Source organism: Lepidochelys olivacea (assembly GCF_965140295.1).
Source record: "Lepidochelys olivacea isolate rLepOli2 genome assembly, chromosome: 5".
Classification (NCBI taxonomy): Eukaryota; Metazoa; Chordata; order Testudines; family Cheloniidae; genus Lepidochelys; species Lepidochelys olivacea.
Genome location: NC_140415.1, coordinates 108,685,208 through 108,757,296, shown reverse-complemented (window position 1 = coordinate 108,757,296; position 72,089 = coordinate 108,685,208). Strand labels below are relative to the sequence as shown.

The window sequence follows — 72,089 nt, the reverse complement described above, 5'->3', positions numbered from 1 at the left end:
TCTGGGAGCAGCCCGCATTACCATACAAAGCAGTACCACTAGGCCACCATGAACAGAACCAACCACTCTAACATGTGATCCCTTCTCTAATTATTTTAAGTGTACTGGAGTTATTATAACAAGCTGTTCTACTCCATGGTTTTCCTTGGTGCCCTAGCAACCTACCCAGATCTGGAACATGATATTCCCTTTGTCACAGAGGATAGTATAGTTGTAAACAAAGACATCATGAGGCTGCTAGCCCCTTTATATAATTGAGACCTGGATTTTCACAGATCACATTGTCAAAGTGATTTAAAATGTTTCAAGGCACATAATTTAGCAAACTCACAACTCTTTATCCCTTAAGAGAACTACCAACAAATTAAGGGAGTTATCTTCAACTTTGGCTCTTAAATGATTGCTCAAGCTAATCTTGCAGGAGATATCTGGGTACAAGTCATTAGACTAAGAGGAGGACAATTACTGACAATGGAGCACAAATAAGTTTTGTTCTGATTATTCACACACTCCCAGCAGACTTTGCACAGAAGAAAGAATAGAGGTTGTTAAGTAAGAGGGGATTGAAATAGGATTACAGCAAATGAATGGCAAAAGAACTCCCCTCCCCCGCTCGCAATATAGCACAATAGCAATGAAATGAAATTTTCTGCAAAAGACTTTAATTTGTATAATAAACAACATACTATCAAAACGTTAATAGCAGTATGAGAATTGCAGTTATTCTAAGTTTCTATCACCATTGAAGTCCAATAATTAAAAACAAAAACAAAAAAATCTAAAACAATCTTGGAGGCTGAACTTGCAAACACTTCCTACTGGTGACAGTTAGGACCTAAAAAGAAAAGGAGTACTTGTGGCACCTTAGAGACTAACCAATTTATTTGAGCATAAGCTTTCGTGAGCTACAGCTCACTTCATAAGCTTTCGTGAGCTACAGCTCACTTCATCGGATGAAGTGAGCTGTAGCTCACGAAAGCTTATGCTCAAATAAATTGGTTAGTCTCTAAGGTGCCACAAGTACTCCTTTTCTTTTTGCAAATACAGACTAACACGGCTGTTACTCTGAAACCTGTCAGTTAGGACCTAGTGAGTAATCCCATTTACTACTCAATATGTTACTCCAGGTGGGAATGTTTGCAAGATTGGACCCGTACACATGTAGACGACTTGATACCACAAATCCTCCTGTGTAGCACTCTTGTTGAAGTCAGGTAGAGTTCTATGCAAAGAGGGTTTGTAAGGTCAGGCCCTTCTTTAGTCCAGTGAGGCAATACTCCTATTGAGGTCAGTGGGAGTTTTCTTCATATAATGATGACTAAGGGACTGGTCCAAAGCCTACTGAAATCAATATCAAGACTGTCCAACTTCATTGGGCTTTGGACCAGGCCATAAAGACAGCAAGATTTGCCCTTTGGTGTGCATTTTGAATGCTTAATCATATTGAGCCAAGTGTTCCTATTTAAATTAAATCTTCATTGGTTCTTGCATGTACTAATGGGGCTGGAAGAATATCCTGATATAGTGCCAGCAGGTACACAAGTCCCCAGAAGTCTTTCCATTGCCTTAATCTGGCTTTCAGCTCCAGATGGATTCCGATGAAATTGGGGTCAAAGATTCCTTAAAAGAAAGATTTAGCATGACATTACATCATGCTGAATTGTGTATGAGTAGGGATTTAAAAAATGGTTTGCTGACTTTCTGGAAGGCACTCTGTGTTTTGAAAGGATGAAGTTTTGTGATGTAACAGAATCTCTTTGTTTTTTTATGACAAAGCTATTCCTGATTACATAAGTGTACTCTTCTTGAAATACAAGTTAGAGACAATATGTTCACATTATTTATACTCAGTGAGTAGCCACAGACACATGGAATCTGAGTGATGAATAACTTGAAAAATCTGAAGTTTCAGTAACCTAGGTCCTGACATATCTTGCAATCCCTATTTAAGGAAATAATCAGTACACAAGTAATACCTTTAAAGTAAGAGGGTCTGCCAATGACAGTAAAGGCAACAGAACCGGGCCTTTAATCTTCTCTTTAAACATTGTGGGAATATTTAAGAAGTTTCAGATACAGTAAAACACAGGGTGGAGCAGAAGAGAGCCCTATATGCAGGTAGTCACCTCACTGATAATTACTCCCTAAAAGCTTCTGGCAGAGGATGGCCACATTCCCTGCTTACCCAAACCAGCTACCAGTAATGACCAGAGATGGTAGAGGCAGTTTAAATTATGGAGGCTACTTGGGCAGCTAATTCTTGGGGCCAGATTATCACCCTTACTCATGTTGCATAGTGTCTAACTTGCACAGCCCATTAAATGTGTAAAAAGAAAAGGAGTACTTGTGGCACCTTAGAGACTAACCAATTTATTTGAGCATAAGCTTTCGTGAGCTACAGCTCACTTCATCGGATGCATACCGTGGAAACTGCAGCAGACTTTATATATACACAGAGAATATGAAACAATACCTCCTCCCACCCCACTGTCCTGCTGGTAATAGCTTATCTAAAGTGATCATCAGGTGGGCCATTTCCAGCACAAATCCAGGTTTTCTCACCCTCCACCCCCCCACACAAATTCACTCTCCTGCTGGTGATAGCCCATCCAAAGTGACAACTCTTTACACAATGTGCATGACAATCAAGTTGGGCTATTTCCTGCACAAATCCAGGTTTTCTCACATCCCCCCCACCCCCATACACACACAAACTCACTCTCCTGCTGGTAATAGCTCATCCAAACTGACCACTCTCCAAGTTTAAATCCAAGTTAAACCAGAACATCTGGGGGGAAGGTAGGAAAAAACAAGAGGACACAGGCTACCTTGCATAATGACTTAGCCACTCCCAGTCTCTATTTAAGCCTAAATTAATAGTATCCAATTTGCAAATGAATTCCAATTCAGCAGAATGCGGAACAATGCGGAACGCAATGCCATCCACAGCCTCAGAAACAACTCTGACATCATAATCAAAAAGGCTGACAAAGGAGGTGCTGTCGTCATCATGAATAGGTCGGAATATGAACAAGAGGCTGCTCGGCAGCTCTCCAACACGAGTTTCTACAAGCCATTACCCTATGATCCCACTGAGAGTTACCAAAAGCAACTACAGCATTTGCTCAAGAAACTTCCTGAAAAAGCACAAGATCAAATCCGCACAGACACACCCCTGGAACCCTGACCTGGGATATTCTATCTACTACCCAAGATCCATAAACCTGGAAATCCTGGGCGCCCCATCATCTCAGGCATTGGCACCCTGACAGCAGGATTGTCTGGCTATGTAGACTCCCTCCTCAGGCCCTACGCTACCAGCACTCCCAGTTACCTTCGAGACACCACTGACTTCCTGAGGAAACTTCAATCCATCGGTGATCTTCCTGATAACACCATCCTGGCCACTATGGATGTAGAAGCCCTCTACACCAACATTCCACACAAAGATGGACTACAAGCCGTCAAGAACACTATCCCCGATAATGTCACGGCTAACCTGGTGGCTGAACTTTGTGACTTTGTCCTTACCCATAACTATTTCACATTTGGGGACAATGTATACCTTCAGATCAGGGGCACTGCTATGGGTACCCCCATGGCCCCACAGTATGCCAACATTTTTATGGCTGATTTAGAACAACGCTTCCTCAGCTCTCGTCCCCTAAAGCCCCTACTCTACTTGCGCTATATTGATGACATCTTCATCATCTGGGCCCATGGAAAAGAAGCCCTTGAGGAATTCCACCATGATTTCAACAATTTCCATCCCACCACCAACCTCAGCCTGGTCCAGTCCACACAAGAGATCCACTTCCTGGACACTACAGTGCTAATAAACAATGGTCACATAAACACCACCCTATACCGGAAACCTACTGACCGCTATTCCTACCTGCATGCCTCCAGCTTTCACCCTGACCACACCACATGATCCATCGTCTACAGCCAAGCTCTGCGATACAACCGCATTTGCTCCAACCCCTCAGACAGAGACAAACACCTACAAGATCTCTGTCAAGCTTTCTTACAACTACAATACCCACCTGCAGAAGTAAAGAAACAGATTGATAGAGCCAGAAGAGTTCCCAGAAGTTACCTACTACAGGACAGGCCTAACAAAGAAAATAACAGAACGCCACTAGTCGTCACCTTCAGCCCCCAACTAAAACCCCTCCAACGCATTATTAAGGATCTACAACCTATCCTAAAGGATGACCCAGCACTCTCACAAATCTTGGGAGACAGGCCAGTCCTTGCCTACAGACAGCCCCGCAACCTGAAGCAAATACTCACCAACAACCACATACCACACAACAGAACCACTAACCCAGGAACTTATCCTTGCAACAAAGCCCGTTGCCAACTGTGTCCACATATCTATTCAGGGGACACCATCACAGGGCCTAATAACATCAGCAACACTATCAGAGGCTCGTTCACCTGCACATCCACCAATGTGATATATGCCATCATGTGCCAGCAATGCCCCTCTGCCATGTACATTGGTCAGACTGGACAGTCTCTACGTAAAAGAATAAATGGACACAAATCAGATGTCAAGAATTATAACATTCATAAACCAGTCGGAGAACACTTCAATCTCTCTGGTCACACGATTACAGACATGAAAGTTGCGTCATTAAATGTGTAAGCAGTGTCAGGATGAGCTCCACCCTGACATCTGGTGGTGAGGTGTGGCAAGTTGTGGAAAAAAACTTCACAGGCCGATCTCATTTGCATAGGCACACCCACCCCACCTAGAATGAGGCCATAGCTGCCCAAATGGTCACTTTGGCTGCTGTGGAATCCCCAGTGTCTCTGTTATTGGGGCAGGAAGAATAAATTGTTATTAGCCTGATTATGGGAACTGTGCTTGGAACTGTACTTGGCCTTTTGTTGTGATGGAGGGACTCATCATCAACTAAGTAGCACTCTGTAGGCAAGGGTCCTGGGTTCCAAAAGTCTGTGGATTGAGAGAGGCTGGGGACAAGTATTAATACTTGGTGGCATGGGCCTGTTGGTGAGAGTCTTACATGCTACTTGCACTTCCTCCTCTCTCTGCTGTAGAATATCAGAGCTAATTTTGATTCCATTAGGAGTCTAGTTACAGGCTGCTGAGCTCGCTTTGGGCTAATGGTGCACCAGCACTGAGGCTCCCCTACTACAAGCTGAATTCATGAAAGAGCTGAACTGGCTAAGAGCTGAAATCACTGAGCGTTGTGTTAAGTAGTGGGGGAGCCTGAAGATATATTGTGGAGCAGTTTGCGGGATGGCTGGAGTGCCTTGTGGACAGGCTGGTGGAGCAGTTCATAGGACGGCGGGAGCTGCTTGTGGGACGCGGAGTGGAGCAGTTCGTGGGACGGCGGGAGCTGCTTATGGGCTGCGGAGTGGAGCCAAGCAAAGCAGTTTGTGGGGCGGCTGGTGGAGCGGAGTGGAGCGAAGGCCTATGGAGCTGTGGGGCGGCCAGCTTCAGATCATGTAAGGTGCCCCTTACCTCTCTTCCCCCCCTCCACACCCATCTCCACCCAGGTTGGGAGGTAAAGCTCTGCAGATAAACTTTCGAACTCTGGGGCTGCCCTGACCAGGGACAGAGACTTTTGGGTCATTGGACTTTTGGGACTTTGGCTGATTTGGGGTTGCTGGACTCAAGAACCAAAGGGAAAGGGCATGCCCCAAATTTGCTTGGGGTGGGTTTTTGCTCATGGGTTGTGTTATGAATCCTTTTGGTGATGTTTCCCCAACATAATGCCACATTGTTTCTCTCTGTTATTAAAAGGCTTTTTACTACACTCAGACTATGTGCTTGCGAGAGGGGAAGTATTGCCTCTTGGAGGCGCCCAGCAGGGGTGGTATATATTTGTCCCAGGTCACTGGGTGGGGGCTTGAGCCGGTTTGTATTGTGTTATTGGAATGGATCCCCTAGATATTGAACTCTGCCTTGTTGCTGCCAACTCTGATGGGCAGAAGGGTTACAAATGAATGAAGATACTCTAGGAAGAAGAGACTACTGAACCTGAGTAAGGTGAGTTGGGTAGAATCAAGCCATTAGTAATTACGTGATCAAGACAACCATATTACTCTCTCGAGCTCTTTCATATGACAAAAATCCTGCTTGCCCAAGGGGTTTTTGTTGTTCTGTTCTCCTCTATATTGGGTCAGAGACACTCGTATTAGGGACAGGAAGAGATAATTCACCAGACAGTAGGCTCTCTTTCATCCATACAGTAAAGAGAACTGCAAAGTTTTGCACAACCCAGTCATGAAATGCACCTAGCGCTCAAGCATAACTGCTGTCATCATAGCAGTTGAAATACTGGTCCACTGTATTCTTCCATGCCCACAGCTCTATACACTGTGAAGCATGTGTAGGCAGAGAGAGTATCGTATTTCTGTCAATTGTGACACATGGCATCAGAAGTGCTTTCTGAAAGTGCTTGATGGCATCGTTTCCCTAGCTCACTGCCACAGGCTAGATGAAGAGGAACATAGTCAAACAGAGTTTTATTTTGTTAAGTTAGTTTGTTAGGGGAGAAGGTGAGAATGGCAGACAGTAGATGCTGGCAATATTTTACAACGATCAGAATCTACACTTATGTGGGAGAGGCCCAGTGGTGCAGAGTACTCCCAGTGAGTAATACTAGCTCACATCAGTAGTCCCCCTGACTTCAGGGAGACTACACATATGAATAAATAGTACTCACTGTAAGTAAGGACTGCAGTACTCTCCCTAACATGTTAGTCTTTTTTTCCAGATACCCAGCCACTGCTGCTATGCAGCTGCCCCTGTTGCTGCTGCCTGCTCTTCTGGTTTATTCAGTACTTATAGCCCAACCCAAAAATCAGGGACACTGCTTATGTAAACTGGGCTTTGGCCCTACCTCTGTAATACAAGGACACAACAAGTATTTGCAATGGAAATACACTGAACAAAAGAACCTGCAGATGAACTTTAATATAAACAGCTGGAAGGCTATGAACAAGTGTGTATGAGTCTCCCAGGACACCCTGCGTCAGTCAGTGATGGTGTACAGACTGAGGCCTGGCCTATACTCACAAGGGGTGGGGCAGCAAATCTTCTGAGTGGAGGCACATTTATACTGACAAGAGTTCTTTTGCTGGTATCACTCATACCAGTTTCCCCAAAACAAGATAGATTATATTGGCAAAAGGACTCTTTACTGTTGTCATAAATATAAAGGGAAGGGTAAACCCCTTTGAAATCCCTCCTGGCCAGGGGAAGCTCCTCTCACCTGTAAAGGGTTAAGAAGCTAAAGGTAACCTCGCTGGCACCTGACCAAAATGACCAATGAGGAGACAAGATACTTTCAAAAGCTGGGAGGAGGGAGAGAAACAAAGGGTTTGTGTGTCTGTCTGTAGTCGTCTTGGCCGGGGACAGAACAGGAATGGAGTCTTAGAACTTTTAGTAAGTAATCTAGCTAGGTATGTGTTAGATTATGATTTCTTTAAATGGCTGAGAAAAGAATTGTGCTGAATAGAATAACTATTTCTGTCTGTGTATCTTTTTTGTAACTTAAGGTTTTGCCTAGAGGGGTTCTCTATGTTTTTGAATCTAATTACCCTGTAAGATATATACCATCCTGATTTTACAGGGGGGATTTCTTTATTTCTATTTACTTCTATTTTTTATTAAAAGTCTTCTTGTAAAACACTGAATGCTTTTTCATTGTTCTCAGATCCAAGGGTTTGGGTTTGTGGTCACCTATGCAAATTGGTGAGGCTTTTTATCCAACATTTCCCAGGAAAGGGGGGGTGCAAGTGTTGGGAGGATTGTTCATTGTTCTTAAGATCCAAGGGTCTGGGTCTGTAGTCACCTAGACAAATTGGTGAGGCTTTTTACCAAACCTTGTCCAGGAAGTGGGGTGCAAGGTTTTGGGAAGTATTTTGGGGGGAAGGACGCGTCCAAACAGCTCTTCCCCAGTAACCAGTATTAGTTTGGTGGTGGTAGCGGCCATTCCAAGGATAACGGGGGTAATATTTTGTACCTTGGGGAAGTTTTGACCTAAGCTGGTAAAGATAAGCTTAGGAGGTTTTTCATGCAGGTCCCCACATCTGTACCCTAGAGTTCAGAGTGGGGGAGGAACCTTGACAACTGTACACACATTTATACTGTCGAAGTGTTTGCAGCCACAGCTATGTCAGTCAGGCAATGATTTTTTTCACACTGCTCACTGACATAGCTGTGCCAGCCACATTTTTTAAGCGTAGAGCAGGCCGGAGGCTGGGATCTAGCACTTTCAGTATAAAAATAGAGGAAGTCCTGGGGGAGGTTAGGTGGTAAGGGAGCAGCAGCTGCTAATGGGATAACTATTAATTATCCATTGCTGGTCAAATGGGTTCTCACAGGAAGGGTGAGATTTACCTGGGGAAGTTCAACTCCTTCAGTCCTCCTCCTCTGCCACAACAAGGAGGTTTTCTTCTTGATTCCCCCTCCCTATGAGGCCACTGCTTCTCTCACGTTCCTCCCCGCCTTCCTTTTTAAAATAAATATTTTTTGTCATGCCACTCATGCTTTGGCTCCTAAGGAGACCTCATGTTATTTACTCCTCATGAGGACTGGCTGTGGAATTAAGAGTCAAGCATCATCACTTTTTTTAGTGTCCATAAGCACCCCACCGATCTGAATTTTACTCAGCATTGTACTCCCAATGGCACCACAGGATGCAACATTTCTAGTGTGCTAGTTTTTCTACATCAATAGAAGAAAATCCATACAAAGGCAATTTTCACTGGGTGCCACACAAATGTCAGGCTGAAATCGGAGAGATGCCAGTAGACATTCTCCTGAAGTGGAACAGGAAGTGAAGAAATAAGATGAACTAGTCGAAAAAGTATAATGGGAAAGTAAGAGAGCAATGATGGTCTTGTGGTTAAAGTACTGAACCGGGCTTCAGAAAACTCAGGTTCAATTTATGGCTCTGCCATAGACTCTTTGCATAGCCTCTGGCAAATTACTTTACCCCCTGTGCCTCAGTTCCCCATCTGTAAAATGGGAAGAATAGCAATTCTTTTGTCTATTTAGATTGCAAGAGCTTGAGAGTGGGGACTGTCTTTCACTGCTTCTATAGCGTCTAACACACTGGTGCCCCAATCTTGGTTGTGGCCTCTAGGCATGACCGTAACAATAAAAATAATGGTGAGTCATAGTAGTGCCCCAAAATCTGAGCCTGACAATAAGGAGTAGGAGTACAGGATGAAGCCAAAATGCCTTTTTTTATTAAGGCGTGGGAGGAAGGGAGGGGGAGCTACACAATTTGGGATCCTATGGGTCACCCCCATGTAAGCTCATTCACTTTTTAAACTGTTATTCAGCTACCAATCTAGCTGCACTTTATTGAGGACTTGTACCTTTACCTTCTGTGAATAAACTTGCTTTTGAAATAAAGCTATGGACATTTAAAAAGGCTGTTGTGAGCACATTTCAGAGAGGTCTGAGCACAGCCCTAGGAGCTAGGAAACCCTGTCTTGTAATCCCACTGTTTACACTGACTCCCTAATGGCAAAGTGAGTCACACTAGTACCTTCCTGCCAGCTTTCCTCTCTGCAGAAGAGGGGATAGTAGTACTCTGGGCCAGTGGATTCCTCAGTTCCATGGCTATGGAGCTTGTTAGAAAAAAAATATCCAGCCCTTGCTGTGGAATTAAGAACATAGGAATTGACATATCGGATTGGGACAGTGATCAACCTAGTCCCATATCCCATCTGACAGTGGCCAGTAGCACCTTCCCTTGAAGCAGCTGCAAGAAGCCCTGCCGTAGGCAGTCATGGGATGATTTTCATCAAGGGTAAGTTTCTGCTTAACTTCCTTAGTTAGAATTTGCAATATACCCTGAAGCATGAAGGCTTCTCTCTCTTCAAAAACTCTTATTTATAATCTTTACTGTAACTCTGGATATTCTTGTCATCCATAAAAATGTGTAATCCTTTTTTGAATCCTGATTGATAAGCTTTTGGCATCGATTGAATACCTTATGTCAATGAGTTCCACAGGCTATTATGCATTACTTTAAGAAGGTATTTCTTTATATTAACTTTAGGTTCAAGTATTGATCAAAATGTAAGCTTTCATTTAATATTGCAGCTCTCATGATAGGCCATACTTGGAAAGTTATTGTCAAAGTGTAACCTAACAAAGTGTCATCATCTAGAAACAATAGCTCTAAGGAGGGTTAAATACATATTCCTCTTAATTGGATGTTTATTCAAACTTATGGATGACAACACACATTTTAACATTAACTATTTCTCTAATTATCACATTAGTAAAGACATCCATCTAAAGTTCTTATCTATATGGGCAGCATAACATGGTGGATATGGGATGGAGGCAGGGAAGCAGCTGATTGCTGTCAAAATTTACTGCGGGGGAAGAGAAGAGCATACCCCTAAAAGATATTAAGTAACCTTACCTCTTTCCATAATGGAGATAGATGTAGGAGATATTTCCCCTTCACATTGCTAGAAGGCTCAACCACCTTCTGGGAGCCAAAAACCACACTTTCCTTGGTATCAAAAGCCCCAAATGCACCCTACTCAGGTGCCAAGACCACTCCTTCTCCAGCATGTACAGTACAACTCTTGCTTTCAATATAAAATTGTATGGCAAGTCGGGAGTATGGTATGCAAAGCAGGAAATGGAAGTACCACTGCTTATTCTCTATAAGAAGTTTTTTATTGCAGTGATCATCAATGAATATGCCGAGGCTTCTCTTAACATTGTAACAGGGCACACTCACCATCTCTCACAGGGCTGCAGACTCATTACTCCCACTCTGCAGTTTGGTTTCCTAGTGTGGATTCTTCTCAGGTGGCTACTGAGGAGCTTCCTCTCACTCAGTCGTCTCTGACAGCTGGGTTATGCTTCAGGCCGTTTCTTTAGCTCTCCAGAAGGCAGGCATCCTTAGCCCCCTCTCCAGGAGCGGGGCTCTACTTCAGAAAGTTATTAGCTCTCTCCTTAGATCAGACGTCTCCTCAGCTCCCCTCTTAGAACTGGGTTCTAATTCAGGCCAACTACAGGCCCTCAGCCAGCCTCTCTTCCAGCTGGGCCTTTCCCCAAAATCAGCCCTCTCACTTTCAGGTGTGGAAAGTTCAGCAGGCAGATTTTCTCCTGCTAGTATATCCCTTACAATGAGGACAGAGGTAGTATATATGCTGGTCCCCTTCCCAAAGCTTATTCTAATTAGCTGGGAGAGCGGGGAGTATTGCCCCACCATTCTGAAAGGCTTCTGGTTCCAGATCTTTAAAGAAAGAGTAACCCCCCTCAACCCTCCCAACACTACTTATTCCTAGGACCACTTCCTCTCTACCAGTATCTCCTAGGTACTTTTATACATCCAACCTATACACAAAATCTTAAAGGGCCACACTATCGGACGGGGTGGGCTGACCCCTAGGCTGTACTACCCATAAGGGGACTGACTAACCCGGTCACAGACATGCTGGGGGAGGTGGGGACTACTGAGAAAGAATCAGTTAGAAAGTAATTAAATGATGCCATTTAATTACTTTCCAACTGATTCTTTGTCTGGGCAAGTCCACACAATTTTTATGTTATTGTTGCTTTCTTTCTTCTCTTTCCCCCACATGGGCAGCATAGCAAAGATCTCTGTTCTGTATCTCCGTTGTCCAGTTTCCTCTGTGAACCACATCACACTTTTATGGGGTGGGGGAAAGAGAACAAAGAAAGCAACAATAAAGTAACAGTTGTGTGGACTTGCCCTGAATTCTTTATTGTTATTCCCTCTTGAAGTGGTGCATGCTTATTTCCCCTTTCTCTTGTCGTGAGGCTGTAGTTTAGCCTGCAGTGCAGCAACATGGAACGTAGTGTAAGGCTTCTCTATGCATGAAGTTACTCAGGAATAGCTATTCCAGAATACCTCCATGGATGGATACTCAAACAGCATTAAGAGAGCTTTATTCTATGGAAGTGGATTACACTAAATCAGAAAAAAGGCATTTTTATTCCAGGATAAAAGGGTCCACACAAAGTTATTCTGCAGTAGCTATTACACTTTAAATTTACACCCTGCCTTATTAGAATCATAGCATATTAGGGTTGGAAGAGACCTCAGGAGGTCATCTAGTCCAACCCCCTGCTCAAAGCAGGACCAACACCAACTAAATCATCCCAGCCAAGGCTTTGTCAAGTGGGGCCTTAAAAACCTCTAAGGATGGAGATTCCACCACCTTCCTAGGTAACCCATTCCAGTGCTTCACCACCTTCCTAGTGAAATAGTGTTTCCTAATATCCAACCTAGACCTCCCCCACTGCAACTTGAGACCATTTCTTCTTGTTCTGTCATCTACCACCACTGAGAACAGCTGAGCTCCATCCTCTTTGGAACCCCCCTTCAGGTAGTTGAAGGGTGCTATCAAATCCCCCCTCACTCTTCTCTTCTGCAGACTAAATAACCCCAGTTCCCTCAGCCTCTCCTCGTAAGTCATGTGCCCCAGCCCCCTAATCATTTTTGTTGCCCTCTGATGGACTCTGTCCAATTTGTCCGCATCCTTTCTGTAGTGCGGGGACAAAAACTGGATGCAATACTCCAGTTGTGGCCTCACCAGTGCTGAATAGAGGGGAATAATCACTTCCCTCGATCTGCTGGCAATGCTCCTACTAATATAGCCCCATATGCCGTTGGCCTTCTTGGCAACGAGGGCACACTGCTGACTTATATCCAGCTTCTCATCCACTGTAATCCCCACATCCTTTTCTGCAGAGTTATTCCTATTCTGGAATAATTTCCATATGTAAACAGGCCCTAAATCAGATTTGAAAAACATTCCACCGGTGGCTTGTGGCCTGCAAAACAATGCATTATCCCTAGCCAGCATCTTTGTTGTGTAGTGTTGTGTGGGAGTGGTGCTCTGTCATTCACACGGCAGAAATATTTACAGTATATGTATTTGGCTAAGAAGGATCTGGGATGACAATGTTTGTGATTGTCCAGAACACAGGCTGCAAGAGAATGAATTTTTCAAGCTGTACAGTTAACCAACAATTCATGACAAAACTTCAAAGGGTAACTGTGTATATCAGAACAATAAAAACCCTATACTGTATCATTGACTCTCAATCTCATTTCAAATCTTAACTCAAAACATATCTTTTCTCATTTTGCCTATTACTTTTTAATTGTAGTCCCTGGGATTCCATGAAGTGTAAGTGCAGAATTTAGTCCTATAAGTCTTACTACTGCATATGATTTATTTTTGTAGGAGATATATGTTCTGATCATATTACACACACAAAAACCTCTTATAAGTACATTATTAAGGTTGCAAAGTCAAGCACTCAAAAATTAGGAAATTCCAAAATTAACATACTCTGTATAACTTTAATTTGACCCCCCCTTTGCATATATGTAATGATCATGATCACATATTATTTGTTTCCACCCAAGTTTGATCCCATCTGCCTCATCTCTTCCAACCTAGCCACATCCCAGTCCTGTGTCTTCTCCAACCTTCGCTCCTTATCCCAATCCCTTTTTCCTTGTGTATCTCATTCCAGTCTCCATTCCTCAGGCTTCTCATCCCAGGTCTCCTCATCTGAACTGTCTATCTCTTCCACTGGCTCCCAATCCTAATCTTCCTCTCCAGGTTCCTCATCCAATTTCAGTCTCCACCAACCCTCTCCCTGGCTCCTTGTCCCAGTCTCTTTGCCCAGCCAGTTCACGTTCTCCTCCCTTTCCCCAGCTCCTGATCTGATCTCAGTGTTTTTTCTCCCTTAGCTGCCTGGTTACTAATCCTTCCTCCATTTTGCTCACCAGCTCCCAGGCTTATTTTCCAACCAGTTAAATCCTTCCCTGCCCCATAGCTCCTTGTCTCAGTCTCCTTACTAAGCCAGTCCCAATTTCCTCTCTTCCTCCCCTTCCTAACCCCCAAATCCTCCATGCTATCTCAGTGCCAGTAGGAGATCATTAAGAGCACAGGAAATGCAGACTCCCTGTTCTCAGTTCCAGTACCCAGCCCTGGCACAGAGCAACTGGGAGGGGCCATTAAGGAAAAAGTCTGGCTTTGTCCCAATAGCTCTCGGCTGGAGCATGATCATTTGTTCTATAGGGATGGCACATGCACAGTCCAATCACTGGTTGGATCTGTGAGGGCATGGAGTATGCTCAGTTGCCCTATGGGATGGTGCATGCACTGTCTAGTCTCCAGGGGGAGAGGCTTGAGCATGCTCAGTGAAGATAGAATTTTTGGAGATTTTAGTTGCTAAAAATCAAAGAAGTTTTATTAAACATATGAGCTACACTTTTTACAGAGGCTTAGAACTTGGCCAGACTTGGGCAGGTTTTCATAGGGACAGCAAAAAGCACATCCCTAGAACAAAAAACCATGCCTTCCCAAATTTTGAGTGCCTCCTCCAAAGCATAAGAGCACTAAAGAATTTCAAAGAAAAGGTCTCCACTTTTTTTTTTTTTTAAACATGGGCAAAATAATGTATTTTCTTCTAGCCTCTCCTGGAAATGACTTACCATTTTGGCTGAAATTTTCCAGAAAATTCAATCTGAGGCAGACACCCGATCTGGAAAATATCAGTCCAAAGGATTAAAGTATCACAAAGTTATAAGCAACTGAAAACAGCGTTTTGTAATGGGAAGTGTCAGTCAACTTTAATAATAGGTGTTGATTCCAGCTCCAACAATAATAAAGCTACAGAACAGAAAGAAGCTGAAAAGCCACAACCTGAGCTTAAGGCTAAATAACAAACATGCCAACAACAGAACACTACATTCAAACTCCTTGACAATGGGGATGTTCTGATCTGGATCCCAGACTCCACAGTTCAAGCCCATCTTTAGATAATGGATCTGAACCAGAACATTGGCTTCAAAGTCTTTGAAGTCTAACGTAGTCCAGATCTATATCTAAATTTCATGGCTTGGCCTTACTTCTGGTATAAATTAATGAGAACTAAGATCGACTGATGAGCTTAATTAAAAAATTCCAAAGTGCTGCACATTTGAGTTTCATAACTATTAGGCTATAGTCTTCTTGTAAAGTTGTTTTTGTAAGTGGGGAAGAACTTGTTGATATACTACAAACTATAGTGCACCATAACAAAAAGGGAACTGCCTTCTAGTCACCAGCATTTGAACAAAGAACCTGTTTACTTTCACCTGTGCAAAAATATATGTATTAAATAGAGAAGCAAAATCATAACTACACTAAAGATTAGGTGTCAATTAATTGTAGCTAGTAAAACGTGCATTACATATAGGTCCATAATGTTGATGTTAAGCAACAGAATTGCATGCTAAGTGTATGTATTGTACATGGCAGCAGATATACTATAACTCATAAGTCTAACATATCTCAGTCACCACCTCTGTTTGCTCCTTTCTCGTCTGGATGAGCACCCAAAACTTCACATGCATATTCAAGCTCTCCAAATCTACAGAGTCAAATTCACCTCGGGTCTCAATGCCATCAGCTGCAGTATAGTTATGCCAGGCATGAATTTATTCCATAGGTTCTGCAGAATTAGATCAACGAGAACATGACAAAATGAGAATTAACTGCCATGTAAGACTTCCTACTTTTGATTGGGCTGCAAATACTGATGCTGTTTGTTATCTCTGCTTCCAAAAGTGGCTGAAATATAAAAGTGCAGCAGTGTGAAAAAACGAAAAACAACAAGGAACAGAAAAAGCTAGCATATGTTTTCCAAACTCCAATAAAAGATTTTTCCCCCACAAGTTTGTGGTGAAGTCTTGGGTTGGTTCTTATTTCATCAGGCCCAGTTTACTCATCTCTAGGAATTTAATGCTCTCTTCCCTTACTTAATTCAGTGGCTGCTCCATCATTCTATCTTGCCATGAAGCAGTTTCCATCTGTAACTGGATGATGAGCTGCACAGTTTTGGCTGAAGATGCTGTCATTGGAATGTGCTAAGTGGGCCAAAAGGCTGTTTTAATGCTATGACTGATACTTCTCCTGGCTTCCTTGTGAGCCCAATTATATTATGCCTTTGGAGCATGGATTACTCTTGTATAGATCCCAATATTATTCCAGATCCCAGGCCTGCTTTTAGAAATTTCCAGGCCATCTGGTTGACTTATTGTTCCTCATGTTTGGAAGCAGTTTATATATGCAATATATATTTATGCAAATAAAAACCCCATGGCACTTTATCATTCACAGCTTAATAAGTTTATGTATTTCTGTGGCCAAATTGTGCCAGTTAGGCACCAGCTCACATTGTAGACAAAACTTCCAGAGCTTCTCAGCATTCAGAGGTCCTGGGACTATGCCCACTGCACTACACTTTTGGAGGCTAGAGAGTGTGCTCCCACCAATGTCTAGCCAGCTTCTTTGGCTAGAGTAGAAGAGACTGAGACCATAGGAACCTCATGTAGTGGCCAGGCAGAATCTGCCTATTGGGTTACAGAAGTGTATGGATATGCACAGTGGGCTAGATTCACAAGAGAATTTATGTACCTAACTGCTACTGTAGGCACCTAAATCCCAAACTCAGACCCCACTGGGATTCACAAAATCCCCACTCAACCACTATCAAACTCTATAGTTGCCTAAGGTCATTCAGTGCCTTAAATTTTGCAGTAAAAATTCTTTAGGATCCTATTTTTCTTCCTCTGTGCATGTGCGCTCTAGCCATATGCCAGCCATCCAGACACCTACCCGATCAGGCCCCTATAGGCAAGTTTCCACAAAAGAGCTGGGGTGGGTGGTTGGGGGGAGGAGGACAGCCTCCCTCATAAATTATAACGTAAGTAGTTAGGGTATGCACCTGTGGTGTGGGAGACCCCTGGTTCAAGTCCCCTCACCATTTAACAGGGAGAAGGGATTTGAACAGTGATCTGCCACCTGGAGGGCGGCTCTGGAGGGTGCTCTAACTGAGCTATGGGGCTCCATCAATCTCTCCTGTTGAGTGTGTTCTACTGTGCATAAATAATGAAAATAATCATTGGGCCAGAGAGAGAGAACAAGAATGACTGTAGCTTCTTGCTTAGGGCACACAGCTAGAAGTGGCAAATCCTAGTTTGAATCCCTTCTCCCCTATGATTTGGACTGGGGACCTGAACCATGATCTTTCACATTCCAGGCAAGTATTTTAACTACAAGGCTAAAATTTTGAGGACATCCCCCCTGCCCCCAGCTTCTTGCTAAAACAGCATAGGCACCTAATTCCAAGAGAACGATTTCAGATGAGAATCCCACACACAGGGAGGAACCTCCATCCATCCCAGACTTAGACACTCATCCAGTTAGAAATGGAAACTGCTTTATGGCAAGGCAGAATGATGGTACAGCCTCCAGATTAAGTAAGGGAAGAGAGGATTAAATTCTTAGCAATGAGTGAACTGGGCCTGAGAAGCAAATTGATGGTCTCTATTTTTCACCTCAACAATAGAATTGCACAAAACATTGTCGAGTTTTGTGGTGAAACTATGCTTGATGACCCAAGGCCAACATACCTGTCATTCTTGACTTCACATTGACCTTTTGTGACCACCTCAAGAAAGTAGCCTCTAAAGTGAAGACTCATGTCAACATTGTTCAATAGTTAGTGGGAATAAGTTGGGGATCAACTGTCCCGGTGCTACGACCATCTGCCTTGGCCCTGGTGTACTCAGTTACAGAGTACTGTGCACAAGTGTGGACAAGAAGCTCCCATAGCCAGCACATGGGAAGGCAGCTGAATCAGACCATATGAATCATCATGGGAACTTTAAAATCAGTACCTCTATAGTGTCTTTCTGTATTAGTAAACATCGAACCTTCAGCAATCCATCAAGATATAGCCACAGCACGAGAACTTAAATGCACCAAGGACTAACCAGAACATCCCATCTGGAAGGTTATGGACCACATACCCCAACAATACCTGACATTGAGAAAACCACTATGTACCACACGTGACCACCCCACGTCCCTGGATCTGGCCAGGGAATGGCAAAGTGTCTGGATCTCATCTACCATTCCAAACAAGCACATTCTTTCTGACCCAACAAGCCACTCTCCTGGTTTCGACCTCCCACACAGACCTTGGGCCACACTGGAAGATGTGGCTACTTGACGCACAAGTGGAAAATCAAAGAATCCCCTTTGTGCAACTGTGGTGAGAACAGCCAAACCATCAAACATGATAACTCAGTGCCCCAAGTATGGATTCAAAGATGAATTGGATGATATCCACAGCATCACAGAGGAGGCCTGGAAATAGCTTATAGACCTACAACTGCATCTCTAGAATGTTGACATACACACAAGACAGGGAGACCTATCTCCATGGGAGGAGTGAGGTATAGCACACATCCCTTAGCTTGGCACCTGCCATTGGCCAGTTTAGGTGAGGAGCAACCTAATGTGCTGTCCTTTGTGAATCCATCTCATAGGTGCCTATCTCTCCTCCTTCAATGGGTAGGGAGCCCAGGTACTGAACTCAGGTTTTGTGAATCCTGGTGATTTTCTAGGCACCTAAAATATTGTCGTGGTGATACTGAGTATTGCCACTCCTAAGTTCCTTTGTGAATCTAGTGCTATATGCCTTTAGCCTCTGTTTAAGGGCTGGATGGAAATGCCTTGCTAGGACTGTCTCTGGGAATGCAATATGTGTATTTAGGAGTGGGTAGCAAACTAGTTAAATTCACTCTGGAGTAAGAGATGAAGAGAGACGGCATGGGAAGTGAGATCATTAATGCACAGAATGATCACAATAATAGCACATACAGCTGTGCCAGTCTAGAGTAGTGTATGATTCCATTTATTGCATGATTCATAATGAACACATGATTTACTAGTAAAGTCATTCAAGTTTCTTCTGGTCAAGCTTGGCTGGACAGAGGACACAATTGGCTTACAAAGCCAGAAAGTCTTGATTCACTACTCACTGGCACCATAAAAGGCAGTCAGCGTGCCTGAAAATGTTGCATCACGTGAAAGTGAGGAACGCGAAAGGGTATATTTTTAGTTACAGTTACAGCACAGGAATCAAACTGCACATTCTCATTTTTTTGCTATCCCAGCCGTGTGGGTGTGATGCTTATTTCACGCTAGTATCACATTCAGAAAAATGCTAAGGAAGAGGATACATTCTGCTGAAAGATAGCCCTAGCTCCACAATACATCAAAGTGCTTGTAGTCGTCAACACTGAAGAATATTAGGATCAATGTGTTTTAGATTTCAAAATAAAACCCAGTTTGGCTACATTGCTATTTGTAGTTATCTTCAAGGCATGTCATTTGCTGTTCTCAAAAAGATAGCCCAGAGTTAGTTGATGGTTCCCTTTACATGTAGTAGTTATTGAGGGCCAAGTCCTCTGGTTTATGCAAAGACCATGGAAAGTTCTGAGTATAGCAGAACAGTCATGACTCCTCTTTGCATGGAAGGTCAGGGTTCAGAGAAGTTGTACATGGGGGCTCTGGACTAGGTGCCACAGGCCAAGCTTTGGCAGTAGTATGGGAGGTATGAGCTAGCAGAGGGGAATGGCATGGCAAATGGGATCAATAATTTCATGGAACTACCTGGTGGCGATAGAGAGATGTGGGGATGGTGATGAGCGGGACACAGAGACCACATAAGACTCAAACTACAGTGTCTCCTCTGCCATGCTGCAGCCTGCGGCCGGGGCAGGCTTTGGCCTCTACCATCCATGACAAAGCACCCATGTTGCAAAATGCAGTTTTACTTGGTCTTTGCTTTGGGGACAGTATTTGTCCCTTAACAATGCAGAGCTGTTTAGACTTATCAAAATCCGTATGTTTGTGCGTTGAGCCAATCGTGTCTTGTTATAGGTTTTAATGGGGAAATAATTTATACAGTTATCTTTGTTCCTTTTAGATTTAATTTCAGGAACCTGAACACAACTACACAGGCAAGAAACATCTTTGAAGATCTGACCTGAAAAAGAGTAGCATTTATCTCCTTATACATCTATGTTACACCATAATTCCACAGGGCAAAGCTTAAAGAATGCTTTCATATTAACTAACAGCAGAGCTTAAAACACTTCAGAAGGTAGTTGTATATCCTTTTTCAAACGTCTTCCTAAATCTAAAAATAACCCCCATATTTTATTCACTTGCATTATAAATGCAAATGAATGAAGGGAGCTGCTGTTTTTTCTTTATGAGAGTGGGTCAGGTTCATCCTTGGTTAACTCCAGTGAATTCAGCCACCAGAGAGCAACATAGCTACATACACTAGAGCAGGTGTGGTGCTCGGTCCAGTCAAGGGCAGAAATACACATATGATCAATGACCAGTACATTGCAATAGTCTTTTGAGAAGCAGGATTTCATTCAAAGATTTGTGTTACAGGTTTTCCCTACATTAACAGCAGCATGTTATGTGGACAGTACAGCCAAGGATTTTCAATTTGCTAGCAGGAAAAGAGTTTTGTTTTCAAACATGGGAAAGCAATGCTCGCACCTAACATAGGCTACTAGTTCTTAAACCAGCCCTGAAGAGTGTGCTGATAATAAACTTGTATGAAAGTCAAAGACACAGGTGGGCATCATTGGCACTGGCCTTTACTGAGTGTAGGACAGACTAACACCACCAGCAGGCTCTCCAAAATTCAAGGCACAAAACTTCTGGGATCCCCTGACAGGGAGAATACATTCACGGCTACAACTCTTGAGAGGATATAGTGCTTCTCTCCATGGACCTCCATTTCTGCTGCCTGGGGGAGGAAAGGGAAGTGTCTGTATGTGTGGAGGTCATGATGTTGCTCTGCTTTTTGTCCTGCTGTTGAAAGGTTTGACTAGCTCTTACAGAAAGTGGTGCCTTGCAACCCTCTCACCTCTTTCCCCTTGCCCACCAGCTAAATCTTCAATAGCTTTTGTTCATTCAGCAAAGGGTACAAAGTAGAATGTTTACTCACTACAGTAGCAGAATTGCACAGGCAGGCCTAACCATGTCACAGTTGAGGTATACACACATCCCACCTCTTTACTGATGTAAAGTGTTGACATCTATCTTGTGGTACTGTGAGAGTGGTGTTGAAGGCTGTTCCTATTCATTATGGAAGCTGAACTGTGTTATCAGAGCTGCCAGGTGTGGAAGGCTCATTTATTAAGGACAGCTTTGATATTTTTGAAAGGAATACAAAAAGAAAATGTTTAATTATTGCCAGAAATGCCTCCCCTCCCCAGCATAATTATTTTTAGTGCTGAGAAGAACGGAAATACCTTCGCATTTTAAATATCTCTACGTCCTTCAGGCCATTAAAATGGATTTTAATTAGAAAATATTACAGATGGAACAAGACTGTGGAATGGATCATCCTTTAAAAAAACAAACTACAACCCCAAAAACAAATGCATGCACTAACAAATTTATAAGCCAGGGTGCAGGAGAATCACTAGGCACTCCAGTAGGTTTTCTCACTAATTGAGGAAAGTACAGCATTTGAATTTGGCAGAGGTAATGTGTGTTTTTAGCCTAGTTGCACAACATTTTACAAAGCAGTAAAGTTAGATGAGTATGGATAAATAAAATAAGGGCACAATCCAGAGCCCATAAAAGTCAATAGAAATATGCTCAATAACAAAGGATGCTCAATTTGGTCCTAAATGTGGATCTAATTCTGAATATTATTACTCTGTAAACACAAATAGCAAAAACAATATCACTGTTTGGACACCTCCCATGAAACTAATGCCTGTCAGCCACAGGCTACACTAAGGGCTGTAGCTCCTGAGGAATAATGTTAAGCTAGGGTTTGGCCCTAATCCTCAAGCCTCCCTGGGTGGTCCCAACCCTAACCACCTCAATCCTAATCTTTGCCCAAGGCCCTCTGCAAACATCACCCCAAATTGTAGCCTGGGGCCTTCTGCTGGTGCAAACCCTACCCCTGGGTAAGAAAGCTAAAGTTATACCTATATTGAAAAAAGGGCATATCACCTCGCTAATGTCAGGCCTGTCAGCCTGACATCGATCCTGAGCAAAATAATGGAACAGCTGGTACAGGACTTGACTAATAAAGAATTAAAGGAGGATAATGTAAATGATACCTATCAACATGTGTTTATGGAAACTAGAGCCTGTCAAAGGATCTTTTTGTTGATATTCCAAATTTGATAAAGGCAATAGTGTTGATTAAAACAAGAGAAAAGATATTATCAATCACCAAATAACAGGAATTTTAAAGGAGGTATCATCTGAACCTAAACTTTTTGACAATATCCCCCTACTTGAGAACCCCAGAGAAGTCCCTCTATGGATTCTGGAAGGCATTTGACTTGGTTCCACTCAACCGTTTGATTAAAAGTATACAAAATTAACATGGCATACCTTAAATGGATTAAAAATTAGTTGGCTAACTGACAAAAATGTAATTATAAATTGGGAACAGTCACTGAAATGCAATAGCTCTAATTGGGTCCCGCAGGGTTTGGTTCTGGCTCGGTTATTGAACATTTTTATCAATGAGCTGGAATAAAACAAAATCACTATTGATAAAGTTCACAGATGACAAAGATTGGGATAGTGTAAATAATGAAGAGGACAGGCTACTGATACAGAGCGATCTGGATCACTCAATAAGTTGGATGCAAACAAAAAATACGTGGTTTTAATACTGCTAAATGTAAATATATATACCTAGGGAAAAATGTAGACCACAGTTACAGGACGGGATACTTTATCCTGGGAAAGTGATTCGCAAAAAGACTTGTGTCATGGTGGATAAACAGCTGAACATGAACTCCCCAGTGCAATGCTGTGGCCAAAAGGGCTAATGCTATCACTGGATATATATAGGGGAATATCAAATAGGAGTAGAGAAATTATATTACCTCTGCATTTGGAAATTGTTCTCTTTAACCTCTGAGGATAGGACAAGAAGCAATGGGCTTAAATTGCGGCAAGGAAGGTGTAGGCTGGATATTAGGAAAAGCTTCCTAACTGTCAAGGGAGTTAAGCACAGGAACAGAATCCCTAAGGAAGATGTGGAATCTCAGTCACTGGTGTTTTTTAAGAACTGGTTAGACAAACACCTGCCAGGAATGGTCTAGTCATTATTTAGTCCTGCTTTGAGTGCAGGAGACTGGACTAATGACCTATTGAGGTCCCTACCAGTCCTATACTTCTATGATAATGTGTTACATACCTCAGGCACATGTGTAACCCATTATCCAGTATATGTCCCTTTTGACCAGTATAGTCCTGTTCTTTCAGATGTTTTTAGTGTCCTGGGAATTTCCTTCAAAACACCTGGAAAAAAATCTGTTTTTCATGTCATTATTCAAAACTTTTTTTTTTGTTGGTAGTAACTACAAATGGTTCTGTGGAAGGAAGGACTAGCACACACCCTTATAGCGGAGTATGGCATAGCAGGCTCTTTTACTCTAGTACCCCCAGCTCTCAGTTACTCTTGTCCTGCAGTGCGGTGCCTCTTTATGCCTGTCAGCCCGCCGGCCAGGTCATGTTTTAGTTCTACCTCTTCCAGGGTAAGAATTACAACCAAAAATCCCTATTCTTACATTCAGTCTTTGGCCATCAACTCTGGGTTCTGTGGTCCTTACACTCCTTTGCTCTTGGCTTTCAGTTATCCCTGTCCCCTTCTGAGAAGCCTCACACGACCTTCCTCGGTACCTAGTAGTGGAACTCCAGCCCTCTCACTGCACTAGGTTCCACTCCAGTCCAGGGGTACAGTAACCGACAGCCAAGGTCTCCTCCCTCAGATACCTGGCTGCCAGCTCCCTAGACTTCTTCCTACTAGAGCCTTTTTTCAAACCTCACCCACCCCACACATTTTCCCAGGTTCCTGTAATAAGCAACACTACACAGAGCTTCTCCCTAGAGCTCCACTGCCTCCTTTCGGATGTTCAGTCATCATAACTCTCTCTATACTAACTCCTACCAGTTCCTTCACTCCCTACTACTAAGAGAGTAACTAATAAATTTTTCCTTCTCTCCCTAGAGCTCTCTCTGCTCCACACTTCCTGCACCATCTATTCATCTCCATCTGCACTTAATATTTAATTAGGCCTGGATCACCCTCCAGGTGCAACAGTTATTGGACTCTCAAGGACCAGACCACATTAACCCTGTCAGAGCCAGGAGGGGGTGCAGACCTCATCACAGTTTGTTTAAAATGTACTGCTACACTGAATAGAATCTGTTCTGTATTAACCAGGAACAAATAGTGCTGATGCTGCAGTGGAATGAATATATTTCGTGTGATGAACCATGTTTGGAGCGACGAGAAACAAGGAATGAGTGTAGACTCTATCAAAGCTGTTCTTTTGCTCAAGGTGAACATAACTGTACTTAGTGTTTCATGAGAATTTCATTCAGGGCAATAAATTATTGGGAAAAAGCCCCCACTCAGACTGACTCTGTTCTGTTGAGTCAGAAGCTAGCAACAATGACTTTTTTAAAAACATGCACCCTTGTCTGTCCTATGACTATTTTGTGGCTCTTAAGAAAGTGACACTGTATTTGAAAATATGTTCATCTTAGAAGGACAAAATCTTCCTCTCAAAAAAAGGTGAAGGTTCAGAAGCAGATTTAATGTGGATTCAAAATATATTAACTTACGCATAGAGACTCATTCAAATATCTGCATCTGTGGAGGGAAAGATGCTCAGTACAGTAGCTCCTCCTTCTGCCTCCCCCTAGTTCCACTCCCCCCCAAATGCATCCCTACAATGAATCCATAGAGGGACTTCTATAGGGTTCTCAAGAAGGGGGATGCTGTCAAAAAGTTTAGGTTCAGATGATGCCTCCTTTAAAACTCCTGTTATTTGGTGATAATATCTTTTCTCTTGTTTTCTTGGCCATGCTACCTGTACCTGGGAAATTAAGACAGCAACAAAGCAATAACATATCTTTACATAGGACCTGAAGTATTTGTGCTCTGCTTCTGTGGAGGCAGCACAAATTAGTTGAGAAAACAAATCTCTTAATGTTTGCCAGTGTTTCCCCTGCTTAACTCCCCTGACAGTCAGGAAAATATGGCTGCAGAAAAAAAACTGTAAGCCTAAAAGGGGGTTTCAAACACTGGCATTTACAAAATGCAATAAGTACATAAAATAAATACACACAACAAGTGTTGTAAAATAGTATAATCCTGTGCATTGGGTGCTTGTTCAGATTGAGGAGTAATGCTCTGAAATATTGCCATCATGTGGCAGTTGGGGTTATGACACCTATCTGAACAGGCATCAGAATAATAAAGGACTTGAGTCTTCATGGTCCATTGGTATCACAAGGAGTTAAGGGCACTCAGACCCTCTCATGAGAGCTCAGTCCCTTACAGAATGAAGGCCCAAAAGCAGATGCAGACTTAGAATGATGTGGATGTCATCTTGAGTTCTCTGGACTTTCTTCAGCAGTTATAGATCAAAGAGGACTCACATCACCTTGCCCTCTTGTTTTCATAACTTTTCCTTGAGATTTTAGAAAAGGGAGGGAAGAGGTCATTAAATCTTCCCTCTGCGTGTGAGCATTTATTTTATATTTGAAAACCTTTCAGAAAAACAGCAATATTCTTTCTCTGCAGGCGGGGATGCTGTCAAGACATTGAATGTATAGGGCTCGGACAATTAAAGCAGGTTTGCCATGGTAGGGATATCTTGGAGAGAAACTCTTTTATGAAATACTACCTCCTAAAAGAAACAAAACAAATGAATATTGAGATATGGAGGAGTGGGTAGTTTGAATCAGAGAGCCAGCAAAACATGGAATTGCGTAAGGGCCACATTACAGCTGGGTAACATCTGGTATTTCCCAAATTTTCTGCAAAAGAAAAAAAAATAATTTGGAGGTTTCCATCTTTCCCATTTTTGCTTCGCTTCCCCCTTTTCCTTTTCTAACCTCCACTAACAAAAATTAAGTTTTAATTTTTTAATGCAAATTAGAAAAATTCTGTGAAATGAAAATTTTCATGGAAAATGTTTGTTATGATGAAAGACCATTTTTGTCAGAAAAAAAGTTTTATAAAAACTTTCCACAAAGTATAGGTGAAATTCACCCATGCGGAGGGCATGCATGAAGCCCTTGCACTCAATATGTAAGGCCTTTTCAAATTATTTTTGAGTACTCAAGTGGAGATAAGTCTTTGTGCTTTCCTTCTGCATAGGGGTGAATTTTCCCCTGAGTGAAGAACTAGTAATAATTAACTTAATGATTTTACCTCCTTTTCTGGATTGTAGGGGATCTGTAAGCATATCCTTATTTCTCAGAATTTATTTATTATTCAAATTTATTTGGCTAATATTCTTTATCAGAGTTTTCAGTGTATAGACTGGTCACATGTATTTTAAATTCAAGCAGTGTTTCATGCTTCTGGTTGATCAGATCAGTTACGTGGCATTGCTCCTATGTTCCCTTATCTGGCAAGATTATGGCCAGGTGCTACATGCATACTTAAACGTGTCTTCTCTTCTTACACCCCTATGGAGGGCTCCAGCCAAGACTCCATAAAAGTCATTGCACTCCCCCAAAGACAGCTTGTGGTTGTGCCCTCACACCTGCTACTCTTTCCGAAAGGGTTTGGGAAGAAGTTGTACCATGGTCCTATCTCCTCTCACCACTGGCTAGCACAGCTTACTGGCCTCAGAAAGGACCATGTGCTTTGCTTTCTTAAGTAGTATCTGTGGTCCACAGGAGCTCTGGGATGCAGAATGTAGCCAGGAAAGCACAGCTCAGCCCATAGAAACCGGACTTCCTTGTAGTCATTCCATATAGCCAGTGGTGTAACTGAGAACAAATTTTGGACCTACCTTTACATATGTTCATAAGTGACTTCACTCCTTAACATTCATTTTAATTCAATCTCAACTTTCATGACTGATATGACATGGGCTTAAACCTTCTACTACTGCACTGGCATCTAGAGAGTAAAAGCCACAGTGAACATTTATACCTACTGATTTCCTCTCTATTTTTTCATAGTGGTTCTCAGTCATTAACATTTTCTTCCAGAAGGACATCTTAATGTCCATGAAAATGTAAATGAATAAAGCTAAGAAAGCAAATAAATCCCCATGAAAGTAAATATTTGTAGAACGAGTTAAAGAGATAGCTCTGCAACACTCATTGGATTGATGATAAGATGTGTGAATAAAAATCTTTATTCAGAAAATATGAATGAATCAAACATGGTTAAGTCTGTTTTCTGAATTTCTTCTTGTAATTTTAGCCTGCAGTTAGCATCTACTCTACAGATGATGGTATCCACAGCGGCAACGGCTGGGGCTGGAGTCTCTCGCTCTTCCCCTCAATTAAATCCAATTAATCCATGCTAAGGAGTGAGACGGGACGCTAGTTTCGTAAATCGTGAAGGTCCCCCTTCTTCGGCAGCAAGGCGAGCACCGCTCGCCTGCACGACAGAGGGAGGACCCCGCTCTGCAAGGACTCAGCCCAGACAGTGACTAGGTCTGGGCCGAGGATGTCCCAGAACGCGCAGTAAAACTCCACGGTCAGCCCGTCCATGCCTGGAGATTTATTGGTGGGCATGCGACGGAGGGCTTCCGAGAACTCGGCCAGGTGAGAGGCAGCTTTAGTCGGTCTCGGTCGCCCACGCTGACCGTGGGGAGTTCCTCCCAGAGCACCTCACAAGCGTCAGGATCGGTTGGGTCCGGGGAGAAAGGCTTGTGTAGAAGTCACGGGCCCTCCCACACATCTCCTCCGGATCCGTGAGGGGGGTGCTGTCTTCCACAAGAAGGCAGGTGACGTGTTTCTTGGCCCCCCTCGTTTTCTCCAGGGCATAGAAGAAGCGGGAGCCGCGGTCCATCTCCCGAAGGAGGCAGATGCGGGACCGAACGAAGGCACCTCGGGCCTGGTGGTCCTCGAGGGCCCGGAGCTCCTCCCACTTCTCCCGGCACACTCCTCAGAGGGACAGGTCCTCGGGGTTGGCGGCCAGGCACCTCTCCATCTCTAAGACCTCCCGTTCCAACTGCTCTTTCGCTGCATTTCTCCGTCGGCTGGTGCCCCGAGTGTAGTCACGGCAGAAGAGCTTGGCGCGCACCTTCCTGAGATCTCACCATCGCTGCACCGAGGGAAAGGCACGCCACGGCTCTCGCCAGGCCAGCCAAAACTCCCGGAAGGACGTCACAAAGCTCTCGTCCTCCAACAGGCTGTTGTTAAAGTGCCAATAGGCCGGCCCCAGCCCCGGCTCTCTGCACGGAGGGAGACCGTTATGGTGACTAAATGATGGTCGGAGAATGGGGCCGGCCGAATGGCGGAGGAGTGGGCCTGTGAAAAATGGAAACGGGATAAGTAAATACGGTCCAACCGAGAGTGGTGTGACCGATGGGCCTCCACCCAGACAAAAGTGAACGTGGAATCTGGGTGATGGTCATGCCAGACGTCCACTAGGGAGTGATGTTCGACTATTCCTCGGAGAATGTTCGCGGCGGCCGGGCCCGGCTCGGCCCCTGAGCGGTCCTGTTCTTCGAGGGTGGTGTTAAAGTTCCCTCCCAGGACCAGGCACTCGTGCGAATCTAGGGTGCCGAGAAAGTCAGACACCCGCTGATAGAATTGTGGCAGCTTTGGGCTCGTTTGCAGGGCATAGATGTTAACAAGGTTGACCACGAGCCCCTCCATATGGACTCGAAGGTGCAGCAGGTGGCCTGGCACGGCCTCAGTGACCCCTAGCACCTCGGGCCATAGGTTGGGGGAGAACAGGGTCGCCACTCCAGCTTGCCAAGTCGTGAAGTGGCTAAAGTATACCCCATCCCCGCACTCCAGCCGCCACCTGTCCTCGGCGGTCGGGTCCATATGGGTCTCCTGCAGGAAAACTACAGAGTACCTCCCTTCCCGAAGGTAAGAGAGCACCTGGGACCTGCGGAGAGCCATCCTACAGCCCCTGGTATTCAGGGTTGCAATAATAAGAGGCGTCATGCGGAGGGCTGGGGAGGTGGGGGTTTCTTGTTGGTGGGGGTGTTCGTGGCCCCCAGCGGGTCGCGCAGCAACCCGTGACCCATCCCGTGGATGAGTAGATCATTTTGGAAGCCGCAGGCCCACTCGTAGGCCGCAGCACCGCGCTTTCCTTGCCCCCTGCCCTCCTGTATAAGGGCCCTTGTGGCCTGGAGGATTTGGTCAAAGTCCCCCCCATAGCTGAAGAGCCAGCTGTACCCTATTGCGGGTGCCATGGGTGTGTTCTAGGAACTTCCTTAGTGCATGCCGCAGCTCATGGGGGGTGGGGTTATGATTTCCGGGGTATTCCCTGGTGGGGCACTTAATGCAGCCTCGTGATCCGCTAAGGCGGGTAGACAGGGTGCGGACCACCGACGGGGCGTCTGACAGGCTGGGGTTATTAAATCCATTTCACGCCTTGGGGTGGAAGAGGATGGCAGGGAAAAAATTGCAACTCCTAATGGGTCGCGACTAGAAAGTGAAAAGACTGCTCCCTGGGGGGAATCTGCAAAAGGCGGGAAAGAAATAACCCCAGGGGCGGCATTAGCATTGCAGGAGGAGGGGAATTGGGCAGGGACAGGGGTGGGGGCGGGGGCAGAGGTAAGGCTCTGGACTTCATGAGGCGAGCAGCTAAAAGAAGGTGCCTCCTGAGCAGAGTCGAGGGTTAAGGGGTAAGGGAGGGGGCTCCCAGTGACGCTAGGCGCTGGCTCCGTGGTGGTCTTGGTGGCCATGGCATCAGGTGGTGGACCACCTTCTGTGGTGTGCTCGCCCGGGAAGGCAATTAGCGGGAGGGAGCATGGGGAAAGGGGGGCTGGGGTGAGGCTACGCAGATCGAGGCCAGCCAGCAGTAGATCATCTTCTCCCTGGGTGACCGGGGTCAAATCTAGGGCCTCAATCTACGCATACACGGAGGAGAGGCCAAATCCTGCTATGCCGGGGGACTCTCCTCTAGGGCCCACCTCAATGGTCGCCTCGGGGTTCGCGGGGGGTTCGGGTGGTATCTGGGCAGAAGGGGCGTCCTCAGGAGTCTCGGAGGGGAGGGTCTCCCATGGAGGGGGGATTCTGCCCTCCAATGCCAGTCCATCTTCCCCTCCCGACACCAGCGGATGGATCTCACTCATGGCCGTAGCGGAAGGCTCGATATCAGTGCCTCCCTTCCTAGTCTTCCGGGGGACTTCCGCATCGGATGGTTGCAGCGGAACTCGAGCCTTCCGCTTGCCTCGCTTCCCCGGGACTAGGGTCCAGCCATCCATAGCGTCGTCTGGGGGTTGGTTAGCAGGGGTCGTGTCGGGAGGCGGAGGCGATGGTTCAGAGGTTCGGGGGGGTAACGGTAAGGCAGCATGAGGGGCGGGGGGTTCTCCTTGGGGCGGGCCCTCTCCTATACCCGGTAATATCTTTGCCACACCCTCCTCCATAGGCTCTACCAGATTGGTAATAGCAAGGGTGGGACTCCCTTTTTCGCCTGGGCGTTGTAGGGAAGGTATCTCTTGGGCCCGGACGGGAGCAGCGGTGGATCAAGTAGGAGGAGGGTTGGTTTCAGGTGCCGGGCGGCCAGGGGCGTCGGCAACAATGGGGCCGATGTCCTGCTGGGTCTCGGGGGTCTCGAGTGCCCCTCCCCCCTGGGCCAAAGGGCAGTCTCTGCGGACATGCCCCACTGAAGGGCAGAGGTAGCACCGGGCCTCTCCGGTGGAGTAAAAGACCCGATAGCGGGCTCCTTGGTAGGGGACTAGGAAGGACTCCTCGAGCGCCTCTCCATCACACACTGCTGCCAGCGGTAGAAGCTGCACTTGCCGGTGGAATGAAAGGACGTGACGGAGGGTTGGGGTCCTTGCAGCCCAACGGGAGAGGGCTGATGACAGAGACAAGTTTCCCCAGGGTGGAGAGAGCGGGTAACAGGGCAACATTGGGTAAAAAGGGAGGAACAGAGGTGAGGACGAGGCGAACGCACAGGTCTTCTAGCGGCTCTAGGGGGACAAACACCCCCCCACACCGCCAGGCCCTTCTCCACCGCCTCCTGAGCAGCAGCCTCTGAAGCTAAGAAAAAAACGACCTTCCCATACATTTTGGAGGCCGCCACAATAGCCGTGGGTCCTACCACCTTCGCCAACGCCTGCACATATGTTTCCACGTGGGGTGAGGCAGGCACCAGGAGGCAACGGACACTGTGCCTCCTGGTCAAGGTGGGGAAAGGGCCCCGGCCGCTGGTGATGGTAGCGGAGGCGGGGGGGGGGGCGAGATGATGAGGTGGCAGGCAGGGGGGAGCCCATCACCACCCGGGCACACGTCCTGGGGGCCGGGGGAGGGACATTCGCAGAGCTGGTGGAGGGAAACGCAGGGAGGGGCGCCACGGTTGATGACGGGGCCACAGCTGTGGGGGCAGCCCCTGCCATGGAGGGCCTAGTGCTTTCAGCGGGGCCCTTTCCTTTCTTCCCGCCTTGGCCTTTCTGGCCAGCTGGGGGGGGTTTCCTAGAATCTGGGGGGGGGATGGGTGCAGCAGCAGCAATCACCCCGGTGCCTCCTGCTGCTGGTGCCCCAGCGGGGGGGGGTGGCAAATATTTTGACAATAGTGGTAGGGGTGAGCCTTGGGGGTCGGGCGGGGGGGAGGTGGGGGAGGGACAGCCAATATTGTTAGAGGGGCCTTGCCCCTCTCATTCCCCACCATTGTGAGCAGGGAGAGACGGGGAGACACCGGAAGGAGGAGTGGGAAGCAAATTAACCGCTCCTTCCTGCTGGGCTGCAGGCGGGGTGGGGGGGAAATGCCAAATGGGTTGGACTGGGAGGGGGGGAATAACAGAAATCGGGGTCCGGTGATAGGGGCAAGCTGTGGGATAAGCAGTCTGAGGGGGGTGTGTGTAGACCCACGCACGTTTGTCCAAAGAGTCTCGTTTGGTTGGCTGTTAAGTCCGGTCTGAAAGGCAAAGTTCAAAGCAAACAGCTGGATCCGAAGGCAGATGGCAGGTTGCCAGCAGGGACGGACGGCGGGGGGGCCGTGTCAGTTGTACTAATGGTGGGGGCGGTTAGGGGCACCGATGGATCGGGGGGCAGCTCCGTGCCACACCCCCTGTGCCACCACAGACACAATTAAAACACAGTCAAACTCCCCCCCACGAGAGTATAATTCAAAAAATTACTCAGTCTTACGGCCCCCTTCACGATGATTTGTAGTTTCCCTTGGTGATTTCTTCTCCGGCTTGTTGGCTGTGTACCAAGGCTTCCGGCGGGCTGAGATAAGAAAGGAATTCCAAACAGACAGCAAAACGGCTGGGTCTGCGGGTTTCCACTCCCCCCTCCAGATTACAAAATCAGCAATCTTCCCCCCCCTGCTCCGGGGGGTTCAGCTGAGGCAAATAGCTGCGCCCGAAAGCAGGTGGCGGCGGGGGGGGGGGTGCTGGCGGCAAGCCGGAGGCCGACCAGCACGTAAATGGCAAGAAAAAAAATAACAAAAAATCAAAACAAAGCAAAAAAGCGTCTGTCCCGGTTGGGGGGGGGAACTAAGGCAGGGTCCAAAAGTAAGAAAAATCCAGGCCAGGGGACTTTAGGAAAGAATAGAAAGCAGATAGCTGAAGAGCAAGCAAAGGACGTTCCGTTTCCCAACAGGGAAGGTTTCAGAACAATCAGGAACCTTTTGGAGACAATTAAGACAGACAGGCTGATTAGAATGCCTGCAGCCAATCAAGAAGCTGCTAGAATCAATTAAGGCAGGCTAATCAGGGCACCTGGATTTAAAAAGGAGCTCACTTCAGTTTGTGGTGTGCATGTAAGGAGCTGGGAGCAAGAGGCACTAGGAGCTGAGAATGAGAAAGCGGACTGTTGGAAGACTGAGGAGTAGAAGCATTATCAGACACCAGCAGGAAGGTCCTTTGGTGAGGACCAAAGAAGGTGTTGGGAGGAGGCTACGGGGAAGTAGCCCAGGGAGTTGTAGCTGTCGCACAGCTGTTCCAGGAGGCACTCTAGACAGCTGCATTCCACAGGGTCCTGGGCTGGAACCCGGAGTAGAGGGTGGGCCTGGCTTTCCCCAAACCTCCCAACTCCTGGTCAGACACAGGAGGAGTTGACCTGGCTGTGGGTTCACGAAAATGGCCAAAGTGAGGGCTGCCGTGAAGCTCCAAGGTGAGCAAATCCGCCAATGAGTGCAAGACCCACCGAAGTAAAGGAGGAACTTTGTCACACCCTATTCAATTAATTTTCTTTACATTGGTGGACTGGTGATTACAGATGAAACAGGGACTAAAAGGAATATTTACTGAACATTTTAAAAATATTTATTACTGTTTTAAGGAATTCTAGTTTTAATAAAGAAAGAACATATGAAGCAGAACAAACAATTTATCGTACAAACAGTGCCCCCAGAAAGTAAAGAGAGTCACTGTACAATAGGAATTGGAAATCCAGCAATGCAAATTAAAAAGCCCTTTTCCTCTTCTCAGAATGAAAAATTTATATTCCCTCTATTTGAAAGTTGAAAAAACTTCAGTAGATAATTAAAGAGGAAATAAACTGCACACCACCTGAATACCTTCAGTGATTTATTGTGTTACAAGAAAACAAGCTGAAATGTGCTCAAAAATGCCATCTTGTACATCTTGATGGTACAAAGTGGTTGCATAATATACCACAACATCTTGTAGCAAGGTGAGGGTTGGGAAATTAGTGAAAGTCTATCAAGATAAGCACACGCTTGGTATTTCAGAGGTGATATACTGGTCCTGGAGTGTGATGAAAGAGGAGATTGGAGTTGAAGCAAATATATCAAAACAATTGACACTTTTTGTCCTTTACTTTAGGGCAGATCAGTTATTGGAATTTATAAAATACAGCAGAAGGAATAGATTCTATTGGATGTAGGTAAAAAAAACCCACCTCTTCAAACCACAGACTGGCCTGGGGTTGGTATACTATCATAATCATCTGAATACCGGTCATACTGGTCAGTGAGAAGAGGCTGATGCAATTCATCCTTGTTTTTCCTAGCATGCACAATACATGTAGCACCAGCAAAAATAATTGCAACCAGAACCAATGCAGTCACTATTGCAATAGTTATGATCTCTGTGACCTGCAGAGCCCGGCCTAGTGGAAAGGAAGCAGGAAGAGAGAGAGAGAAAAAAGTTAAGCCTCAAGAGATACAGCTGAAAATTAGACCAAATCTCAATATCCATCATTATTTAACAAAATGCTTTTGGTCAGGTCCGCTTCAGTGCCTGTCATTATAGACTTAAGATGGGCCCGAGCTACAAAGACATTTTTCTTGCAATCTGATTTATATAGGCAGACTCATGAGCCCATGCAGAACCAACTGACCTTACTGGAATTCCATACAGGCAGAAAGGTTTACTTGTGTGTGGATCAGGGCTAAAGTTTGACTCTAGATCAGAACTTCTTCAAAGCTTGGGGATGTCCAAATTTAGATGCTTGGTTCAGGCCCATCTCTGGTTATGATTAATTACATGCACAGGGTATAATAGTATGGTACAATGGTCCAAATATGAGTCCTTTAAAAGCCAGCTTTGGACAGGTAAACAACCTTTTGGATCAGTGTCAAATTAAAATTTCTGAAATTTGAAACCAACTTTGCTAAATGACCCACATACACCCAGACATACACAAAATGAAGAGAGGACGACATAATGAAGCTTTTAACTACTTACTTGGCCATTGAACATCATAACTGTAGCCCAGATTTTCTGGAGCAGGAACAAACATGTCATTATTGGTAACTGGGGGCCAGAAAGGCACCATGTTATACTGCCGATTATGTCCAATAGGGGCATTCTCCAGTGGGTATATTGAAATATCTAAATTGGAAAACAAGGTTTCATTTTAATAAAGAAATAAAAATGAAAGTGATTGAAATTCTATTCAGGGCATTCTGAGAACACTTGTCTAAAACAGGCGGAAAGGAAAATATATTGAAGGCACGCTTCCTTTATTTCACAGTGGCACCAGAGATCAAAAAGGTATGTTTCAAGTGACTGAAGAACTGCATGAAACAAAGTATTATTCAAATGTACATTTTCAGAAGTGACTAGTGATTTTAGGGCCCAACTTTAGACAGGGTCTGATTTTGAGAAGGTGGCTGCTCAGCTCTGGCTTTAAAATCAGACCCTTTAAAATATCTCAAGTTGGTACCCCAAGTTGCTAATCTCTTTGGAAAATGTAGGCCTATGTTTACAGAACTAATGATTGATTTCTTCCTGTGTACAAGAAGAGAGATGTGCATATAGATGGATCTCTGGGGCCATGATCTGGTCCTTTTACTACAGTAATGAAAAGTTCTGTTATGCCATTTGATGTTACTATGAACGTTGAATGTTACTGTACAAGTTTGAAAGGCTAGCTGTTATAGCACAGTAACTGCAAAATCTTGCGCTGAATTTAAGTGGCTGGGGCTTTGAATTTGTCACTTGCTGCAATAGGATAGCAGTGCGTGATTGACCTAGTCAAATTAAAAAAGGGTCAGTTGGAGTCAGTTTTTATAATTGGAGCAGGTTTTATTTTTCTCATTAGAGATGTCATGGGAAATGCTACAAGATCTTGTGGTAAATTATGTAACCACTCTGTACCATCAAGATGTAGAATAGCTTCCCTCAAAATATGTATGGAAAATTCTTTCTCCCTTCTTGGGAAGCAGCACAAAAAGGGCTCTGTTGTGTGGTTGCAACAGATCCCTGTGTAAGGAGTTGTGGAGGGCTGCATTGCAGTGAAGTGAAGCACAATTTCCAATTTTGTGTAGACAAGGGTGAATGCACTCTGCACTGACCATTCGGGTGGCACAGATTTGTCTCTTGGTGCACTGGCCCCAGTCTTGTCTACTTTATTCTTACCCTTTCTGGCTCATTTGCTCCCTGAAGGGAGCAGGAGCAGCGGTTGTAAATTGGCCCTTGCGTGAATCATGAAGGGTGGATGGGTTGTCTTTGCATGTCTTTCTTGAACATCCATGAAACAGCAGATCACAATGTAACTCGAAATGAGTAGCAGGGGTGTGCACTGAGGTATTCTTTGGGCAGACAAGAAGAAATTCTCCCTCCCAGGCCACAGAGTGATTGTGGAACCCTGAGGCTTCAATAGATTACGTGATTCATCTGCCTGAATTTTCTGAGATACAATGTATTTGCAAAGGTTTCTTTCCTGACCTGTGCCTGACTTACACCAACCACATTCTTTCACACACATAAAGGGTGGAGGCTCAATGTGTGGTAGGATTCCCTCCTTAATGAGCAGCTTTTACTAAAAAGATCCCAATGTTGTTGAAAGTGATTGACATTTATTCCACCTTCACATCTGAATTGCGGAGGGTACTCACTGTCCACCAAGAGCCAGCTGAGCTATTCTGAATCGGTAGCAACTTTGCTAAGATCAGAAAATAACAAATGCATCTCACCAGGATTATGTCTCCTCAGCCATTCATCAAAAACAGCGTCAGTAAACGTGTGCAAGAAGACAAAAATAGGGTCGTTGGGAGATAAATGAGTTTGTCCCCCTGTTCCATTCAAAAACAGATGAGCCAAATTATGAAGGCTCCGAACTGCCGGATCATACTTCCCTGAAGGATCGCTGTATCCTGTGTATACAAATAAAGAGGAACACAGTGAAAATCCTAGTGAAAAGCTTGTTCAGAAGCAGCAATCTAGGCTGGATGCTATTTTCTCTATTGACTTGCTCCTTCTCTACCTATTGATATTTTAAATAGGTGGCTGCTACACCCCCAAAAGTATGTCATTTTCAGATCAAAATAATCTTCGCAAAAGAATGCTGTGAGTATGGAATGAGCTTGCTTCTGTGTCTCATGGGAGCAAAGTGGAATCTAGCACAACAGTGGCAAAAATAAAACATTTTCTAGCATGCCACTGAAACGATAGTTTTCAGCTCTAAATGGCTCCAGACATAATTGAAACCATCAATGCAGCCACTATCTGATACAAGTGTGACGATGCTACCATGTATTCTAATGGGCCAGCTGTTACTTCAGCTTTCCACATGTCTTTTACACATTGACTGCCAACACACTGACTTTGGAAAACTACCTTCTGGAGTAGTAGTCTCAGATTTCCCAGTGTAGATACCCTAGCACCATTAGCACTTAACATCTGAAAAATGTCATGTCAGAGGGTTTAAAATAAATCATAATGAAAATTCTTCCAACTTATAAATCTGGGGCAAATTTTTCAAACTTGGATGTATAAAAATCTGTCTTCAAATCCATCAGGTACTAGATATTGGTGGCCAGTTTTTCCAGAGATGCTGAGCATCCACAGCTCTCAATCACTTCACATGTTCACCCAGATTCCAATGATGCATTCTTCAAGATAAACACAATGAGCCAGATCCTCAGCTATTGTAAAATGGCATAGCTTCACTGGAGTTAATGGAGCTAAAATGATTCATCCCAGCTGAGGATCTGGCCCATTATTTGGAAGTTAACTGTTCGGTAACCTATCATGGTTACTAGCCTTGTCTGAAATTAATTCTTTGGCATTTTACAAAGAAGAAGAGTTAAGTTGAGCAGAGACTGAAGCACATGGGGCCAATTTTCAGATGTACATGCCCAAATTCTTTTTTGTTTCATGCAATTTAGGTGCTTATGATTGAAAATTTCACTCTGAATTTGATTTATAGAGTTAAGATAGAAAGTGGTTTATATGGCCCAGTTGGGGTAACGATTGATAGAGCTCTGCAAATCTGTGGATATCCACTTTATATCCACAGATATCCACATCCACGGATGTAGGTGCGTATACAGATAACTGCAGACCATGTTTGTTGATCAGATGTGGATACAAATTTTGTATTCGTGCAGATCTCTAATGATTGATCTGTTCACTTGTTTATCCTGTGCATCAAGTTTGTTTGTTTACATTTATGGGAGATACTGCTGCCTGCTTCTTATTTACAATGTCCCCTGAAAGTGAGAACAGGCATTTGCATGGGACTTTTGTAGCTGGCATTGCAAGGTATTTATATGCCAGATAGGCTAAACATTCGTATGCCCCTTCATGCTTTGGCCACCATTCCAGAGGACATGCTTCCATGCTGATGATGCTTGTTAAAAATTAATGCTTTAATTCAATTTGTGACTGAACCCCTTGGAGGAAAATTGTATGTCTCCTGCTCCATGATTTTACTAGCATTCTGCCATATATTTTGTGTTATGGTCATCTCAGATGACAACCCAGCATATGTTGTTTGATTTAAGAACACTTTCACTGCAGATTTGACAAAACAGAAAGAAGGCTCCAATATCAGATTTCTAAAGATAGCTAAAGCACTTGACACAAGGTTTAAGAAACTGAAGTTCCTTCCAAAATCTGAGAGGTATGAGTTGTGTCGCTTGATTTAAGAAGTCTTAAAAGAACAACATTACAATGCAGAAACCACAGAACTCGAACCACCAAAAAAGAAAATCAACCTTTTGCTGGTTGCATCTGACTCAGATAATGAAAATGAACATGTGTTGGTTCACACTGTTTTGGATGGTTATCTAGCACAACCCATCATCAGCATGGACACATGTCCTATGGAATGGTGGTTGAAGCATGAAGGGACATATTAATCTTTAATGCATCTGACATGTAAATATCTTGCGATGCCGGCACCAACAGTGTCATGAGAATGCCTGTTCTCACTTTTAGGTGAAATTGGAAACAAGAAAGTGGGCAGCATTATCTCCTGGAAATGTAAACAAATTTATTTGTCTGACTGACCAACTGATCAAGAAGTAGGACTGAGTGGACTTGTAGGCTCTAAAGTTTTACATTGTTTTATTTCTGAATGTAGTTATTCTTTTGTACATAATTCTACACTTGTAAGTTCAACTTTCATGATAGAGATTGTATTACATACTTGTTTCAGGTGAATTGAAAAATATTATTTCTTTTTTATAGCACAAATATTTGTAATAAAAATAAATATAAAGTGAGCACTGTACACTTTGTGTTCTATGTTGTAATTGAAATCAATATATTTGAAAATGTAGGAAACATGCAAAAATATTTAAATAAATGGTATTCAACTATTGTTTAACAGTGTGATTAATCATGTGATTAATCACAATTATTTTTTTAATCGCGTGATTAATCACAGTTAATGTTTTTGATTGTTTGACAACCCTAGTACTTTCTCAGGTCTCACGCTACCCTGATTTCCACCCAGGCCCACTGGGAATGCTGGGAGTCTTCCGGGGCAAAATGCCTCCTGGAGTTTCCAAGGAATGAAACCTGTAGCAACTGTGTCAACCTTGAAGAGGGAGCTATTACAATCAGTGGGACCTGGACCCTGGATCATGACCCTGGATCCTCCCCACTGATTGACCAGCTTATATCACAAAGGCCAGCACCATCAGCAGCTCCACAAAGCTTTTGTGCCTCCTGTGCAAGGACTCTCTTTGTATCTGTGCAGGGGCTCAAAGGAAAGGTGAGGCTCCCCTGCACACACATACGGGTGTCAGACAGAGTCTGGTATTCTTCAGGGATCAGCCCCAAAGTTGTAACAGTTATTCACTACACTAAGCTAACAAAAGTAAAACAATTTAAATGGCCCATGTCCCATCACAGAGCCAATACTGCTGTTTAACACTGCAGGGAAAACTGGTGAGTGTAATGGGCTAGTCCCCTCACCCGTTTTGTTTTGGTTCCAGGCACTTTTAGTTGTGGTACTTGCCTTCTACTGTATTACGGAAACTGTCTGTTGAATTGGAATAGAAAGGAGGAGTGTCAAACAAACCAACTTCTAAACAAAGAGCAACATCCTGTGGTTCTGGGAGACGCTGAACCAGGGGCCGGGCAACATTTCCAGCAGGATTCCTTCGAATTGGACCACCTTCTGTGCCTGGGGGTTTGGGAGAAGAAAGAAAGGCATGATGAAGCAACATTCTGACAGAACAGTGGGCCAGATCCTTGGGATGGGCTAAACTTGACTTGATTCAGGATCCAATTTGGGGAGAGGGCAAAGACTATTCAAAGCCATCAATGTGCCCCCTAGGCCTGTGGGAAGTCGAGGGCCAGTGTATGTTAGAGTATTCAGTGTTGCTGTCACCTATACAAGCTGCAATGGCTCTTTAGGGCTGGGGATAGCTGGAGTGTAACACATTTTGTTCACACCCTCTTCCTGCTCCTGAAATCCCCCTTGCTTCATCAGGTCTGAGAGTTGGTTGGGAATCTTCAGCAGCCTCATAGAGTAGATTTCTGATTCCTTTGAACAAAGGGGCTGGGGCTGGGCCAGGAGTCAAGGATCTTGCTCAGTGTGCTTGTAAACCACTCAGTGTGGTGCTCTGTCCCCCTCTAGTGGTAGCTGGACCACAAAGGCTACAGTCTTGGCTAAGCAAATGCCTTTCTTTTTAATCTCAGGCAGTAGAAGCTCATGTATTAAGATCCAGGGATCTGAGGTTCTGTCCCTGCTATTGCGTACCCACCCTTGGGTACGGTTTGTTATGTGTTCTCCCCTTTAAACGTAGGTGTTATGAGCGTGGTTATCTGAGTGAGTTGGAAGATATCCAAAGCTAAGGAATGACTAGGTGGACACGACCACATTCAGGCACCAAAGGTAACAAAATGTATAAAACAGTATTAATTGTTCTTCCAGGAAGGATATACTTGTGGCTAACACATAAGAAAGGGAGTAAGAGTTTAGAATGAATTCTTCTGTTTCCCCTGGTCTGAACAAGCTTCCAAAGCAACTGCTTAACCCCTTTGTGCCTCAGTTTGCTTGTCTGTGAAACTGGGAGACAAACCCTTTCCTACCTCAGAAGGGTGTTGAGAGACTTCATTCATTAATGTTTGCAAAACACTCTGTCATCCTCTGATGGAAAGTGCATTTGAAAGCAAAGGATTGTGATTATTTACTATTATAGGACCGTTCACTCAAAAAAATCTGTCAGCAGACAAACTTACTGTTACAAATGGTTCCCAAGTTATCATAGTCTTCTAGGTTTTCACAGAGCACACGCCACTGGGAGAAGATGGAATTCTGACTTATAAGAGAGATGTCAAAATTGCTTCGAGCGCCCATCAAGTCATCTGTGCAAATATCGCAGGTGTTTCCACCAGTAGCAAAATTCCAATAGGGAAGTGCAAAAGAGGGATCCTGTAGCATCTCCTAACCAAGAGAACACTATGTTAATGTGTGCCTTCACTGGAACAATGTAATATTCATAATGAGAGGGATTTTCCAAAATGAGTTACGAGCAGTGGCATCAGTGACTCTCAATGAGACTTGTGATCCAAACTGATATAGGTACTTTGGGGAATCTCATCCTACATGTCCCCATTAACAAAATCAAAGTGCTATGTTTGATCAATTTAAAAAAAACGCAGCCCCCCAACAGTCGTGTCCAAAAAATGTTTACCTGCTGTTGTTACAGGTAACCCCCTAGGATTACCATAACTGAAAGAGAATAAAGACAAATATTTCCCTTAATTTCTCAGTTTATGAACTTTGGGCCTTTGACAGCACTCAGAGTCAAATTGTTACATTGAGTCACTGAATTTTCTCATTAATAGCACTGCATATGTTATCTAATTTGATCCGTAACTTGATGCTTTCCTGAAGTATTTTAGAAAGCAGCCCGATTATCTGTACTAAGAACCATAAGACATTACTGCTGTCCTATTTTTTCCAAATAATTCTATTTTAATATTAAATATACTTAAGGCTAATCAAACATGATAGCACTGGCTTTTGACAAGCAAAGCAAACATAAAAGCAAATTACCTTCAGTGAACTACAGGACTACAGAGTAGTGGGAAAGACGATAAGAGGTTTGCTCTTTCGGTGTTTGGGATTCAGTTCCATTTCTGATTAGAGATGGGCAACTGTGAAATTCACTAGGACACAATGACCATCAAATTAACTTCACTAATGATGTACTTTACTAACCTATACTAGATTAGTCTATTAACCCATTAAGGGCTAGGATTTTTCAAGGATTCCATATGCAGGAATCTTATTGACTTCAGGGGAATTTCTGGTTTCAAAGTGGGTTTAGCCTTTCTGGGGGTTTAACTTATTTTAATTTATTCTATCTTCCCCTTTACCTTTATTTTTTAAAAATAGGTGGTCTTTACTAATGAGATGTTCTATTCCACTTCAGGTAGGAATTGCCAGTAGACAGTCATTACCTAACTAGTAATGACCTCCAAGTTAGTCATTAATGCTTAGTTTGTGGATTGATAGTTAAATTACTTCAAACACCTGTCTATTTTGGCAACATTTCTCTCTCTCCTTAAATTAAGATATTTAATTTATCACATGTATTATAAATCCCTCTTACTGATACATAACACATAGGATTGGAGGATTGGAATGTACACAAGGAATGTTGAAGCTTTTAGTCTATTTCCTTCTGTCCTTCCATTCTGATGAACCCAAGAACATTATGTGAAGGCTTCAGAGATCTGCAATTAACTACACAAGACAGAATTACCTACAGCTAATCGACCAAATATTTTGCTAGAAATCAAAGACAAAATATAAATCACATACTGTCATGTGCATTCATTTAATCGTCTGTGAACTGCTCACAGAAAACTCAATTTGATTATTTCCCCCCTAGATTTTAAGAAATTATGTTTTTTCCACATGTGTATTTTTTTCACTCAGGAATTTTAATAAGACAGGCAACCATAAATTAAAAACCTGAAAAGAACTGGGGGGTGAAACATCTACGTACTCCTTATATTCTTAATGTGATTCTGTATATCTATGGTGCTCATATTCTGTTCCATGGACAAACAGTGAACCATGGATTTTCTTCCTCATATTGAAACATTTTGAGAATTAAGCACTGGGGAACTGAGTCACTGGGATGAGCGTTTGTCCATAAGCAGATCTTTCTTGCGCTTATGAAGTGGTCCACAGAATGAGGAAGATGGAGAACCACCGATTTATGTAATAGGATCTCCTGATTTGCTCTTTTCTCTAGCTGTTTGAGCTAATCACATGCCTAGGATTTGATTCTGATCTCACACTACAAATCCATTGATTTTGTTGGAATTATTCCTGCTTTTGACTAGTGTGAGTCAAGAATCAGCCCCCACAATTTAGAAGTATCATTAACAATTGTGTTTATTGCATAAATTACAGAATTTAAAAGGAAATATATAGGGAATACTGCTGTTTTTTAAAGGAAGCTTTGAGAGAAATTTTATAGTTGTTAGACTGCTATAGTTGAAATAGTGTTTCTACTTTTTATATGCTCCTAGCAACCTAAAAACACCCTCAAATGATGTAATATGTCTGATAATACTGGAATTGAAATTGAGTAATGGAAACCATCTAGAAAGATCTGCAATGTATCTCTCTGCACTGGAATGTGGGGGAAGTCAGTCTGCTCTTTAACTGGGCAGCATGGAACATGAACAAAAACAATTTCAATATTAGTGCAAACTTCACCTGCATGTCTCTCTCCAGCTGCAGTAGATGATACCTATGCCAAGTGAGAAATGCTGGTCCTTCATGAGAGAAATCCACTCCTCCAAAACTTTGCTGCCCTGCACCAAGGAAAGTCTTTCTGACAGAGTAATAATGGGACCACACAAAGTAGTTATAAATGGACACATTTTCAAATTGTGGTGTGTTGCCATCAGGTCCCAGTATCTCCTCATGTCTCCTGGTGGCTATGACAATATCAGGATGTATTGTAGTCTTGGCTTGGTGTAGGGCATTGACAAAATTATTCCTTTCCTCCGCACTCAGGTCCAGAAGGTTCCTCCTGACTTTAAGGGATTAAACAGAAGTCAGTTATAAAGGTAGTGAATACCCACATCTCATTTTCACAAGTTCAGAGTCTATTAGCCTTACTCATAAGTACCTCCTTTTTCCTCAAGCAGCCCGGTTGTTTTCATTGGGGCCACTGTGGAGGTAGGGTGCTACTCAACATGAGTAAGAGCAGGAGAATCTGACCCATGACTAGGATGAATGGACATGGTGGAAAAAGAATTTAGTGCTTTTGGAAGAGTTATCGCATACTTACTTATTAATTATTATTAATTATTATTATTATTATTTGTTTTTAGATTTGATAGGAGCTAGATATTTAAGGGTGAGTTCTTTGTCAGACACACTTCAAAGGTAAATCCAGTACACATTTTTTCATGGTATCACTTTAACATAAATAAGAGAGTGCTATATACCGGCCTTTACATTATAAAGTTTTGCCTCCTCATGTTGTATTATAACATTTTTTAAAAGCCCATCATTTTGATTGAATCTGTGAGGCAGAACGAGGGAGCTTGAGAAGCAAAAGCCTGGATTATATCGCTGCTGAGAAGAATTTCACTATCTACTAGTGGGACAGAGTTCAAGTTACCTCTTGAGTCAGAGATAAAAGTTCCTCTATTTTCCAGCAAGCAGCCACCCATTTTAGTTATCACAACTATCCTGAATTCTAAAACAACTACATTTCTATACACAGTCAGTTGTGGACACAGTGGATGAAATCCTGTGCCCACTGAAGTCAATGGGAGTTTTCTCTTAGTTTTCAGTGGACTTCTGCCAGTAACTTCATATACAGAAAAGTGTGCTTTTGATTCTTATGAGTTTAACTGAAAACCTAAACATTTACACACACATCTCTATATATAAAATACCACACATACACACTAACACAGAGAAATAGGCTCTTTAGAAATGTTTAGACGTGGTACTGTATTTAGTTACATACATTACATTATTTGCACTTCAAAATGTTTGATCCAACAAACTATAATAGCTATTTTGGAGCCAACAAAAATATATAATTCAAAATATATTATTCTATCAACCCATAGTTTAAAATTATTTGTGGTATCGATGATGGATATGCAAACTATAACCAATAACTGTTTTAAAACTGATCATACAGCAGTTAATTTTACAATTCTAAACTCATGTTTATTTCATCAGGGCTGTGTGGGTCTGTTAAAAGTTTCTTTTTCTGTTACTTGTCCCTTTCAGTAGTTGGTACAGGGCTAGAGCCAGATCAGCTGGCAAAAGCTGATATAACTCCCTTGTCTTCAGCAAGCCCTGATTAATGAGCATTAACTTTTGCTTTCCCGTTGCCTGTTCAGGCATAGAGTTTGAATAAGATTTTTGGGTCTCTTGTCCTTTAGTTAAGCTTGCTTTCAGGAATTCAACTGCAAAGATTTTTAATTTATAATCCTTATTTTAACCTTTGTTTTGGAGTGTACAGAGCACTTAACGTTACTTTCATGGTGAAAATAAAGAGAGTGGATTTTTTTTTGCAGTAGCCACTGCTCACTTATATTACAGATCTATCACATCTCACCCACTCTAGATAGAGTCCTTCATGGTGCCTAGGTAGAAACGCTTGTTTATGGTTTCCTCACACATATATATTTTTACAGAATCCAACAATTTAAACATTAAAAAAATCCCATGACTAATAATTTTAAACCCTAAAAGTATTTACATAGTTCAGAAAGTTAAATAAGAGAAAATATTACTAAATTCTCTCTCCATTCTTACTCACCTATGCATTTCAAACCGACTGTTATTGACTATCAATATATTTAGGGCCTGATTGTCAGAAGTGCTGAGCACCTGCTTCTTCCTTTGGGGTTTGTGGGTGTTCAGCACTTCTGAAAATCCAAGGCATTATTGGCTCAATTGACAGCCCAGTTTAACAGTCCTGTTGCAATATAGATTTCTAAATAGGGTGTCAGGGATAGTTTACTCTGTAAAGGCGATAGGAAGCCAAATACACTTTACACTTAGCATTGGTGACCAGCAGAGTCTCTTCTCTATTTTTGATGCCCTTACCTGTGCGGATCTGCTGGTTACAGGCAGCTCCACTCCAGCCAGGTCGGCAAGACCCACAGTCATAACCGGAGAAGTTACCATTGCAGCTGCAGGTTCGATTGAAGAAGCGTAAGGGCCACTGCTCACGGTCATCTTGGCCATCATGCATGTACTGTGGGCCATGGGGCCGTGAGTCTGCTATCACTGGTACACACTGACCCCTTCCTGAAGATGAACCACAGCGATCCGTACCGGGCCCGAACTCCGGAGACAAATCCGGACAACACTCGCCACTTCTCAAGGAATCAACCGTAGCACATTGGCGCGGGAACTGAGCTCTAGCTTGGCTGAGCAGGGTAAGGAGTGGTGGCAAGAAGAAGCACAGCAGTATGGAGTGCTGCATAATAATAATCCAGGAGAGGTGGCAAGAAGAAGCCAGCAGCCAGCACACTCTGTTCTCTTCTGTCTTGTAAAGCACAAGCTACACTGAAGAAAAGAGAGAGAGGGAGGAGATAAGGTGATACAAAACTCCACACTGTCCCCTCAGTCTCAGATCCTCCACTCACAGACTTGAAGGTGCTTCCCAAACCATAATTCTCATTGCATTCCTTCCAGACAGATATTCTTTCACTGTCACTAAATAATGTTAGGGACTAGCATCTTCAATCCAAGTATTTCTAATGGTCGTTGATTTACCTTCACCTTTTCTGAATTAATCTGATCTACCTCTCTTGTTCTGTATTTAGTATTTCCCTGCTCTTACTGTCTGCTCCATTGAAAAGTCTGTGATTAATAAGCTACGAAACCCACGGCCTCTGCCTTGTACCTTTCTCTGAACTCCTCTTTGCTGAGCTTCTGTTTTGTCTCAATGTGTTCTACAGTTGCTCTTACCCTGAACTAAACAGTGGTAACTTCTTTCCTGTTTCTATCTGCTTTTTAATCCTGGCTCTGCCAACAGAGTTTGGCTTGGCCTTTCCCGCTCTCTTGTTCTAATCTGTTTCTACTTCAGTGAGTTTCCCCAGGCTTTAAGTATTTCAACAGCATATGATTTCTTTCATGCGGATATCCTTGTGATTTTACATGGTTTAGCAAAGGTCAGAGGCAAGTAATTGAAATCAAAACAGAGCACTAGTAGAGGCTTTTATTTTTAAGGAAGGTTCTTTGAAAACAGACTATTCTTTAGACAAAGAAAATGAGAAAGCTTATGTTTAATGGTATTCCTTTAAATGCTAAGAATGACATTTTAAAGGGCAGGCCACAACAAAGGACACAGACATGTTACTTACACAGCAAAAGGCTGTCATTTCACACAATGAATAGCAAGCAAATAGTCCATGTTCAGCTAATCGTTAAACCTGCTGAGCCACCATGGTCCCACTGTAGGGAAGACAGAGCCACTTTTTCTAGGTAATACTCCTCTCCCTGTGAAATCCAATCACTGTCATTCAATGCAGCACCAAGGTCTCATCCTCAGGTTAGGTTCAGTCAAGTAGCAAGAAGTGACCCATAACTCATCCTAGCATGTCTCTGATTGTTGATGGATAGAGAACTCTCATAGCTCAACTTTATGCAATTTTGAGCAATCAGTCATGGTGTATCTCATTTGTTGAAAATTAGTTTTATGCTAAAGTTGCTTCAAGATCACTCCTGCCAGCATGGGACATATCCTGAGATCCTTCCATAATATTTACTCAGTCCTTCTCAGGTAAATTTCCCTTTGACCAAAACTGACTTTACTCAGTCATCCCCTCTCTTCCGAATCCCCTCCTCACCCACCCCTGTTGTCAGGAAGAGGACAGCCTGCGGCAAGATGGGAAGTTCTGACAGGAAATGGCATCAAGATAACACGTAACATTTTCTGGGAAACAATTCAAAGGTGAAAAGAAAAGGAGTACTTGTGGCACCTTAGAGACTAACCAATTTATTTGAGCATGAGCTTTCGTGAGCTACAGCTCACTTCATCGGATGCATGCCGTGGAAACTGCAGCAGACTTTATTTATACACAGAGAATATGAAACAATACCTCCTCCCACCCCACTGTCCTGCTGGTAATAGTTTATCTAAAGTGATCATCAGGTGGGCCATTTCCAGCACAAATCCAGGTTTTCTCACCCTCCACCCCCCCACACACAAATTCACTCTCCTGCTGGTGATAGCCCATCCAAAGTGACAACTCTTTACACAATGTGCATGATAATAAATAAATAAATATTTGTGTCTGGGGGGGTGGAGGGTGAGAAAACCTGGATTTGTGCTGGAAATGGCCCACCTGATGATCACTTTAGATAAGCTATTACCAGCAGGACAGTGGGGTGGGAGGAGGTATTTTTTCATATTCTCTGGGTATAAATAAAGTCTGCTGCAGTTTCCACGGCATGCATCCGATGAAGTGAGCTGTAGTTCACGAAAGCTCATGCTCAAATAAATTGGTTAGTCTCTAAGGTGCCACAAGTACTCCTTTTCTTTTTGCGAATACAGACTAACACGGCTGTTACTCTGAATTCAAAGGTGGTGTACCTGGTAGATAGCAGAAATTGCTGCCCCATCCCCCCTTCTTCCCTTCTGTGCATATGCAAGCCTCAGGATGAGAGCTCATTTACTGAAACTGTTGTTCCTATCACTGCCAGGTAAGTGTGGATATTCCCAATAAGCCTTAAGCCTATGAGTCATATGACCCAGTCAAGACCCATGAACTCTTACTCAATTAACTGTGACCCTCAAGTGCTCCTCTGCATTCTGCCATTTGCAGCAGACCAGTGCCAATTACTAACATTACAAGGGCTTCCATTATGTTCTCTCCTTTTCCATCTTGCTCACTCCCTATCTTCTCCCTTCTAATCTATCTGCTTTTTTTTAAATCAATCCTGCAACCCTAACTCCTGAAATCCTAAATCTTGCTCCCTCAAAACTGTGCACAGAAGTACTACTTTATGTATTTTGGCTGAAGGTGTCTTCCCCCTATGCTGGCAGGCACAGGGTAGAACTTTTCTACAGCCGCTCCACGTGTGGATTTTGGTCAGCGGATTTATGTGCATTTCATGTTCCCAAATCTCCCTTCTGCAGACCTGATACAGAGATTGTAGCAGAGCTGCATTCTGTGGTACACCCCAAAACACACACAGTTATCTTTCATAAACATAAATGCGTTAGTCTCTAAGGTGCCACAAGTCCTCCTTTTCTTTTTGCGCATACAGACCAACACGGCTGCTACTCTGAAACCTCTGGTACTGTTGCTCTTGGATCCTCCTACTGCCCTTCTGGGTTTGGAGGATTTGGCCCTAGAGATTATACTAACGCACTACATTTGAGTTTCACATGTAGTTTTACTAGAACAATTTTTATATTGTAACGTCATTCAAGTGTAGGAATACACTTGCGGCATGCACGTGTGCGTGTATTTTCACATATGGATTTTGGGTCTCAATTCAAAAGTAGCTGACTCACTGATTAAATCGATCTTCCTCTTTTACAGGCGTATTGTCATTGGGTTCATCATTGATTGTTTCTCCTGTTTCGCTGTCTTCGCTGCTCTCAGTTGCAATAGTGGGGAAAAAGGGTAGAGGAGGTGATCCAAGTTGTTTAGCTGGAGTTTTATGTGTGGTCCTTAATGAACACGTTAATCAAATTTTTCCTCATAAAGTTAACATACAAAGTGTCACCCATATTCAAACCCTGGACATATTTTTTTTATCATTTTCTTCATTAATCAGAACCCCATGGGTAAGTTGCTGGGAGCATGAGCATCCTAGGCTGATTCAGAGGCTGCTAGTGTGTTAGATAAGAAAAGAGGAGGAAGAGGTGGAATGGCGCATGACTTCGTCCTGTGGTTACATGGCAATTCACCCCAGAAAAAAAGTAGATGGCATTGGTGTTGCCTTGCCACCCTATCTTAGGGTTTCTGCTGGTAAGAGGGCAACACTGGTTTATGCCAGTCCAGATTGGCATAGAAACCTTCTGGTTGCATGCCTATTGCTCTTGTATGGCTGTGATGCATCCTCCCAAACCGCCAGCTATGGTGCCTTTAGAGCCAGTGCTGCTCATTCTTTGGTATATAGAGTTTCTGGCTTGGGGCATCTGGTATGAAGTTTGGGCAATTTGGGGCCCTTTTTCTTTTTATGCTTTTTATTTTTCTTTTAAAAGCATTTTAAAGGAAATCTTGGTGATTATGAAGTTTAAAAAACACTAAGCTAGAATAATGTCTCTGATTGTAACAACTTTAGTTTTGGTCAAATATTTGGATGTAAATAACTTGAAAATGGTTTCCTTCAGTATTAAAAGTACAGTACGTATTACTGGAGGCCAAGGAGCTTTACTTTCAGGAAGTAGTATAATATTCTTACAAAGGTTGAACAAACTATGTCTCATATGTCTGGAGAGGCCAAGGTGGCAGCAAGGGTGCCATTCAGTATGTTCCCCAGTACCTTTTTGGTTTAAAAACACGTGGTTGGTTCTGCATATTTTTATTTTTTTTAATTGTTGCTTACCTGCTTTCTTGCCTGCCTGGAACTGAAAGTGATGAAATATCATGAGCAAGGCTGTGTCCCCAAGAAATCAAGCCTATTTTTTTCAGACTAAATATATATACAGGAGGATGGAAAAAACTTCTGGGTGTTTGTGAAATGAACCAAACTTCAGACCCATTTGATAATCTCCTGTTACCAAAGCTTACCATGATTAATGACCCATCTGTTCCTGAAGCAATGCAAGGCCATTTCTAGAAACAGCATTGCTTTTGAGTTTCAAATGGAGCACAGTTTCCTGAAATGCTGACACAGGGATTTAAGGCACAGACAAGCCAGTGACAGCCATAAGAGTTTTCAAATGACTTTAATGTGTCATATACATTTACAAATATGTTTCAGGCTCCCATCTTGACAGCCCCAATATTTTAAAAGCTCATCACGCTCTTTTATTCTCTCAGTTTCCACGTTTTTCTTTAGCTACTTTTGAAGGCATTTCACATGAACTGTGGAAGTCAAGAAAAAAAATGTGACACCTCTGGCTATTCACAACACAGAAGGAGTTTTTTGCATGCAACACAATGGCTAGTATTCATCGATGCCAGTACTTGACAGCATAATTATATAATCTCCTGTCACATGCTTCTACGCCATTAGGGAAATACGCTTGTCACTGAGGTCATGGATCCTGTGATTTTGTTGTTGTTGTCTTATTTTATAAAAATTGGCACTTCTTCCCTGATGTGAAGCTATTTGCCAGAGGAGTGCTGCTTCTGCTTCACTTTTCTTCATCTCTGCCTTTTTTCTGTTTGTTTACGTCCATATTTCTTTTTCTGATTCTTTTGACCTCATTCCTCCTTCTGCTTGTACTTTTAGTACTCCATCTTCGTATTCTAAAGTCATTTTCTGCGTTCCTCAAGATCATAAGACCTTTCTTTTGAACCCAGGTTGTTTCTCCACGTTCTCTCTGAAAGGCTCCAGAAACTCTTCTTTCTGCTTCCAAACCATATTGGGTGTGTGTTTAACTGGCCATTCTGAATCTTTATCCCATCTTTCACTCCTGTAGATCTGGGACCTAAGGTCCCTCCTTCCCTAAACAGGGCCTGATTCTCATCTCATTAACACCATAGTTAAGAGTGACAGCTGAAATAAGAGTTATAGGACCAGATCCTCAGCTCATGTCCACTGAAATCAATGGACCTATACCAATTTACATCAGCTGAGGATTTAGCCCGTGGTGTATAAAACCAATATAAATTAGATCATTAAGGGGTTGTGATGGGGTCTAAAACCTGCATACTGAGCATAGACAGAGGAGGCAAAAAGAGCCTCTCCTGTTTACAAGCAAGCAGCTTGATAACACCCCACACAGATGCCAGAGCTGCCAATCTTGGAGGCAGGCACCCATAGCTGCAAACAATAGAGAAAACAAGACCTGCTATACAGGAGAAAGTACAGAGATGGAAGAGGGGGTAGAAAGGCCTGAGATAGCAAAGTGGTGAGAGCCCTTGCACCAGTCAGCCTCCATGATATTACTTCATACACCTTGTCTTTTTAATATCCTGGGACCAGCATGGCTACAACAACTCTGCATCCAAGAAAACAGCAAGCCCTAAAATTGAACTGCTGATAGATTTAATTGGAAGTGAAGGTCCAGGAACTGACCTGTGAGCAAACAAAGTAGGGCCAGTCAGGAGAAGCAGAGACCCCTTGCAAGACCGTATCAGGAGACAGTGACTCTGTTGGAGCCCCTTGTTAACTTGGTTGTGCCTCTTCAGCAGCTTTTCCCTCCCAACCTCTTTCTCTCAGCTCCAGGATCATCCTCCACTACCAGCCTAAACCTTGCTGTTCTTCTTCTTGTCAGCAACATGTACCTGTGCTAACATACCGCACCATGCCACTGCCACCCATTCATAAACAGTCAGTTCTTGAAGAATCAGGATGCAGCTACAGAGTGTGAAATTCCGTCATATAATGTCACTGCTCAATGACATAAACTTGATGTGCCTAGAATTTGGGAATTGAAGCTAGGATTTTCAAAGAGCCCTAAGAGAGTTGGGTATCCAATTCCCTTTGACTTTCAGTGGATACTTGGCTCCTGACTCCTTTGAAAATCCCTGCCTCCCAGAAACCTTTGCACAAGCTTCAGTTCTTAGAAGTCAGTTTATAATCTATATAATCTGAATGGAGATGTAATTCACAAAGCTATTAATTTAGAATATGAGAACATCCATCCCAGAACACATGAAAAGGCATATAATTGTAAGGATATATTCCCATGTCTTTCTTGTTGCTGTAAAGATCGTCATTAGGAAAGAGATCTTTATTAGCTCTACTTGTGCTGAGTAGTTAGTGAAACAAATTTGTCCCTGCAGGTAGATCATCTTTTTAGACTTTACTAATTCTAGTGGGCAGGGGCTTAATTATACATATGTATCCCTATTTACTTTACACTGCTGTGTATGTTTAACTTCGTTGGCATTTCTTGTTCACTTTATTTGGTACATTGATTTTGCAAACCAAGGCAGTGAACAAGAAATACAGAACTGTGTGCATCTCCTTTCACTGTAAAATGTGCAAGCATATGTAGAAAGTGCATACAAAGTATATAGTTTACTTCATTTTTCTTTTTCTAGCACATACTAAGCAATACATAGTTAAAACAACAGTCCTTAGGACTAGAAAGACAACTGCAGAGATTGCTTTTGAAACATGGACAGCTGGTGTAAACACTGGAGTCTCATTAGCAGACTCTGTGAATGTAGAAACACTCCAAGTAGTTATAACAAGTGATGAAATGGCATAGAAATAAAAACACTGACTTTAATAAGAGTTACAGAACTAAAACCCTGTTCCTCGCTTTGAAAATATAACACATGGAGAAGTCACTGTCAGAAACCAGTTACTCAGTTCAGCACACATAATGGTGTTGACACATGGTTTTTCAGACCTTATCAATGTTAAATACCCAAAACACAAAGCTGTGTACTCACAACTGGGCTATAAAAGTCTCATTTCTCCATAGTGCACACATCCAAACCCCATGCTCTTGGCAAACCTACTTCCTACTAAATTGGTGGGTGCAGCTGCACCCTTTCCACTATTGTGAGCCATAAAATATTTACAAAAATAAAAGGAGGACTTGTGGCACCTTAGAGACTAACAAATTTATTTGAGCATAAGCTTTTGTGAGCTACAGCTCACTTCATCAGATGCATTCAGTGGAAAATACAGTGGGGAGATTTATATACACAGAGAACATGAAACAATGGGTGTTACCATATACAATATAAGGAGAAAAGGAGTACTTGTGGCACCTTAGAGACTAACAAATTTATTGGTTCCTTCCCCACTCTGAACTCTAAGGTACAGATGTGGGGACCTGCATGAAAGGCTCCCTAAGCTTATTCTTACCAACTTAGGTTAAAACTTCCCCAAGGTACAAACTTTTACCTTTTGTCCTTGGACCTTATGCTGGCACCACCAAGCGTGTTAAACAAAGAACAGGGAAAGAGCCCACTTGGAGAGTGATCAGGTAAGGTGAGCTACTACCAGCAGGAGAGCGGAGGGTGGGGGGGTGGGAGGGGGCAGGGAAACCTTTTGTAGTGATAATCAAGGTGGGCCATTTCCAGCAGTTGACAAGAATGTCTGAGGAACAGCAGGGGGTGGGGGGGAATAAACATGGGGAAATAGTTTTACTTTGTGTAATGACACATCCACTCGCAGTCTTTATTCAAGCCTAAGTTAATTGTATCCAGTTTGCAAATTAATTCCAATTCAGCAGTCTCTCGTTGGAGTCTGTTTTTGAAGTTTTTTTGTTGAAGAATTGCCACTTTTAGGCTGTAATCGAGTGACCAAAGAGATACAGTGTGACCCATTGTTACCTGTTCTCTGTGTATATAAATCTCCCCACTGTATTTTCTACTGAATACATCCGATGAAGTGAGCTGTAGCTCACGAAAGCTTATGCTCAAATAAATGTTTGAGTCTCTAAGATGCCACAAGTCCTCCTTTTCTTTTTGCGGATACAGACTAACACGGCTGCTACTCTGAAACCTGTCATAAAATATCTAATTTGCTTTCACTTTAAAGTGAGGGGGCCAGTCTCAGATAATGCAAATTGGCAAAGATCCATTGACTTCAATAAGAGATGGAGTTAATGGTCCCACTGGAGCTATGGTGCTTTACACCTTATGAAGATCTGGGTTATTAAAATCTAGCTTAATCTTTTGAGTTGTTCTGATTTAAACAATAGGTTCATTTATTCTGCTGAAAAAAGTAATATATAAAAATAGCTTCTTTTCCAGAAATTTCAATAATTTCCAACTTTATTCTTTATTATGTATTATTATACATCATCATTATTTTTTCCCTTTTATTCTGGGGGGGAAGGCTAAATAAAGAACTCCAACTCTCAGGGATACCATACAGAATCAGAAATACCAATCCCAAGTATAAGAACAAAAAGGTTCTTCTGTCCACAATTCTTTTTCTCAATTTCTAGTTTGAATCTTTTTTTTTAAGGTTTTTATATTGCTTGGAGAGGTTCACACAGCGCCATGTTTACCCCTCTTCTTTTGTTGGTATTCTCACTTAGTAGCTGCTGGCTCCATAAGGCTTCAGTGGGACAACATAGATATGGTACTATTAAACATGAATAAGAGGATCTGAATCTGGCCTAGTGTAAATTTAAACTAGCACTGGTCAGTCACTTCTGTATTAAATGAAATCTCCTTCCACACATACAGCAGCATTGATTGTTGGCTTTTTCCCATCAAACTGATTTTAAACTGTTACCTCATAAAGGGCCTGCTTTCTGCCTACACTGAAGGCAATGACAAAACTCCTGTTAACTTCAGTGGGAGCAGAAATGCCTCCTCAAATAATAAAAAACTAAGAAAAAGATAAAAATGTCTTACTTTTGTATACTCCAGTAGAAGAGGTACTAAATTAAATGGACTTCAGTTTTTAAACTATAGCTAATTAATAATCTGATTTTATTTTGTTTACAGCACTGAACTAACAGAAGTCAACTGCAAAGGATGCAAATATAACAGTACAAAACAAGCAATTTTTCAGTTAATCTTTATACTAAGTGTCTGATACTGCTTCCATTGAAAGCATTGGGAGTTTTGGTCTCTTGTATTTAAATTTGTATAATATTGATGATGTCTTGTCAGTAAATAATTACCTGAAGTTTCTCATGTTTCTGAAGAATTATTATTATCAGACCATTCAAACTGTATGTTATGAGGTTTAGTATGATCTAGAGAAAACATTGTTCCCAGGACAACTTCTGCAAAATTAAGTGCAGGAACTTTGGTTAAAGAGTTCACCTTCTTGGCAGATAAACTTGTTTAAATGATTGCAGTCTTTATTACTTTCACCAGGTGCTGTGTTAGTGCCTTGAGATAGAGCTGGATCTTCAGAATGATGCAATATGGGTGACAAATGGTTGTTTACTGAGGCCTGAGTGAGACCTAGAAGAATGTAGCAAATAGGTGTAAATTAAAATTAAGTGGCTCTTGTCTAGAAGTTTGAAATGGCTCCAAAATAACAGATGTCACCATTGCCTCTGGATGCTATTTGCACACTGTGAGAGAGCAGTGTTTTACACTAATGCTTAACTTACATAAGCACAAACATTGGCGAGAGCTTCCACAACATAAAAAGGTGACTTTTCTTATGAACTGACAGAAAGTTTCAGACAATGTGCATGGAGTCAAAAATTTCAATTGTAAGTGACCGTTGATGGAATGTTTCAGAGTAGCAGCCGTGTTAGTCTGTATCCGCAAAAAGAAATGGAGTACTTGTGGTACCTTAGAGACTAACAAATTTATTTGAGCATGTCAAGGTTCCTTCCCCACTCTGAACTCTAGGGTACAGATGTGGGGACCTGCATGAAAACCTCATAAGCTTACTTTTACCAGCTTAGTTTAAAACTTCCCCAAGGTACAAACTATTTTACCCTTTGCCCTTGGACTTCCACTGCCACCACCAAATGTTTATCTGGGTTTATTTGTATTAGGAAAGCGTTGTTTGGAAACGTTTTTCCCCCCGAAAATCCTCCCAACCCTTGCACCACACTTCCTGGGGAAGGTTCGGTAAAAATCCTCACCATTTTGCATAGGCGACCACAGACCCAAACCCTTGGATCTTAAGAACAATGAAAAAAGCATTCAGGTCCTACAAGAAGAATTTTAATAGAAGTAAAAAGAATCACCTCTGTAAAATCAGGATGGTAATACCTTACAGGGTAATTAGATTCAAAACATAGAGAATACTTCTAGGCAAAACCTTAAGTTACAAAAAGACACACAGACAGGAATATCCATTCTATTCAGCACAACTTAATTTCTCAGCCATTTAAAGAAATCATAATCTAATGCATATCTAGCTAGGTTACTTACTAAGTTCTAAGACTCCATTCCTGTTCTGTCCCTGGCAAAAGCATCACACAGACAGAGACAGACCCTTTGTTTTTCTCCCTCCCCCCAGCTTTTGAAAGTATCTTGTCTCCTCATTGGTCATTTTGGTCAGGTGCCAGAGATGTTATCCTAGCTTCTTAACCCTTTACAGGTGAAAGGATTTTTCCTCTGGCCAGGAGTGATTTTAAAGGTGTTTACCCTTCCCTTTATATTTATGACAGAGCATTTGGAATGTGACTTCATTTGCAGCACATGACAAAGGAAGCCAAAACTGCCATAGACCAACTAGACACACTTATAGTAAATCTGGCTCTTTGTTGTGTGCATGTACGGCAGGGGAGAGAAGGTGAACGGCACTTCTCCAGGACACGGCAAAGACAGCAGGGCAGCATACACTTCTCACACTTTCTGGAGTGCTGAGAGGAAGGGCTTGGCTAACTCACCACATGCTCATTGGTCTGAAAGCAGCAATTCACATGGACACAAGGGACCCTGCACATGTGGGGTGGAACAACAGGGAATACAGGAAACTCCTATTAGAAGATGCATCACAGAGCACAACGTGCCATACTCTAACCTACAGTGTCCTAGGGATCCTACTTTCAGCAAATTTCTTTGCACTCCACCCACAACGAGGCATATATCAAAAGGCCAGACTTTTTATATAGGTTTGTGTGTGTATTAGTGCCTTTTGGGTTTGATCCTGCACTACTGAAATCAGCTTTCCCAATTTGTTTTGAGGTGTTGCTATTAAGCTATTCATTCTTATAAAGGTACAGTGTTTCAAACTCTAATTGAAGTCAGGGGGAATTGTTGTGCTCAGCAACTCTGAAAATTTCACCAGTCTGTCATCACATAGAGGTTAGATACCATGTTTAAAACCCTGGAGCATACCTAGAGAAATTACCTTCCAAATGATATCTGGTGTGTATCCATATCTTCAACTCATATATTAGTAATATTCTAACAAATCTACAAACAAAAAAAGTCTGTTTCCCTTATAAAACTAATAATAATATCCTAGTGTCATATTAAAAACTAAAGGTATTAAATCAAACAAAGTAAGCATATATATTTCAGTTTTTCCACTTACTGAATTTTCCAGTTGCTGGCTATGTGTATTTACTATTTGGTCATCTTTAAAAACAATATATATATATATATATATATATATATATATATATATATATATATAATTCTCCTACCATTCAGTTCACTGTGGGTTTTATAATTTACTTTGATAGGAGCAGGATAAGCCATGAGAGGCTACTTTTATTTAATTCATTTAAATGTTATTTAATTAATAGTAGTTAACAAAATTTTCAGAACTAAGTGTTTTTGATTCTCTTTAATTTTGAAGTTCCTTGGAACTTTTCATTACTTCTTGAAAAAAGTCAGTGAACTTGGATGCATTTCTTATTTCATTTTAAAGTTTATTTTTCCTCATTATATACACTTTGCTTAAGTAAACGCCTTTGCTGTCTGCCATGGGATTGCCAATTGATTTTGAACATGTAATATATTGGTTTTCTTTCAGGATTGTGCTGAGATCAGCCATCCTCCACAGGAAAATATACATGCTGAAATTCAAATGTATAATCAGTCTTCATGCAACAACCTAGGAAATATGTACTGGTGAAGTAGTGATGGCAAACAGAGAAGAGAAAATGTTCACATGCAACACAAAATAGTTGGTCCCCAATCAAAATTAAAAATTATCCTTTATGTTCCAAAATATTAACAATAGTAATAAATTTGAGTCACCTTAAAGGTACAAAGAAAATGGATCATGTCTTACTGTCCTAAAGATATCAGCATCTATAAGAGAATAAGTAAATGGTATTTCCTCATGTGCATGACTAGAGAGAACTACACACCAAATTAAAGAAAATATGGTCAATGACCAAGATATTCTTACCCATTGACTATAATATACTATGAACAAACTGTACTATTAAAAGAATATTTAATAGAGTGAGGGCTTAAGGGTTCATTGACCTTCTGCTCACGCTTTGTACAGAGGTGAATTTCACCCATTGTGGATTTGAAAGAATGAGATAACAGAAAACTAGATATGTGTTTGTTTCCTTGTTTGTTCTGCTATCAAGTCTTATCCTGTATAGGAATTATTGACATGGAAAGTGTAGTGCAGTTAGATGTTGTTTAACTTGTTTCTTTAAAAGGAAACATAAATAACTCATTTTACCAAAATGTCCGTGTAATCTTGCCACTTTTTCAGGGTGTCACAGAAACAAAAAATGAAAGTTCTCATTGAGAAGGACAGACAGGTAAAACAAGCTGTAAATAAATCATTTATCCAAGCTTTCAAATTTTTCACCCAGTCAGTTTCTTTTAAAGAGCAAAATAAAAACCCTGATCTTGCATATCCTTCCAATTAATGTCTGTCATGGCAAAATACAGTACTTAGAGAAAGAAAAGCCTTACTTAAGCACAAAAATGACAGCAATATCAGTTGTCTTTTGGCTGATATTCACACAGGAGAAAGTTCTCCTTAACTTCTATGACTATAGAATTCCCTAAATACAATGAAGCCAATGCAGTTCTGCTGCAAGTGAGGTGAACAGCATTTAAGGCCTAGGGGGTTAGTCCTCAGCTCATGTGCAACAGCTGAGCATCTGGTCTAGTTTTTTTATTCCAAAAGTGATAAAAGAGCAAAAATTGTTTCATTAACCTAAACTGTTTGCTAAAACAGCACTATGGATTGGATTAGCAGAAGGACCTCTGCAAGGCTCTGGGCACAATGTTTTACATGGGCACATAATAGCCACATCTGATCTTCTAAAGAAACACAGCTAGAAACTGTACAACCAAAACATCATGTAGGATCTCAGCAAGTAGCTTAGAGAGGTAAAACATATGGGGGCTGTCCTTTACCAGTCCCAACACTAGAACTTGTTTCTATACTTAGTCTGAAAGAGACACAGGGTACATCTACACCCAAGCTGTACCTGTAATTTCCAGATCAGGTAGATACACATGCACTAGCTTTGATTGAGCTAGCACACTAAAAATAGAGTAGCCATAGCAGCATGATGGGCTAGCTTGTCTTGCCACACAGGCCACTGCAGCTAAATTGCTATTTTTAGCACATTAGCTCGAACCAAGATAGTGCATGCATGTCTATCCAAACTGGAAATTATACCTCCAGCTCAAGCATAGACATACCCTAAATCTGTCAACCTTCTATGCGTATTGCTAAGAGCATCTATGTCTTCAGGTTTTTACTGCTTTCTTGCCTTTTTTTTTTCTTCTTCTTCTTCCTGGAAGTGGCTTGAGGGGGAATCACACATATTACAGAGGAAGAGAGAGACACAGAAAATTAATTGACTTGTTCAAGTTCACATAGCTGGTCAGTACCAGAGGAAAGAATAGGAACCAGATCTCCTGACTCCTGTTCTAGCCTCATCGAATAGACGCTGTTGTCCATTATTTGACTATTAAAAAACATTTATGTAAGTCAACCCAGAAGCAAATTCCTTTGGACAATTCTTAGTTTTGTTCTGAGTCATATGCAACATATTAACCATTAAAAAGGATCCAATTGAAAAGTGGTGACCCTTTGGGCCTTATCTCCTAATTCTAATGCAAACAAAACACGCATTGACTTCATTGCATAGCATTAAAGTAAGGCAGAAGCAAAAATGAGACAATTTCAATGGATTTATTATATCATTTACAAAAAAATTTTAAGGTTGTCTTTTCACCATTTCTAACTCCTCAGGCAGGGACATTAAGACTTAGGCCTTGTCTACAAGGACAAGTTTCTGCGCAGTAAAGCAGCTTTCTGCATTGTAACTCCCGAGGTTCACACACTGCCAAGCCACTTAGTGTGCAGAAACTGTACAGTTGCAGCACTGTAAAAAAACCACCCCGATGAGAGTCGTACAGCTTTCTGCACCAGGGGTACAGCGTCGCGGTGCCAGTGTAGACACCCTGGCCAATTACAGCGCTGCAATTGGCCTCTGGGAGGTGTCCCACCCACAATGCCTGTTCTTGCCTCTCTGGTCATTGGTTTGAACTCATTGCCCTGCCCTCAGGTGACCACCGCCATCCTGATCCCGTAAATTCCCTTGGAATTTTGAAAGTCCACCTTCCTGTTTGCTTGGTGAAGCGTGAGTGGTCTCAGTGCATCTTTTCAGGTGTCATGCATGCTCCATGCACCAGGCAATCCCCTGCTTGGAGCAATGCCGAGCTGCTCGACCTCATCAGCATTTGGAGAGAGGAGGCTGTCCAGTCCCAGCTGTGCTCCAGCCATAGGAATAATGATACCTATGGTCAGATTTCATGATGCATGACAGAAAGGGGCCATGACTGGGACACACTGCAGTGCAGGGCCAAAGTGAAGGAGCTGCAGAACACCTACCACAAGGTGCAGGAGGCAAACCGCTGTGCTGGTGCTGCGCCCACGAGCTGTCAGCTCTACAAAGAGCTAGACACAATACTTGGTGGTGACCCCACCTCCACTGCAAAGGCCACTGTGGATACTTCGTGGCTCTCATGCCAGTCGAAAGTGGACAGAGCCAGGAGGAGGAAATCGTGGATGAGGATGGGGAGGGGGACCCAGAGGCAGAGGATGACTTGGAGGTCAGAGATGCATACAGCCAGGATCTCTTTTCTACCCCAGCGGAGGCTAGCCAGTCACAGCTGTCGGATCTCGGTGAAGTGCAAACAGGAGAGGAAGCCCCTGGTAAGTTGCTTTGATTTTGGGAATCGCTGAAGCAAGTTGTTGGGGGCAGGAGTGTTGCAGAAAACAGGCTTGTGTCTGTACGATGCACGTACCACCACATGCCTAGTCTCAGCAGCAGAACAGGGCGTTGATTAACTCCCTCACTTCGCAGGAATCTGCCTGAGATCTCCAGGAAACTCTCATGGAGTTACTGGTCAATTTGCTGTCACAGGTTCTTTGGCAGAGCTACTTTGTTTCTTGCCCCATTAAGGGTAACTTTCCTGTGCCACTCTGCCATCACTGGGGAGTGGGGACCATTGCTGCACACTGGTGAGCCGCATAAAGGCCTGGGTGGAAGACGCAGTCTTGGAGAAGACCCTCCCTTGATTCCCTGATCACCCTCAGCAGCGAGATATCTTCCATGATGAACACAGCCTGTGGAAAATGTGGGGACAGGAATGACCATCAGGTCCCTGCTATAGTGCTGACTCTCCCCAGGAGTCATGTGCCCAGTGTACAACAGAGTCCGGGAACACTGATTTCCCCTGCCCCTGTGGCTACTCACCATTTTGGGGTCTTGTGGCTCATGTGGGCTTGCCTGGGGTCAGCCAGTTAGTGACAGGTATGGGAATAGTGGCTGTGTTTTAAATCACTGAATCAGTGGTCTGTGTGTTGCAAACAATATTCCTTCCATAAAATGTTGCGTTTTGGCTTCACAGAGATGACCTTGGGAGCCCAGCCTCCCTCTTTGTTATCGCCAGCTGAATGGCTGCACAGAATTAGAAAATGGCCACGAAGAACTAAGAAGGACTTTCTGCGTGAGGTGATGGTGCGCTCCACGGCCGAAAAACAGGAATTGAAGGAGTGGCGGGACATCAAGAAGAGATGACCAGAAGGAGAATGCGATACGCCAGAATGAAGCCATGGAGCGACTCTTAAACGTTACGGAGCACCAAGTGGACCAGGCACTACTAGCACTGCAAACTGAGCAGCTACGCACTCCCCCTCCCCTGCAGCCACTGTGACAAAACTCTTTCCCTTGTGCCCCCCCCCCCAAGACACCGCCAACACACGCTTATCAACCTCCTGGCACCAGTCTGTACCCGTTGCATTCCACTCCTGCCTCATCACAGTGCAGCCCTGCGGACTGCCAGTACCCACTGCGCTCGGCTTTCCTCATCCAAAAGTTCTGCAGCCACTGCTCGTCATCCCAGATGTGCATGACAATGTGATCCCATCACTCAGTGCTTGTTTCCTGAGCCCCCAAGTGGCATTCCACTGTAGTCAGCACCTCCATCAATGCCAGAAGCAATCTCGTGTCATAGCTACTAAGCGTGATGAGATCAGTGTTGCACTCCTCTTGCCTTTTAAGGAATAATTTAGTTTATTATTATTATTATTTAGTTTTTTATTATTATTATTAATAAAATAGTTTAAGGAATAATTCTACTGTCTCTCATGATGTGTTGGTCAGAGAGAGCAGCATGCTGATCAACAGTTCGGGATCCATTCCTGCAAACCGAAGAGGCGGGACGTGCAGTACACAAACCATTGAGAGATGGTGCCAAATGCAGATGGAAGCACAGGATTGCTGGGATGCAAAGCAATGCATCACGGGGCATTGGGACAGGACCCAGGATGTCCCGCGACCCCCTCCGCCTTCCTACAACTCTTAGTGGCAGAAGAGGAAGAGATGCTCTGAGGGATTGCGGCCCAGAGGCCCAGAGTGCACCGTTCCGAATACCGCTGCAAGTGCTGCAAGTGTGAACACACTATTGCACAGGCAGCTGACAGGGTGAACACACAACAGCGGTTTCCCTTCAGCGCTCTCTGAGGGGTGCTGTAACTGCCAGTGCTCTAACTCTGCCAGTGTAAAGATACCCTTATTCTGATTTCACCAACACCAGGTTTACACTGGTATAATCCCAGTGAAGTTATTCCTGATTTACTAGTGTGAGATCAGAATCAGACCTCTTGTCTGCAAAATATGTTTGCAAACTGCCATGTGCAAAATAAATAAATAGTGATGTACTGGTGCTCCTAGGCTGGGAAATCACCACTGTATTTAAATGCATGCTTTACAGTATTTAATATAATTTACCTTATAGTTAAATTTCTTCCACATACAATGTAAGGCCCCAATCCTGTAAAATATTCCATGTGGATAGACTTCTGCATCCTTGCAAAGCCCTACTGAAGTCAACGGGGCTCTACACAGATATTGTTCTGCCTAGGTTCAGGGATTACCTGCATCGAGTCAGTTGGAGTATCAGGGCTTTTTACTCTAAACTTGGCAGGGAACTTGTGTCTTTGTGTCTTTGTAAGATCTATAAAGCAGCTAGTTTACTTTAGCAACTGAAATGTGCTATCATAACTTTTTTATCAAAACTTATCTGAAACTGAGCTAGAAATCTCATCTCAAAGCTTATGTTTAGGAGAGTTCTTGTTCTTATTGGGTCTAGAATATCAGAGAATGGCCTGATTTGCAACACTACATTTTGTTACTTCAAATTTCATTCATGGCCAAATCCAGAAAATGCAGATGTGCGTGAAAATGAAAATAACACCCAAAAGTTAATACATTTCTTTGAATATCAAAGAGGTTCATATTAGGTTCATTTTAAGATTTTGATAAATATTTGGGTCAGTTCTTATTTTATTTGTAACTGCTCCTTTTCTCCCACTTTAGTACCTTTATTTCTGCAGTATCTTTACTGAAATCCATCTTACAGTATCAGCAGTTATGGAAGTCCCTGCTGAGACAGCTGTTGGTGTCAGGATCTATCAAATTCCAGTTCTACCCTGGTATTAGATATGTTTCAAAACATATTGCTGTGTACATCATCCTAGAAATCCCACAGTATTCAAGATCTGAACAGAGTGCCCATCTATAACCCAATGAACCTTTCAGAATTTAAAACAATCTGATGGAATCTCAGCAATACTTACTGAGGGTAGGGGAAGTGGTCTAAAGAATGGATTGGAGAGAGGGTGGGGATGCCTCCTGGCATTCTTGGGGGACAGAATAGTTAAATTAGGGGTCAGGAAAGGAAGGATGGGACTGGGGAAAGAAAAAAGTCTGGCTGAGCTGGGAGGAAGAGGGGAGAAGTATAGAAGGCATGGAAGGGAAAAAGAAAGTTCAGCTGTTTGGATAAGGATCTCACCTTTTCAGGGTTTATCTGAACAAAATCTCTACACCTTTTAAGGATCACCCATCACTTAATATAAAGCATATCTTTCCAGGCAAAACATTTGCCTGGCATGTGTAATCAATTGGGTAAAGTGTGTTCTCACTTTCAGATGTATTATTTTGGGCCACTGGTACCCAAAGCAAAAAAGCAGAAATATTCATTCCTGGAATGGCTGTGGTGTGGGTGATAAGTACTTTTTGAAAGCCAACAGCTTGTTATAGTAATCCATATCCCCTAATCCATGAAGGTTTATTTTAAAGGACTTTGCAAAATTAGTGGGCCAGATTCATCAGTGTGCTCTGGGTCCTTTGCACTGCTCTAGCAATGTAAGGCCTCCATAAACCTTATGTAACTGGCTGTTTAAACTTGATTTATTGTTGCATTGTGCCACTGGAGCACACTGGTGAATCTGGCCCAATATCTTCTTTATCCTGAAAAATAATTGATAAAGGCAATTCTTGCTCCAACCATGATTAATCTCATATTATCTTTGTATGAAAAAATGCTGGATTGTGCTTCACTCTCAACACGTAGCTACAGGAATGATGTTTATATATGGGGAAGTAAAGGAAATTCTAGATCTGTTTCTGTTCTTAGTCACAAACACATGACTTGAAAGCTGGAAACTGGAGAAGTAAGAGACAAAAACAGCTGGTTGGAGGAAGTTTGATATAGATAATAGATTCTAGGAATGTTGATTGAGATGCAGTAAATGCTACATAACGACTAAGAGATTTTTAATTTCAGGAAGGTTAGCCTCATCGAAATCTACTGCGGACATTTAAAGTAAATGCTGGGACTATGCCTGGGCAGAGTGGGCTATACTGCTGCACTCCTTTACTGGTGAAATGGCCACCGAGGGGATATCACTGCTGGTGCAATTTAGAGAGCCTTGAGGCTACACTAATTTGTGCTGGAGGCCAAATTGGCGCTCAGCTAGGAGTCAGAAAGATGACACAACACCACTTTTCCTTCCCTCTCCTGTCCATAACATTCTGTGCCAAGTGTAGCTTAGCTAGACCCAAAGATCTGGTTCAATGTATGGAAAAAACATCTGACTATCAAATCAAAATCAATATACCCAATTAATCTACAATCATCCTTGGAGTAGACGTTCGGCAGAAGCAAGCACACAATTGCAATATACCCATTCCCTGTAGATAAGGAGCAGGGAATAGTGGGGGAAACGGTGTGGAGCCTGACTATTATATTGCCTATTACAGTCAGGCTCTGGATGCTTCAATTGTTTCCATCCAAAAGAAGAGAGAGAACTTCATTTTTTTAATTTCAGGGAATCAATTAGACTTGGCTTTCTCAACCATCAAACCAGGATAATGTTTGTTTATTCTCTAAATACACTGTACAAAATCTATATTAATTAAATTAGCATACTATAAAATAGTAATAATATAATTTGATAATCTAAAATAACTAGTAAATGCTTATCTTTTTTTCTTTACAGCCTTAAGAATATGTAGCACTTTAGCTTGATTTGGAAAAAACAAAGGGAACTTTGTTTTTTTTCTGTAAGTATTTCAGGGCTCTTTTTTCTTAAATATTTAAGACGGCTTTAGAATTCAAACTGCTGTTTCCCCACCCTGCACTCCTGGCCCTCTGTATGAATACTACCATCACTTGCTTTTATGTAGTGATCACTGGCAGCAAGTGAGATGTACTCACTGTAAAAATCAGATGTTTGAATTCTTTCTAGTCATGTGATGGGTAGATTAGGAGATCAGAATTCCTGTAGGTATTAAAATAACTAAGAGCAGGCTGTGACACCAGTCATGAGTTTACCTCATGGAGGAGTTTACATACAGTACAGAAAATAGGAAAAATGTGAAGTATTCTTTTGTCACTGAAAATAAATGCAATAAAGCCACAAATTTATTTTGATGACAAAGCGGCTTGAAATCAAAACATTATTGCATTTCTTATGATAAGATCTCACATTATTTTCATAAGTGAGTTTATTCAACTAAGCAGCAGCTACTAATATAATAACTGGGGAACTGAAAACATTGATTCTGAGCCATCAAACTCCCTGTTGCTACATTAAGCTTACAGGCTGCTTATTATTTGAGACTGCTTTAATTGGCATTTCAATCTATAAAGTGTGCTATTTTGTTTTCCCTAAAGGACACTGATGGTCTGGTTTTCAGAGATGCTGAAGGTAATGGTCTAATAAATATGTATTGCATAGAAAGGCTAGAAAGTAGCCTTTATTTTAAAAAAAAGAGATAAGTCTGAACCAAACTAATGGATGCAAATACTCCCAAACTGGAAAGACTCAGATCTGGATCTCATTTGGAATGGTGCTTCTCTGGTCTGTGTTTACAATGTGGTCTGGAAATAAATATTCTGTTTATAAGATGTCAAACATGTGACTGTTACAATCAGTTTATAAATATACTCATTCTTCACAGAAACAAGAAAAAAAAGATTTTACTTGGTAGTTCCAGTGTACAATTTTTAATGCAACATTATACAAAGAGGCAATTCTGATCAATTAAAAATGTTTGGTTTTCAAAGAGCTGCCATTGAATATATATATATTATTCTGCAGAAGCAAAAATTGGGCCAATGTGGTGGATTAGCATCAATACCATGATCTTACTACAGAGGATTTTCTGTACATCAAGACCATGAGTTCAATAGGAAACATTGATCATACTACTTAAGCACATAATCCCTCCCAGAAGCAAAAAGATGGATTTCTTGTTAAGAATACAAGAAGAAAAAATACTTTTAATTTCTGATCCTCAGATGAGGTAAAACAGTATAACTCCATTTAATTCAATGAAGTTATGCAGTTTTACACTAGCTAAGAGTCTGGTCCCAGGAGTCTTATACTTCATTTATACACAGATGTACTGTACTGGGAAGGACTTTAGCATGAGAATTTCATGGCATTTAGAAATAGGCAATTTGTTGACAACTGAATTTCAATGTGATTTAGGCACCTAAGCAGTGATGTCACTCTTAAAAATGGGATTTATGCTTCTAAATCACTTAGGATTAAATTTGTGGAAGATATTTAGGTGCCTAACTCCCACTGAAACCATTTTTTAAAAAAATCTGTCCCTTAGGCACTTTAGAAAATATTACCTCACAGACTTAACTGTCCTTCCTGACTAGGGATGTTTTCCTGAGTGAGGACCCCCATTTCTTCCAGTGACCTGAAAAAAATGTAAAAACAATTAAATTTTTATTTTTCATTTCCCAGCATATTTTGAGCTCAACTCTGTATCTCTAACTTAATGTGTAGCATGTGTAATTCAATGCAGACCATCTGATGATGATGTGTGTTTTGTATGACATTTTTACAAACAATTTCTAAAATGTCCATATTACCTACCAGTGTAGAATCACCCCCTGGCTCCTCATTGTCTGAACTTGTTTAGAGAGAGTTTCATCCTTTTATTGTTCTCAGAAGCCATTTTATAATTTCGGCATGTCTTCATGTCCTGTGCTTGTGAGCCATTTATGTCCCTCTAGGCAATTTTCTGGCACAGAATAATGTAGGTCAGTCACATTCTCACTGAGATGCCAAACAACATATTTATTTTGGCTTCACTGCTGTACAAACAATTTTTTTTAATGAAACAGGTCTCTAATTAAAAAGCAAAGTAAAATGTAAACACGAAAGACCAAACAGGAAGAAAAGATTTTCACTTTCAGTTCAAAACTTTGGTAATGTAATAGCCATATACTGCAGTCCTTACAGAGTACAGTGCCTTATCCACATTGACTTAAGGGAAGTTTTTACCCCAAGCAAGAAATTGAATAAAGCCGTCAGGATTTGGACATATATGATTAACAGTCTGTTCACTGATGGTGGATCAGTAGTAAATGAGGACTTAATTAGCTCTAATGGGAGGAACGGTTATTGAAGATGCATTGTATTTACACTTGCTTCTCACACAAACATCATTTCACCTGCTTCCACGGGGCCTCTTCTGGTACATCTCCACGATAGCTGGAAGTGCACTTCCCATCACAGGTAGACAGATGCGCTAGCTCTGCTCAAGCTAGCACAGTAAAAATAGCAGTGTAGCCATAGCAGCATGGGAAGTGGCTTGGGCTAGCCACCTTAGTACATATCAGACAGGTAGCCCAAGCTGCCACAACTACACGGCTATTTCTAGCTTGCTAGCTTGAGCAGAAATAGCATCTGTTTGTCTTCCTGTCCTGAGAAGCACATTCTCAGTTGCAATTAAGACATACCCTTACACATGTATTACCCTTATACATGTACTGACCTCCCTCCTTGAGGACATCTGTAAGACTATCTTCTCCAGTACATTACCCCCTTCATATCTCTATTCAATTCTTAAGATATCTTAGAGAAACCAGAAAAGCTATTATGTCTATGTTGAGCAGCAGCTGTAAACTGGTTTTTGCTTTATTTGTAATAATATAATAATAATAATTAATAAAATACATTAAATATATGGTAGAGCTAGTTGAAGTTTTTATTATTTTTCACATGGAAAATTTAAACAAGAAATTGAAAAACTTTCGTGCAAGGTGCTATTTATAGTTTGTGTGTCTCACCTCCATTTTGCTTTCTGGGACTGGTCTTCCTAGTTGTACTACAGCTCCCATGATGCACCATGGCTTCCCCTATTACTGAGAAACTGAAATGCATCATGGGAGTCAATGGCCATGATGCATCATAGGAGATCATAGAGGAACTTACCTATAAAGAGAATGGGGACATGAGGCACCTTACTACAATTTCCATGAGACATTTTCAAATAGAAATGTTTCAGTTTTTGGTAAAAAATAAATAGATCAGTTTTGGTCAATAAATCAGTTTTCAGCCAAAGAACAAATAATCAATAAACTGAGCATGTGAACATCAAAATATCAAAGTTTTTTGTGGAAGGCAGATATTTTCTGGGAAAAAAAATTTACTCAAAAACTTTATTTTCTGTTGAAAAACAGTTTTGACAGAAAATGTTCCTGCTAGCCCTACTTACATATGACAGGCCATACTGCACCTCTAAGAGCTACTACCTACTGCAGCTCCACCCCATCACACTCCTTAACCAGGGGTTGGTGGAGGGGTCATCAGAGGACAGCCTGCAGCAATCTTCTGCCATTTCTACACTGAGGAAATTTATACTGCAATATAAATAATAAAAACAAAATGGGCTTCATCATATGAAAGCTAAGTTCACAGACCTTTTCCAACCAGATAGACAGGGACGGGAGAAGTGAAAGTTAAATGGTAGAAGCCATCAGATTTTTTTAACCTACATTTACCACAACTTAAGTGGAAAAAATGTCAGGTACTATATCCGCTGAATAGAAAAGATAGATTGTGCTTTCATCGTACAAGGAATGTTTAAGAAGTGCTTCTTTTCAAATGAAAATATGATGTTATATATATATATTTATATATATATCAAAAATTGCACTGGCTACAGGAGTCCCATATGACTACTTCATTGGGTAGCGATTAGGGGAGGAACTGTGCACTGAAGCCCCACACCCTGCTGCCCCAACACACCCTTTTCCCCACCCAACATGTCTCCTATACTAGGAGGATCCTTCACTTCCATTTCAAAGTGTCTTCACAGCTGGTTTATGCTGCTTGAGTGACTGGAAAAGGGACCAATAATCTGGTCCTTAGTCTCAGATTTCTGTGATATATATTTCAAAAATCTAGTTTCACTATTTATATCTCATATATGGCAATCAGCACTATGCATTTCATTAAAATAAATCACTGAGCTCTTAGGAGAAAAGAAAAATCCATATCATGCACTTCTGATATGATCATAAGGGTTAATCATTGCTGTTAAAATAATAATAACAATAAACTCAGGAAAGAAGTCTTGCAACAGTGTTCTCCCTCCCCGAATAGAATTTGTTATGTGCTGTTCACTCACTCTCTCTACCCAAACCTAAAGGTTATCTTGAGTCTCAGACTTTGGATTTGATCTATACCAAAAGAGTGAGGTATTTTGCTCTGGAGTTTTGGTTCAATACAATGTAGAGATAGGGGACAGCTACAAAGTTCAAATCTAGATTTCAAATTTTTCCAAAAGTCATAGGTGTATGGATCTGATATAGGATAGATCTCAACATGCAGGCAGTATGGGGAATTATCAATTAGTAAGTGTACTTTTCATGGAGTTCTGCAGGATTAGTTTAGGCCCAATGCTATCCAACATGTTCAAAAATGATCTGAAAAAAAAATCATTTCTGATAACAAAGATGGCACAAAGATTGGTGAAGTGATAATCAACAAAAAGGGTAGGTCACTGATACAGAGCAAACTGGTTCATTTGGTAATCTGGGAGCAATTGGACAATGTATATTTTAATATAGCCAAATGTAGAGTCAACATCTAGGAATAAAGAATGTAGGTCACACTTACAGGACAGGGGATCTGTATTCTGTAAAGCTGTCAGTCTGAAGAGGACTTCTGGGTCATTGAAGAAAACCAATTCAACAAGAGCACCGAGTGTTATACTGTGGTAAGAAGGGCTAACATGATATTTGAATATAATAACAGAGGAATATCAAGATGGAGTAGAGAGGTCATGTCTCTGTATATGATATTGGTGAGACCATAAATGGACTACTATGTCCAGTTCTGGTGTCCACATTTCAAAAAGGATATTTAAAAAATTGGAAAAAAATTATGAGAAAAGCTATGAGAATGATTTGTGATCTGGAAAAGAAAATATGGCTTACAATGAGAAATCAATTCTATTTTAAAATGCCTTTGAATATTTCAAATTTTGCTTTTTTCCTCAATGGAATGAAAAAAAACTTTAACATGAAAAATGGAAATATGTCAAAACATCAGTTTTCAGACCAAGAAGGTCGGGCTTTTGATTTGGATCTCTCTCTCCGGGCATAGAAGTTACCAGAGAGCACCTGGATCCAAGAAACCTTCCTTGTCAAAAACTTTGTTGAAACAGATATATTTCTGCAAAACATTTCAACTTTGGTGAAACAGCATGTTACAATGAAAACAAATTTCCCTAAAAGTTTCTGAGCAACTCTAGACAGAGGGGCACAGCAACTCTGAAAATCAGGCCCCAAAAGTGCAATGATTTATTATTTGTTTTCTATATACTGTACTGCATGTGAAAAAATCTTAATTAAAACAATGAAATTTATCCAAATAATTCCTGTGTGCTGAACGAAAAATGTACTGATGAATGTCTATAGCACTAAGGATACATAGGTTTCTGTCTTTTTACAAAAAAATATTTTTCCACTTTAGGAAGCCTTATTCATGGCTAAAATATTTCCAATGGAACAGGGAAAAAAAATTAACAAGTCTCCCAAATTAATTATGGGGGGAAAGGAAAAGACATAGGAAATTTTAACAATTGGATGCTAGTAGAGCATAAAGCACAATAGAAGGTCTCTCATGACTACTGAACATCTGATTTTGTTGGTTAACCATCAAGTGATGTACAGCAATACAATATACTATGTGAAAGTAAATCATGAGCTATAAGTGGATGAAAGCAATATTGTGTTTGGGTCATATGACATGAAAGTCATCAGCTTAAACTTTTGAACATCCTGTTTTCTGAGCTTGGAGAAAATTTAAAAAATAAAAACCAAAGATAGCCTACAGCTGATAATATCTCTAGAGTATGGGCTCCATGTCTGGCATATGCAGAAGCAAAATTATGGTCAACTAATTTCTTTGTCTACCAGAAAAATCCCATGACTCAGCGTCTTAGGATAACTTGT

The 72,089-nt window shown here is 42.3% G+C and overlaps 1 protein-coding gene across 4 annotated transcripts; it reads right to left on the bottom strand.

Moving 5' to 3' along the window:
- Nucleotides 1-33,373: 33,373 nt before the first annotated feature.
- On the bottom strand, nucleotides 33,374-46,598 carry TYRP1 (tyrosinase related protein 1). Of its 4 annotated transcripts, none has more exons than XM_084628262.1 (8): nucleotides 46,418-46,598; nucleotides 45,613-46,077; nucleotides 43,246-43,568; nucleotides 40,746-40,950; nucleotides 39,517-39,684; nucleotides 36,242-36,421; nucleotides 34,509-34,655; nucleotides 33,374-33,930 (listed from the first exon to the last, which is right to left on the bottom strand). In XM_084628262.1, the coding sequence occupies exons 2-8, from the start codon at nucleotides 45,992-45,994 to the stop codon at nucleotides 33,725-33,727; spliced, it is 1,611 nt and encodes a 536-aa protein (XP_084484388.1). In that variant the 5' UTR covers nucleotides 45,995-46,077; nucleotides 46,418-46,598; the 3' UTR covers nucleotides 33,374-33,724. The 4 variants fall into 4 exon arrangements, with proteins under 4 accessions (XP_084484388.1, XP_084484390.1, XP_084484389.1 ...); XM_084628264.1 differs by having other exon boundaries at nucleotides 45,613-46,072; XM_084628263.1 differs by having other exon boundaries at nucleotides 46,483-46,598.
- Nucleotides 46,599-72,089: the final 25,491 nt, after the last annotated feature.

Bases quoted from the DNA above. Each gene is read 5' to 3' on its own strand.
- TYRP1 (XM_084628261.1), bottom strand. From the start codon at position 45,994: ATGCAGCACTCCATACTGCTGTGCTTCTTCTTGCCACCACTCCTTACC. The intron at 40,951-43,245 runs GTGAAGTTTGCA...TCTCTTGGTTAG, and splicing joins AGCTGGAGAGAGACATGCAG to GAGATGCTACAGGATCCCTC. The intron at 36,422-39,516 runs GCAAGTACCACA...TTGTATACACAG, and splicing joins TTTCCGTAATACAGTAGAAG to GATACAGCGATCCTTCAGGG.